Source organism: Lissotriton vulgaris, chromosome 7 (genome assembly GCF_964263255.1).
Source record: "Lissotriton vulgaris chromosome 7, aLisVul1.2, whole genome shotgun sequence".
Classification (NCBI taxonomy): Eukaryota; Metazoa; Chordata; class Amphibia; order Caudata; family Salamandridae; genus Lissotriton; species Lissotriton vulgaris.
This window is the reverse complement of record NC_141695.1, coordinates 855,381,994-855,454,082: the sequence shown is the minus strand read 5'-3', so window position 1 is coordinate 855,454,082 and position 72,089 is coordinate 855,381,994. Positions and strand designations below refer to the sequence as shown.

The following is a 72,089-nucleotide window of genomic DNA, read 5'->3' as shown; positions in this document are numbered from 1 at the left end:
AAAAGTCACAGGCATGGTGACCTGCTGGGGTCAGCAGACCACAATATCTGTGATTACTTTTAAACAAAGTCGGTTTTCCTAAAATGAAAATGGGACACACTTAAAAACAGAAATGTTGAATAAACCTTTTTTAGGAGCAGGCAGTAGTGGACCACTGCCTTCCCCCAAAAAAGGTATTAGTGAACATTCTAGAAGGGGAAGCGAGTTCCATGAGGACCCCTTCCCGTTTGCAAATGGCTTGCCATCAATTCTGAATTGGTGGTAAAATATGAATGTTTTTCAGCTGGATTTTGGTCACAAACCTAATACATTCCTTCAAAAATCCGTATTTGGAAGGGACAAGCTTAACACGCCCTTTCCTAATTGAGATTACTTAATGTTTATTAACCCGTTTAACAATTCAGAAAAACATTTGTGAATCATTACTTGGGTTTAGTACATTACAAAAACCGTTTGAGAATGGTCACAAAACCCTCAGATTTACTGAATCTGAGGGTTCGCAAACTTTAAAGTACTTTAGACATCAGGCCTGTAGAGAACACTTTTGAAATAGGATGCAATCTGAAAAGGAAAAACTGTAGAGAGAAACATCTTTATTTCCCTGTGAGATAACTCCATGTTAGGTACTTTTGGTAGGCCCTAGAATAAGGCAGACAGTTTATCTGCTGCTAGGTTACTGCTAGACCACCACTTAAGCAAGGTCAGCTGATAAACTCAGGGATCGTAAGTGTAAAGTAATGGCTGGACATACATGTTAGGGAAATATTGAGAGCTCTAGGCTAATTTGAATGAGCCACTCACATTGTGATCCGAGCAAACTTAGAGAATATCCCAGATAAATAATGCAAACATCAGAAATTATATTCTGCAAATGCTGGAGTGAATATCTGCTGATATTTATCCTAAGCGTTTGCCTCACAGAGAGGATTAATTACCAAAGTGGAGTGAGATCTATTTGAATGCCCCTGATTTAGCTTGGCACAGGATGGGATGAAGATAGTGTTCCTGATAGTGGAAGTATTGCCTGAATTCTTGTAGCTGAAGGGAATAGACACAGATACTGAAGTAAGAAGGGAGTGACTGGGCTACCATCTGAAATTCTGTGAGTCTTTTTGTTTGACAAGGAAATGCAGATTGCTATGAATAAGAATCACCTCTGTACCTACCTAATTTATAAAAAAAATTCCTGTAGGAAATCCAGCCTTTCTGCATGGTCACTCCGAATTTTTCACCTTTTGCTGGACTATATACGTTTGTTGTCTTTGAACTCTGTGCACTTTATCCCTGCTAACAATTACCTGTGCTTCCCCTTTAAACATGGTTTAATTGACATATTCCTAATTGGTATATTTAACTTTCCTATAAGTCCCTAGTGTATAGTACAAGATGTATGATGGGCTAGGAAGTTAAATCTCACTAGTGGACTGCAGCACCTGTTGTGACATCCATTAAAGTGACATTGTAAACATGGCTCCAGGCCTACCACTGAAGCCTGACCATAGCAGTGGAAAAACTGCAGTTCGACCTGTCAAAACCTTTTGACAGGACAAAGCCCCCTTTGAAATATTAGTTAGTCACACCTTAGTAAGCCTGGTAGCTCACAAAGAAGTTGGCATGGAACATAAAAATAGGATGTAGAAATGTAATGTCAAAATGTCCTTACAGTGACTAGCTCCCAAAAGCTAATTTTTACTATGGCTGTCATATGTAGAAAAGCAAAGTCCAGTTAAACCCTAATATGGAACTAGCTAGAAAAAAATAACTATTTTTAATATTGACAAAAAATCCATTTAAATTGTGAAGTTGAATTTTTAATAGCTGTCAAGGAAGAGTAACTTTTATGACGTGATAATTACATTTTTCCCCGGCCGAGGTTCCTGAAGGCTAATTTCCATTTGCTCTCCAACTTCGCTAAGCCAGTGATTAGAAGTTGGATAGGTGTGAAAAAAGGAGCAAAATACCTCTCAGCAGCAAATAATAGACTGACCTGAATGAGCACAGATGGCTCCTGAACATCACAGAATATGCAGGGTGGCTGTTATGATCATCCTCTTTATCACTACAAAGCCAAGTTGTGAAGGAGTGTCAAATTCGGCTTGACAGACCTTCTGTCTTTAGATATAACACTTTGGGTGCACTTAAAAAGAAGGGAACAGGATGAAAAGGCACTTATTGTGTATTAACAGAATGTCTGGCTGCTGGAAAACCCTGCTTTAGTCCTTCAAGACTTCTGTCTCTGTGTTTATTGAGGGTGCAGTGGCTGCTTCCAACTGGTGGGTTTTGGTGTTAGATGTGGGAGATCACTAGGATTACCATAGTAAACTACCCATTCACACCTTAGCCCCAGAGCCAAAGTTTAGCGTGGTCAAAGATTTTCTCAATCTTGAAAATCCCCGAAGAGCCCCCGGGACGTTTACACTATTGGTTACGGTGTGCCCAAGAGTCATTTCACCCACTATCTCATGACAGGCAAAAATATGGCATCTCCAAAGACCCACTTTAGAACACTGCTGGACCAGAGAAAGAACATAAGAGGACTGAACCTTCCGTCTGTGACCCAAGACACAGCGCGGGGACACGCCGGGAGGCGTCACCAGGCGCTTTACAAGCTCCTTTAAACTAAACTAAACTAAATGAGCCTTGAAGGACTAGACCTGCTCCCTCTTGTACCCAAGATAAAGTAGTGGACTCCAAGAGTCATAAGGCTGATCTCCTGTTCAAGCTACAGGGATGCAGCAAGCTGCAAGAGTCATTTTCCCAACTGCCCAGCTGGCCAGTGGCAACTGGACATGGACTTGACCCAGTTGTTGGCCTCTGCCCGACACCCTGTGAGTCTCTAAGTGCCTCTCCTAAGATCACGGAGTTTAAACAAGTGTACTCCTACAGTGGATTGAATTTTAAGGACTTTGTCAGAAGATAAAATCTGTGACCAGGAAGAAACTTGTTCCATTGCGGCCAGTCTCAAATTGCACCTCGGTCCCAGTTTACTGCAACCATTGTCTGTCATTGGCACTTTGTGCTATTTGGCGCTTTTTCTACTTAAAACTTTAACAATTCATATCTCCGGTTTCCATTATAAGATGCTTTTTTTATTTTGGTGTCATTTTGTTTATTACATTTTACTCTGTTTGTATAATTTGGTTTGAGATTTTTATTTTTATACATTTTACTATTACAGTTTTAGTACTGCATAAGTACTTTGCACATTGCACCCAAATTAAACATGTCTGCTCTGTGACATAGCTACCAAGGAGTTGAGCTCAGGTTAATTTAATGATGCTCAGGGTTCACCCCGAGAAGGATTATGATTATACCTTAAATGGGAAGTCACCCACCCTAATTAGTAAGTTTTTGTAGTTCCACTCGTAAACCACGTTTACGTGCTTAGATGTTCATTGGATCCTTTAGTCCCTGCTGTATAATTACTGCTCTGTACCGATTATCGAACACCGCTAGACACACGACATGCCACAATTGTGGTGGTTCAAAGCTCAGACTTGGAAAATGCAGCGGGGAGATGAGGCGCGCATGCCATCAGCAGCTTTGGTAATCTCTGCTAGAGGGGACCTGATCCAAAACTAACCAGTGTTTTATTGCATATATGACCTGACAAAGTATGAGGTTACTTATTGCTGAGTGCAAAGTAGCAATAATACAAAAGATTGCTATTGGCTGCCAACTCTCTGTAAGGCCACGGCAGGCGTCCATAGATTGTTCGAACACTTGAACTAGCACTCCTAGGTGCCCTAAGTTGGCATTCAGTACTTAACAATGGCCCATATTAAACAAGTAAGGGTCTATTCACATGTAGTGCTCCTGTTCTCCTCCGGACCAGTACCCTGCACTTTACTCCCTTACCCCAGACTATCTCAGTCAGTATCATGTCCTTTGTAACCCCCTCCCCCTTCTGTCTGCCCCCCGCCCTTCAACAGTTCACCTCTGCCAGGCCCAGGTTTGACTGCTCACCCCGCAACCTTGGTCACTCAATGTCACGGTTCATGTGTCCTTTGAATCTTTAGACTACCAGCACCCCCTTGTCCCAGAATCCCAAGCCCATCTTCTTGTGGCTCAGGATGCTGCAAGGGCAAATTGGACAGTCCCACTTAACAATGCCCCCTCTGGGACAATAATGTTTCTTTCTGAATATATATATACTCTATTCCCTTTCTAGACCCCTCTATTTGTCTGTCTGTCTCTGTCTCTGACTTTGTCTTTCTACTCCATGCCATCTTAAGGATGTTTGGGGGTGCAGGCAAAAAATACTTCAACTTGTTTGTGTGACTCTGTTAAACTTTAACACATCATTTAGTATTGTTTGACTTCATATGGGTGTGAGCTACCAAGAAATGAGTATTAAAATAAAAAAATGTACTTTACAGGGGCCCCCCAAATATGTATTGTCCATGCCCCCAAAATCCTTGAGATGACACTGGAAGGAAGTACTAGCTCCCCACAGGTGCAGCCCGTGCAGGTAAGAGTGGTGAGGCCGGGTTAGAGGGGGATTCGACAGACGACCCAGAGGGAAAATTAAATCAATAATTGATTTTCTCTCGTCGTTGTCTGTCGAAATCCCACCTCACCCGGCCCCACCGCTCTTACCTGCATGGCCGCTGCTGGCTCCCTTTCTTCCAGACAGGATTTCTCCTTGAAACATGAACATTCAAGAAATAGCCTTCAAAAGAGCCTGTAAGATATCTATAAAGGACATTTGATGTATTAGTTACATGCCAAATCTTTTGATGGCTCGTCTTGCACTTTGGCTCTTAGAATAAGGCCAGACCAACAGCTTGGCTATGACCCAGTTCGCCCTATGAATTTCCTGCTTTGCTTCCTCTACGCTTAAACCTCAATGTGATTCTACCAATTTCACCCCAATGCATTCCCTGCCCTTTTACCATTGTGTAACTACGTACAGTCTATAAGTATTCTACGTGTGTATCGCAATGTCTTCATCTAAGAGTCCCTAGTCAGCATCAAATAAATTCTCACTTTATATGTAACCATTCTGGTGCTGTTGATGCCCTAGGCCTCCAAAGCCAGGCCCTGCATCCCACGGTAAAACATATGTATGCACTGGCAGGTCTGCACACAGAGGAGCATATCTGTCATTAGGTCACGCAGCGCAGCCAGCCATCATGCTGCTCTGCGTGACGAGAAAGGGCAGGAATGTGCTGTATTTAACACTATGCAGCACATTCCTGTCTTTTCCCAGCACTGGCGTATAATGTGCTGCCTAGCACCAATGCAGGCACCCTTGTACCATGATGCGTTGTTTTTGTACAGCAGGGGACACCTTCCTGCACAAAGTAATCCCCTGAGGCACATTCCTCTTTCTATGTGTGCTGCAGAATGCACCATACATAGAAAGAGGAAAGATTAGGAGAAACAGACATATTTCTCCACGTTACACCACCCCTAGGAATGCGTAGCAGCTTTTATGCATTCCCAGGTCTACCACTTATTGTAAATCTGGGAGTACACCAAAATCCTTAGGTGTTGCATGGAAACACCTTTGCCCCACCCATGGAATGCTCCTTGGGGCAGAGTAACGCAGCGCAGGGATTTGTTCAGAGTTGCGTTACTCTGGATTTCTCAAGCCACTCAGGATCACGCAAGGTGGTCTGCGTGGCTCGATGAATCGCATTTAAGGGTTGCGTTGCTTTTGCACCCGAATCATGGTGGACAAGTGACGCACCCTTTGATAAATATTCCTCAGGGTTTCTAGATCTACCACCACTGTGCTGGCGTGGGCAGTTATGTTATAAGTGCTTTCCAACTCAATCAAATGGATCCTGCGCTCTTCATGCCACTGGAGTGAAGCTATCCTGGCTGATGAGGGGTGAAACACCGAAACCGGTCCTAGGATGCTTGTTTCCAGTCCGGGGAGGACCTGGCCTGGTGGTTCGGTCTGGATATGGCTGGGTTCAAACTGGAATGGCATGGTGAGCAAAACAACTATGGATTTAGGCCCAGATCTCTGTACTGGGGTGAATGCATGAGATTGCTCTGCATTCTGTCAATCAATTGTTCTTTTTGCATTTGTCCCCCGAACAGGACGGGTATGCCTAGACGTGGGTTCTGTGTCTCCATGCCACTGGAGTCAAGCTATCCTGGCTGATAAGGGGTGAAACCCCCGAACACCAGTCTTAGGATACTTGTTTCCAGTCCAGGGAGAACCAGGCCTGGTGGTTCGGTCTGGAGTCTTCCCATTGGCCAAAGGGTCAAGACTGATTTGTATATGGCTGGGTTGAAAGTGGAATGGCAAGGGGACAAAATAAAATGTATTTAGGCCCAAATCTTTGTACTGGACTGAATTTATGACATTGTTTTGCATTCTGTCCATCAATTGTTGTTTTTGCACCCTAGCTTGCTAGCCACAATGATATAGCTCATTTGCCATGCTTGTTCGAAAAAAATCAAATGTTGTGAAAGTTCATGATAAAAGACGTCAAAGCGGTGACACAGAGGCCACCGAATGAAAAGCGGCATAGTGATGAGTGTTCAAGCACATTCCCTCTCCAACTCATGTCACTGGCTTTAAGCTCAGCACCGCAGTTTTAAAAAGTATGTGCTGAGACGTGTCCCTGTCGGGCTCTCCATTTTTCCCCTCACCCTCAGGGTGAAAACAAATCTTAACTCTGTAGCAGTACATCACGTGTTTCAATCAATCAATCAATCACTTGTTTGTTAAGCACTACTACTCACCAGTGAGGGTCTCAAGGCACTGGGGGAGGGGGTTTTGCAGGTTTCTGTCCATCAAGGCGGCGGTCTGTCAAAAAGCCAGGTTTTGAGGTTTCTTGTGAAGATGGGGATAGATGTTGTCTGTCTGAGGTGGAGAGGGAGGGCATTCCAGGCTCTGGCCGCGAGGAAGGAGAAGGAGCAGCCGCCTGATCTGGTCTTTCTGGTGCGGGGGACCACAGCGTAGGAGAGCTGGGCTAATTGGAGGGTCCTTTGGAGTGTGTGGAATTGGAGTCAGCTGTGCAGGTATGCTGGTCCAGTGTGGTGGAGGGCATTGTGAGCGTGGGTGAGCATCCTGAATGTGACTCTAGCTTCGATGGGGAGCTAGTGGAATGAGCGACGATGCTCGGAGATGTGGCAGTGTCTTGGCAGGTTGAGGACCAGTCTTGCAGCAGCCTTCTGGATGTTCTGTAGCTTGCATGTGAGGTTTTTGTTTATTCCGGCGTAGAGTGCGTTGCCGTAGTCGAGTCTGCTGGTGACCAGGGCGTGAGTGACGGTCCTTCTGTGTTCAAGGGGGATCCATTTGAAGGTCTAGCGTAGGAGGCGGAGGGTGTGGAAGTAGGAGGACGAGACGGCGTTGATCTGGTGGTCCATTTTGAGATCGGAGTCCAGGATGATTCCCAGGTTGCGTACGTCGGCCGTGGGGGTGGCGGACTTCTGAGGGCAGGGGGCCACCAGGTGTCGTTCCAGGCGTCGGGGTGAAGGCCCAAGATGAGTACTTCTGTTTTGTTGGTGTGTAGTTGAAAGCAGATGTTTTTCATCCATTTGGTGATGGCTTCCATGCCTTCTTGAAAATTGTGTCTGGCGGTGTCGGGTTCGTTGGATAGGGAGAGGATGAGTTGGGTGTCATCTGCGTTTGACACAATGTTGAGTCCGTGGGTTCTGAAGATGGGGCGAGCGGAGCCTTGTAGATGTTGAAGAGCGTAGTACTGAGGGATGACCCCTGGGGGACTCTGCAGGTGGTTGGTGTAGGGTACAAGAGGAAAGGGGGGAGTCTGACTAGCTGTGTTCTGCTGGAGAGGAAGGAACGGATCCAGTTGAGGGCCTTGTCTTGAATCCCAGCGCCGTGAAGTCTGTGTATTACGGTGCGGTGAGAGACTGTGTGGCATGCCGCTGAGAGGTCAAGGAGGATGAGGGCTGCTGTTTCTCATTTGTCCAGTAGGGTGCGGAAGTTGTCTGTTGCAGTGAGGAGGGCGGTTTCCGTGCTTTGGTTTTTTGTGAAGCCAGATTGGGAGGAGTCGAGGATGTTGTGCTCTTTGATGAATGTGGCGAGTTGGCTGTTGATGGCTTTCTCGAGGACTTTCACTGGGAAAGGGAGCAGGGAGATGGGTTTTTAGTTTTTGAGATCGGTTGGGTTTGCCGAGGGTTTCTTGAGGAGGGGGTTGATCTTGGCGTGTTCCCAGTCGTCGGGGAACGATGCGGTTGCCAGGGCGCGGTTGATGGTGTGGCGGAGCATGAGTGCGATGGTGTTGGTGGCTCTGTTGAAAATGTGGTGGGAGCAAGGGTCTATGGGGCCCCGGAGTGGATTGAGTTCATTGTCTTCAGTGTGTCTTCGGTGGTGAGGGTTGTCCAGTTGTCAATAGTTGGCATCATGGTATCGGGGGTGGGTGGCGAGGGTTCAGTGTGTTGGTTTTCTTCATCGAAGTTGTCGTATATGCTCTTGATTTTGTGGTGAAAAAGGTGCTCAGTTTGTCGCAGAGGTCTTGTGAGGGTGGGATGTTGGAGGACTCGCTGGAAGGTTAGGCGAACTCCTTGATGATGTTGAAGAGTTCTATGCTGTTGTGTGCGTGGGTGGAGATTCTGTCTTTGATAGCTTTTTTCCTCATTTTCTGATGAGTTGGTGGGGGACTTTGGTGTCGGCTCTGAAGTTGTTGTGGGCTTCTGTGAATTTGGTGTTCCTCTAGTCCTTTTCGAGGCGGCCGCAGGTGAGTCTGGACTCGCGAACTTCGGTGGTAAACCATTGAGCTTTCTTGGCGTGGGTGTTGTTGTTTTTCTTGAGAGGGGCTAAGGTGTTGGCGCTGTTGGTTATCCATCTATGCAGGGTTCGGGCTGCGGCATTGGGGTCATCATTTTGCATGAACCCCAGTTGCTGAGTGATGGGGTTAGCTGGTCGTCGGTGATTCTGGTCCAATTTCTTCGTGGGAGCAGGTGCTGGTGTCTGTGGATGGTGGGTGTTGTGAAGGTGAAGTGGACGCATCGATGGTCGATCCATGGGAGTTCGGTGGTGTGGCTGATGGTACCCCTACGCTGCCACTCATTATAGTACTTTCACAGTCTCATCATTTCAGAACTGACGCCTTTTCAATATTATATACAACAAAGCTATAGTTGTTCTTTATATATTTTATGCAACTAACAACCATTGATGAAGCCAATAGGCCTGGCTTGTTGTAGGTGTAATGTTACGTGTTTTATTAAATATCTGGATGCAGCACAGAAGCAGCTAAATACCAGTCCGGCAGCACACTATGCTAATCACAGAGTTTTAGCGTATGTGTTCGTAAGCCACGCTCTTATTTTCTTTGGTCACTCCCCTTTGAGAGACTCCCCAGTTTTTTCAAACCACTTAATGCCTGGCTCATAATTATCTTTGCCTTCCACTCTATCCCGGCCAGTGTCTAACAACACTCTTTGGCGATAGCCTTTCCCTTGTTTCTGTGCTAGGACCTTACACTGGCTGTGTTCATACACCCGGGAATCACGTGCTGAGGCAGCCCAGGCAGCTGACACCATTCCGAGGCCAGACATATGGTAGACTTTATGCTATACTCATGCCAGCAACAATCATCCCACCATCCATGGCCAGGATCTGAGTCCCATGACTGCTCTTACATCCCTGTGACTGTGTTACAGCCTCGGTCACCCCATCACTTCCCTCCCCAGCCCAGGAATGAGGTTGAAAGAAACAGCTCCTCGCGACTGCTGACCACAAACATCAACTAAGACATGTTGGGTTTTATGTACACGATCCCACTGGCTTTGCTTTATTGTCATAGCAGTATCTAGTACCCAGAGTGGTATATCTACTGGTGGCAGCTGTATAGAACTTAGAGTGCATGCATCCCTCAAGACATTGTTTCGTTTATTGTTTACAAAAATATCGTCCCTTTCGGGATTTTCTGCTGTTACTTCCAATTGGGTGATATTTCTGTAAACAATATATAGAGCACTATATATGATATTCAGCCCCGGGTGTTCTGCCACTGAATACAAAGATAAAGTTACAAAGTAAAAAAATAGAATAAAGTTCCACACAAATTCAACATTTGACTTGAATTGGTTAGAAAAAGAAGTTAAGATAATTATCTGTGATAATCAAATGGCCACGCCCTGGATCGTCTCTATACTCTCTGCATTGGTAGGGTTTAAGGTGGTATGTATCACATATAAAACCCTATCTGGACTGCTGGTCTCATGTCTGGAAGAAAGATCAATCCTTATGGTCCAGCAAGGTCTCCACAATGGGTGGTTAAAGCAGTCTTTGGGATCTCTGTACGTTTCTGTGGAGTTTGTGAAAGGCGTGGTATTGTGTTAGCTGCGTAGATTTGGCTGGACATCAAATATGGTTGGTCAACAGTGTTTATCTGGCCAGGTGTGTCCAAGTGATTGTTCAGTCGATGTTTTTGAGTGCGGGGTTAGGTGGCTGGCTTCCTTCTTGAGTTGAGTGGCTGTGTTTGTCTTTACTGTAAAGTACGGTGTGTGTGTGTGTGTGTGTGTGTGTAGGTATTGATAAAGCTTAGACATAGCTGTGAGGCAATGGAGAAATGTAGAGATAATGCTAATTTTCTTTATTATTAACCTCTATATCACATACCTGCTGTTAGTATGCCCCAGCAGTGCTGCTGGAGTGTTTAGAATGTATGTTGACACACTCCTGTGGTTTCTTTCCAGACCTCAGTCTTACCAGATGTCTCGGTATTGTGTTCTGGTCTGTTCCCAAACATTGTTGTGTCCTGTGTATGATGTGATGGTTGAACATTGATTTCTATAGCAGGAGGAGCATGTCAGGCGAAATTAGATGCTCAGATGCCAGTTGTTAGTCACCGTACTGTGATTGCAGGGTTTAGATGTGGGAGCAGCGTGGTCGGGCGGTTTTACGGTTTGCTTATGACTCTCTGAGGTCGATGGATGCCAGCTGTCTGGGTTTAGATACAGCATGTGTTGATTCGAGGGGATGAATCTGGGTCTTGTGCAAGGGAGGGAGTCGAGGCAAAGACCAGGGGACAAATAAATCACGTCCAGGATGACTCAGCAGCTGAAGTCATTATTAATGATGGCAAGTTGCCCCTGAAAGGTGTGAGTTTCCAATTATTTTCAGAGTTTCAGGACTGATGAGTCAATCATAATATTCTGTGGAATGGAATTCCGGGTCTTTTACGGTAGCAGGGAAAGTCTCTTTTTTTTCTTTTTCAGATTTTGAGCCTCGCAGTGTCTTTTCTTCTGGTGCTTTGGATGCCTCCACAGATGGTTAGTTATCTGCCAAGTACTGGGGAGCTTAGGTTCTAGCAGCAGTATTTGCAATGCCGCATGTTTTAGAGATGCGAGTGATCAGTTTTAACAACTTTCTGTGTTTTTAGGGCGGAGTATTGCTAGCAGCCGGAGTATATGATGAATGTTTGTTAAGCTTCTGGTTTGTTGGGAGAGTGTCTGTCACGAGGCAGCTCCAATGAATATTAACATGTTTTGATGTTGTGTATAGAGGTGTTTTCAGTTTTTTGGTGATTATGTGAATGAGAGTGTGTGCATTAGAAGTGGCTGTGTGTGGATGGGGGTTGTGGGTGTTCTGTATTTTTATGTGTCTAATTGTGCAGGTGAGTGTGTTAGTGAAAGCGAGAGGAAGTGTACCTGTAAGTAGTTTTCTAACAATAACTATAAATGCTGTTGTTCCAGTTGACAACAGGGATGTATGGTGCAAGTGCCTGTCTGTGCATGCGTGCCTTCATTCGTTCAGGGTTATTTCTAGCTTATCTAGTAGTCATTTAATGAAAGTGATTGTGCAGGATGTGTGTGTGTTTTCGATTGGTGGGTATTTTTGCAAAAAGTTGGCCGGTGATTGGTTATAGTTCTGCTTGTATAGGTGCAGGGGTTTGTGTGGCTGGCATTTCCAGAGTAGTGTAGAATTAATCAATATTCTGTTGCTGTCAGCTTCTGATTGGCTTTGTGTGTATGAGTGCGTTTTTTTAAGCATGATTAAAGGTCGATTGATGTGTCTTTGAGAGGTTTTCCATGCATTCACTAACCTTGTGAATGAGTGATGGTAGTTAAAATCTGATGTGGCTGTGAGTGTGTGTATGTGTGAGTGTTTGTGTGGATGGTTTTCTGTGCTAGTGGATGTCTGTGAAATATCCTTCTGGATTTGATTGAAGGTCTCAGTTGCCTATTGTTGTCAATTATTGATGGTGATTGACTGGAAGTGGGTTTATACAGCACTTGAGGGTTGTGCACGTTTAACATTTCTGTCTGTGAGGGATTCATATGAGATATCTATCAGGCTGTGACTGGAGCATGGTGTAGCCTGGGTGTCTACGGGTGTTGTTTGCTCGTAGTCATCCTCCTGGGTATGGGTCACCTGTTTACGACAGAAGGTAGGTCTTCACCTATCTTCGCCTGGCTGTTATACTCAATGTATCAGATTCTTCCTTAGCAAATGGACATGTGGCATGGTAAACAGGGAAATAAATAAAGAGGAAGATAACACATTCTTTAAAAAACTCTTTATATATTACAGAAACAAAATATACATCCCGCTGCATTCAAGGTCGGAATGAGTGAGGTTTTGTTGAACAGTTTGAGAATTAATAAAAATCATTAGCAATATGAAATGCTTTGGATTTAATGATCCTTGAATGATCCTTGAAATGATAGCTTTCCTCTCATCACTGCACTCTTAGAGCTCCATAGGATGATATCCTCTGTGTGTGATTTGTGGCTGGTCACTGTAGACTATTTGCCTCATGCTGGAGTCCTTGGTCGTTGAATCCTAGAGGTCCATCCCCAATGTGGATATTGGGAAATGATCAGCAGGCTTCTGTCAGTCTGTCAAATTCATTGCCTGCTTTACTCCCCAGAGCAAGACCGGGCCGCTGGCTTTACCTTTCTTGTATGAGTTAGTTCGTGGTGGCACACGCATGACTGTTCTGATGTGTGGCACCACGTGCATATGTGTGACATTACTGACCACACTCAAGACTCGATGATGTTATCAGAGGTTGAAGATATTGTCTGGTTCTTCTCCGTCTTTAAATGTCCGGTTGAAGAGCTCCACTGGCCTTCCATCAGCCCACAATCTGTAGAACAGAGAGAAACGCATGGCATTAAATACTGAAGCACGACAAGATGTTAGGATTTGGAGATGAATGCTGAGTTGATAAGATCCTTTGCACTCTCGAGCTGTGCAATGTGTGTGTGGGTATGTGTGCAGCAGTACTGTGTAAGTGGCACCCCAGGTGCAAGACTATTGTGTGCCATGTGCTCACAGCGCACTGAGGGCCCTCATTTATGAGTCTTTGCTGTAGGGCAGTGCCAAAGACCTTTCTGCTGCGCTGCCCTACAGCAAAAGAAAAGGCGAGGAATGCACCGTATCTATCAGATACAACACATTCCTGTCCTTTTTTTCCCTGGCTGGCGCACATTGGGCTTCCAACCCAGGCACCTTTGCACCATGGTGCAAGAGTACCTGCATTACCTAAATTATTAATATTGTGCAGGAAGGGCAACTTTCCTGCACAAAAACAATTACAAGAGGCGGTTTCCTCTTTATATGTGGGCTGCAGAATACAGCACACATAGAAAAGGGAGAAACAAGGAGAAATAAAGATATTTCTCCTCACGTGCCTACCTTATGCCTCCCCTGGGGAGGCAAATGTTGTTGGTGCTGCCTCAAAGTTGCAATTTCTTTTAAATCTGGGGCAGTGTCAAAAGCCATAAAATGTTGCTGTGAGCGCCCCCAGCAACACCCTTTGCAAGCCCCTTTAAGGCAGAAAACTGTGTTAACAGGAATGATATTTACAAGGCAGCATTAAGCCAAAAAAGTTTCATAGTGTTGCCTGGTGAATATGGAGCAGGCTCCTGCGCCCTCAGAGCAAGGGGTCTCACAAATGGCTGTCATAAGACCAGTCCAACACTGCATGGGAAGTCCTTTTCACACAAAGTATTGTACAACAGCACAAAGAGCCACTTTCCAATGTTAACCAAGAGCTGCGCTAGAAAGTAAATCACAACACAAGACTTTGCTCCGATTTGTGTCACTTTTTGTGAGAATATACCAGCTCAAACCCTTTATAAAACTGGATCTTTGCGTATTGACCCACACCCCATCATTGTGAGATAGGAGGTTAAAGAAATACAGGCTTCCAATCCATTATGTATGCCTTTGCTAGGCAGACCCTAGTGCTGTCCTAGCTTGCCCAACAACATAAAAATATTTAGCAGCGGCCTCACAATATACTCTTCAGATTCGCCTATCATGCCCAGTTCCAGCACAAGATCAATCTGACCAGTTAAAATTCATATAGGATTTTAATTAGCAGGCTCTAACAGCTGCTGCAACCTATCCCCATCATTGAAGCACTCACAGTAGACATCTTAATGCAAACAGCATTGGGGTAGAGGGTAGAGATTGGTGTCACTAAGTCAGAAAAAATTGCAGTGGACAAAAAAGGCAGAGTGGATAAAGGCAAAAAGGGAGTCGCGGGAGAGACTACTGACCCTCGTGCCCATTAATTCTATACTTTTGTTTAAATGTTTTGCAAAAAAAAAACATATTATATATTCTACTTGTGTGTTTACCCGGGAGTGGAGTTACTATTGAGTGTAATAAACCCTCGTCATGAAAACCTTTTTTCAGCCCCACCAACATGTGGTACCTCATTTTCCATCCTGGACGTTTATTTCTTCTGATAATTTGATCCATTTCTCCTTGTCCTCGAGCATGATCGCCACTGCCGATGAGAAAGCAAAATCATTTGTTTCCATGCCTTAATGCTAGGGCTTGCTTATGATTGGTGGATATTGCCTTTCAGGGATACCCAGCAGTATGCCTAGCTGTAGAGCCAACATGTGATTGGTCGATATTCGGACTCAGAATTTCGATTACCCTATGGTCAGGCAGCATTAGGTTAGCATCGATTCTTTTATGGCACTCAATTTGGGAAAGGGACACGGTAAATCTAACACAAATCATTATAAAAAAATTGCTTGTAACACAAATCATTGTTAAAAAAATTGATTAAGGCTGGATAATATACATTGATTGCAGCATGTAATGTCAACCCTGACGGCACTTAGTGAATCAATCAACGACCACGAAGCAGAAGTTAAAGGCTTACTTTTTATCTAAGTCTGCCTAAAACCGACAGTAAAATAACCGTATAAAACAAACAATTCTTTTATAGCAGTTGAGACCGCCCATCGTAGAAGGGGGGTACTCTTATCTAGAGAGTCTTGGAATATTACAGCATAGATGTATTTTCCTGAGGTTCCGATTGAACCAAATCCCCCTGATGCCGGATTTTCCTGTGAATAAGTTTAGGCGCACTGAACCGACTCCGTGCCCATGTGGCAATAGTTCTCAGCAGTCCGACCGACATATATTCCTCTTTTGTGGGCTTTACAAGGAAGAACGCGATAATGTTATCCTCCCGATCTTAAGATCTCATCATTTTAGGCAATGCCAAATAGCATTATATTTTTTTAAAGAATCGTTCTGGGTATGTGTAAGGAAGAGGAAGCTTCTGGGTCCCTAGCTTTTCGTAAGATTAATAGGAAGTATCCAAGCTGAATCCTATGTATTTCCATAGACTGTCACTATTTACTTCCCGAGAAACGTTTTTAGAAGGGAGTTTGACTATTTCAAAGGTTTTTAGGGATGTACTGCCTGTTTGTATGTCTATTTGACTTTTAGTCATGAAAAATTATGAATTATCCGAGTACTGTATTGCACATCTGGGCAAAGTCTAAGAGTTACATAAGGGGTCTTTCACCAAATGAATGTGGGCCTAGTATGTTTATTGTTGTCTCCTTTTGCATTTGTACTTTTTATGATCTCTATTTTAAAGGGATCGAATCTAAGAATCGATTTATTGATTGGCGGATATTGCCTCTCAATAGTACACCAGCAGTACACCTCGCAGAGTGCCCACTGGTCATGATGGAGACTGCCTCTAAGTGGTACGTTGCAGCATGCCCAAAGGGTGCCCAGATGTCATTAGTGGAGCTGCCTCTAAGGACCATCCTGGGAGAGTACCTTGCTGGGATGTCCACATGTGATTGGTGGAGCCTTACTCTTAGCGGTGCCCAAGGAGCCTGTCTATCAGGGGTACCCATGTGCGATCAAACTGTCCGTTTACAGCTGAAATATTTTTATTACAAATAAACAGGGACAAATGTTTGCAACATTTTCGAATCTAAAATGCTTTGCTTCATGATTTATGTTTCTGAGCATCTGTTACAACCCGGAAGATGTGGTCAGAATGTTGTCAGGATGGGGTGTGTTTTGCAGTCTATCCAATGTTATATCTCAAAGCAAATATATATCACGGACCTTAAAGCACATGATGCCAGTGTTTTTCTCCAGTTCCCTGGTCGCAGAGCCCCTGGCTGCTTGAAAGATGATACTGCCGGTTCTCTCAAGCGGCTCAGGTCAGACTGGGATATGAGAAGCCCCAAACAGTGTTTTACAGCCGGTCCAACACTGCTCCAAGAGACAGAGCGAGTCCGCCTCCTCCCGGGTGGTTGGAGGGGTCTCCTTCTCAAGATTTTATTCTTTGAATGAGGCCAATTGATGTAGTTTACAGCACAATGTTCCAAATGCATTACGTTAAAAAGCCATACCTTTAAAAGCACTTCTCAAAGATATGTTGATGCTTTCTATGTTTCACTGGTAGACACTGCTAAAACCGCACTGGAAAGTAGTTTTGAGATTTCTGTTGCACTTTCACTGCTTTTGCTCCAAAATAGCCCAAACAATGCAACGGCCGCATCTGCTTCGGCCATTATTCCACTTTCCTTGAGTCGAAAGGCGTGCAAGCAGCGGGTTCAGACAGTCCCTTTTAGAGCGCTCTGAACGATAGGGCAGTGGAGACCACTTCACCAGCCCAACCGACAGCTCGACGAGAGCTTCCCAATGAAAGGGGGACCTTGGGGGATCCTTTCACACCTGTACCACTCTTGATAACTTCACCAGCAGCTGGGGCTCTGAACCCCAACATAAAACTGTGCGCCATGTGCCATGGGGCCACAGGTACAGCAAACGTCAGAGGCCCTTTGCCCATAGACGGACAACAAATGTGTCAAGCCAAGCCAGCTGCGGACACAGATGTCCTTCATTCCTTCCAGTCCTCTCAATGGTGGGTCATAACCCCTAAACTACAACAAAATGCCTCCTATGAATTTTGTAGACTATCCTGCCGTTACCTTCACAGGTGTGCAAATTCCGAGGTACACCACACTGTGGCTACCTTAAACTCTGAATTATGTTTTCTCTAATTTTGAAGGCCGCTCTATTGACATTTATGGTGATACTTCCATAGTGGGCCTCCAGCAGGGCCTCTTGATTGGCTGAATTCTAAGCTAATAGTGGGACTCCAGTGCTTGGAAATCCAGCTGCATTTACTTTATAAGTCTGCCTGGTTGAGGCATGGTCATGATCGGTCACAATGCCAGGCCGGAGGTGTAATTTCATTGCGAGAATTGAATGAGGATGTGTGAACTGTCTGTCCTGGCACATCCTGCATTGTACCGCTAGGTTGTTTCCTACCATGTTATAAGCGAGGACAAGACGGCATCTGTAGGTGGCTGGGACAATTAGAACTTGTAGTGATTGGCTGAAACAAAAATGTCCATGTTCTGTTAGGCACATAATACTCCTGTCCTCAGCTATAGTCATCATTGTGCTACGGCCATATAATAGTAGGATTCTCTGGGTGTTGGTGGCCAGAAGTCAGGCCAATTTAATGGTTTCTTTTTAGGAAGGACTTATCGTGTACTGGGATGATTAAACCAGTCCCACATGTGTTTTGTATTTGTTGAAATTCGGCTGTTCCCGAGGCATGACTCTTTTAATAAGAATTTGCCTACACAGTATTCCTTTAATCTTTGCAGTGCAATTGTTGAATTTGAATTGGTCCCTTAATGTTTGCAGAAGGCAAATAAGACAAAAGTAATGCAATTAAATGAGGTCTAAGGCAACTCACTCCTCTCTGACGGAGGTGATAGAATTGGTTTGACATCATGCAACCACTAATATTCTGTGGAGCATCTGGATGTACATTGTTACAACGCATGCTTTTACCTCGCATGCCTTTACAACCCAGGTTTTTCAATGTAAGTCGTTACAACGACTTGCGTTGGGGGGTGCTGGATAGTGAATAGTTTAATTTACTATTCCAACTCCAGTCCTCGTGGATAGTAGGGAAGGTGTTGGATAGTAAATTCAACTATTCCCTATCCTAGAGCCCCCCCCCAGCGCAAGTCGTTGTAATGACTTGCGTTGAAAAACCTGCGTTGTAAAGGTACTTCGTGATAAGAGTTGCGTCGTAAAGGATGTTTCCCGGAGCATCTTATCTTCTTTCTCTGTGTTCATTGTGAGTGTAATCATAGCCATGTTTTGGCACAGAAATTTATTATAGTTCTGAGTCTGGAAGTAAATCTGGTCTGCTTAATTGGTTGCAAAGTCTCCATTTAAAAAAATCTTATGTGGTTAAGGCACCTGCAGCAGAGATCGTTGTGTACCCAGTACATCTCAGAAAGTAATAATAATGGTAGGCTAACTCTGGAGGTTAACACATTTGCTGGAGAGATCTGTGTTTTGTCTAGTCTCAGATTTGAATCAAAGTAGCATAGAGAGTTAATAATAGGGGTGGTGGAACTCGCAGAATTTGACTCGATGTAATTCCGCAGTTACTAAAAAATGGAGAGATTTCACAGAGTTCCACCAATGGACGGATATAGGCATGTATGTTGGAAAGTAGGATCCGCTTCTTATGGTTAACCTACTTTTTTGCTTGATGTGATGCTGTTTTTGACTAGTTTGACTGGGATCCTGCTAATCAGGACCCCAGTCTATCTGCTTTCTCCCCAAAGTGGTTTTTTCAGTACTTAGGTACACTCCAGTCGTGGGATAAGATTCATATCAGACACCACTGCACTTCTACTGCCTGGGCACACTGGACTTTGCTTGACTTTCTTTGTGCCTGACTTTGCTTCTTTTCTAGTCTGCTGCATAGTCTATGCCTGTGCATCATACAGGAACCTCCGAGGCCTGTGAAGCATCAAAGGCAACTGAAGTACTCTACCTTGGAGTGAAGAAGTCACTCTCCTACATTCGCAGGCACCTCAACACTGCTGACCGATCTGCTAATCCCAAGCTTCTGCAGACTTCGAAGAGTTCAACAACACAGGTGGTGGTTACCTATGTCTCCCAAAGCCCAAGCTGTCCCCTCACTGAGTTTGAGGCCAGAGTCCCTCATGGGGGCTGCATAACCGAACCACTGTGCATGCATACTTTTGCAAGTGCATATGCTTGTTGGCAACATTTTGACAAGTGCATTGGGCTCCAAGTAGCACCAAATTACAGCAATCTCTTCCATCTAGATCTTCAGCCACACCACCTTGTGGGCACAGTGGCCTGCTCCTTTTGGTGAGCTGCTCAAGGTTCTCCCACAAATCCTGTGCCTCCAGCCTGTAGTCCATTTGAGGGTCACCTTTATTTTTCCTTGGGCTCACCTGATAGCTTGGGGCCTGCCCTGACTCCCCTGCTTGTGGTGAGTCTCCTGGATCTTGGTAGTCCCAACCGTGCACATGCTTGACTTCTTGCATTGGTTGCCTTTACCAAGGCTTGTTGGTGCTCCCACCGAACACCGACCCCTCAGCACTTGACATCCTTTGTAGAACATCTCGTTTCTGGGTCCTGGTCTTCCTCAGAATCACCTGATGCTCACAGCTACAGAGTCAAGGCCACTGTCATCTTTCCTGAAGCATCCAGTGTCAGAGGACATTCGTCTTCCAAGTCTCCTGTTCACTCTCGAGTGACATAGACTCTGTCAACTCTGCTTTTAGGTACTCCTCTTCAAGAATCCACATTTGGATTCCCACGGACACTTTCTCCTCTTCCAGCAGCGGCACTTTCCTGAAGTTCTCCATTGGGTTCGACTGCGGTTTCCGACACCACTTCACACGTATGCACCCTGCTTCCCTGGTGTAGGTAACGTGGGTACTAGGATATCCACAGGTGGGGTAGCTCTCCAGCCTTCTAACTCCCAAGGGGTTTCTTCAGGGTCTGCTGGGAGGCTCCCTAATCTTTAAAAATCCAACCGCAACCTGCACATTGGATTGTACGGAGCACACGTTTGTGTACTCACACAGCACACGCTCTCCTTGGGGACCCTATCTACTTATCTTGGGTAGTTCTGTGTGTCCCAACAATTCTACATCCTCTCGTTGTAGTCTTGACTCGAGTCGTGGTTCTTATACCACTTTCTTAGTATATGGTTTGGCCCCCCACTGTAGCCACTATGTATTTTGTACTATTTACTGTGTTTCTTTGGTAAAGTATTGTAAGCATTGTGTTTATCTCCGTGTTGGAGATACTTGAAAATTCGAGAGAGGATTATATAATAAATACATATTTTATAAATACTTGCTGTGGTTATTTTCATTTAATCTATACTATAAGATTGCATTCAGGTAAAACAAGCTGCTTTACACTCCTTCTGGACTTAGCCGGAAGGCTACTTTCCACAGCTACCATTTAGAGAGGTTTCTGAGGTTGTTTAAGACCTCTTAAATCACCAAAGGGGTTATCTGGGCTGGTACAAGGTGCCCACTTACATTAGTGGACATCATATACCAGGCTAGCCTCTCACAACGTTGCACTGCTCGTGCTGTGATTTTGCTTTGAGAGTGTGTTTCACGCTGAAAAATCAGCGAGAACGGCATTATACGATGCGCCAGAGGGCACAGCTACTTGAGTTGATTTTGCTGCCGCTCAAGTAGATTTTCTACTAAAGTGCAGCCTTCTGACTGCGAACGGTCACGACCGCCAACTTGGAAAACTCTTGCTGGATGTCCTCCTAGCGACGAAAAATTGCCTAGTGGACATCACATCTCACTCATGGTCATCAACTTATGTAACACATCCTGTACATTAAGTTGCACACATATGTATTATTGTCAATGTCTAATGTTTAAGTGTTTTGCGAAGCACTTTGATACCCTGCATTGGGAGTAAAAGAAATAAAACAAAACAGTGATATTCAAATAGTTATTTGTGTAAATACTGGGACCGACCAACACATTTAATTTTGTTACAGTGCGTGCACACTTCGTCTTTACGGGTACTGAACAAAGGCATGCCTCTCTTAAGTACCTGTAAAGTGATAAGATGTGTGCCTTTGTTTCCCCTCCCTTGCATTTAGTTGTGAGGCTCCACATAGTTCCCAGTCAGAACACCTGAACTTGACTTTTGTTTTGGGCCAGCAAGCCCCCTCCTCGCCTGCACGTTGCTGCTTGGAACGAAAGCAGACAACATGCAGGCACTGCTGAAAGTGTCCCAGTATCTGAAACCTTCACCGGGATGAATTCAGCATATTTTAGTGCAGCCCAACTTCTTGGCCAACCTGTGAAAGTAGTGGGTGAACGCCATCTACCCACATGTACCCCTAAGTTGTGCCCTGCCCAGCCGCAGCCGGTAGTGGGAGTACCTGCCGGGCGGAGACGTGGGGAGGGGGAGAGGCATGGTGGGGTGTAGTAATGTATGGATTACGGACCTTAACAGGTAAGCAAACATATAAATAAATGAAACTAATTTCGTTGCGTGCACTGCATCACCAAATGCGATGCAGTGCGCGCAACGACATTCATTTTATTTATTTATATTTTTACTTACCTATTAAGGTCCGTAATCCATACATTACTATCCCCCACCCTGCCCCTCCCCACGTCACCTTCCGGCAGGTACTCCCACTACCGGCCGCAGCTGGCCCTGCGCCTTTATCTCGCTGGTGCTGGGTCCTGCTTTCTCCCTTGGTGATGGGTTTCCTGTCTTTCTCTTCCTTCTTCCTTCCCTTTGGTGTGTTTCTCCCTCTCTTGGGAAATGTCCGATGAGAAAAAATAAGTGCCGGTCCCCAAAAATGAGTGCTGGTGGACCCCACAAGGAACCACGGACTCAAATTAAGCACCACATTAAAACATTAAATGCAATATTGTTTATAAAAAAAACGTTTGAAAATGTTGAAAAGGTGTGCTAATGTACGGGTCAAAATGATAGATTGTGACCAACAAACGAGTGCTAAACCTGCGAGCACTTGACTTGCAGAGAATCACTCCAGCAACACAGCATGCTTACCTCTCAGTTTTATTCAGATGATACTTGTTCCATAATTTACCTAGGAGACAAAGAGGTGGGAGGTCAATCATTTGAAATTAATAAACTGGGGAAAGTGAGAGCAAACAAACACGAGCTAAAAAGAATCAACTTTCCCAAAAGGTATCTTATCGAATGAGCAAGGGAGTGTTTTCAAACTATTTAAGTGTAACATTAAATATCGCTGTTGGCTGCTGTAGTTCCATCGGCTTTTTGATTTCATTTTCACTGTCACTATCACAGTTTCTACTGTTTGTGGTGACACAGACAGGAAGCTCAAAAAGATTTCAAAGTCTGACATCAGAAATAGCAGTTTCCAATCTCTGACCTCAAGAGTAGCACTATCTCCATTCTAACCCTTTAGAAATGAGATGTGGGACACCACAGGCCCCGGGATTCCTTATTCGACGTCAACAATGCTTTTGTGGTTTGGGTTCTGAATGTGACAGTGACATGGTGACACCAGGTAACACAACATCGCCCCAGAGGGGACGACAAAACCTTCCATATTCGACTTGACAATGGCAAGAATACTCACTAACGGCAATGCCTTTTTCTACTCTGGGGAGTGCAGAATTCAGGGACTCCCTCATTACAGACAGAGGCAACTTTATACCTCTGGGAGTCCCAGCAATATTACCCAGATGTGCCCAGCTGGGCAATAGTACTGCAATTTGCAGTAGTGTACTGTTCGATTTTGCTCCTGCCCATATTTCAAGCAGAGCAAAATGGAGTAAACAGATTGCGAAATAGTTCAAAAAAAATACATGACTCATTATTTGACTGAGGAGAAACAGCAATCTGGAACAGATGTGTAGCTTGAATTCTTATAGAACTGTATGTAAGGCACGTCCTGCCATCTAGTGGTTAGACTTTAACAGTTCTCTTTGTTCAGAAGAACAATGTTGATGGTGTGTGTCACTTGGGTGTGTGGTCCTTAAGGCCCAAGAGCTGTAACCAGACTTTGTGTTCGTGTGCCAGGGAGAAAACGAGAGAGGGAGAGAGATAAAGAGAATGAGGGGCGATGGAGAAAGAGAGAGAGAAAGAGCGAACGAGAGAGAGAGAGAGACAGAGAGAGAGAGAAGGAAAGAGAGAGAGAGAAGGAAAGAGAGGGAGAGAGAGAGATAAAGAGAATGAGGAGAGATCGAAAAAGAGATAGAGAAAGAGCGAACGAGAGAGACAGAGAGAGACAGAGAGAGAGAGAAGGAAAGAGAGAGAGAGAAGGAAAGAGAGGGAGAGAGAGAGATAAAGAGAATGAAGAGAGATCGAAAAAGAGATAGAGAAAGAGCGAACGAGAGAGACAGAGAGAGACAGAGAGACAGAGAGAGAGAGAGAGGGACAGAGAGAGAGAAAGAGAATGAGGAGAGATAGAAAAAGAGATAGAGAAAAAGAGCGAACGGAAGAGTGAGAGAGAGAGAGAACGAGAGAGAGACAGAGAGCGATTGAAACATACTGTAACGATTACGTGTCACGCTAGAACTCTTTCAGCGACTAAGCAACTGATAGCATTAAGTAAATGTTTTCTTTTGCAGCATAAATCTTTTATAAATGTGTTCTCTGTCCTTGTGTTGCGGCAAGAGCTGTCAGCAGTGTCCTTAACTTGGTGGGGATAAGGCTGAAGCAGATGAAATACATTATTAAGTACAGTTTGTCTCCCTCCAGTGAATCCTTCCTTGTGCTGTGTCAATTGTTGGCAGTGTAAGTGCACCGATGTTATTAGATCTGGCAGCTGCGTTTCACCCCCGATGCATCATTTAGGGACTGCAGGAATCCCCAAACTCTCTTCTGGTTTGCATCTTGTCCTACAGGCCGTGCCCAATCGGTCCCGCGTCATCCTTTTCCAATCACATCTATGAATGTGAGGTCTCCCAGGGATACGCGTTCTCACTACATCTCTTTTATCTATGTGGTGGGTGGTTTACTACTCTCGTCCACTACTGGCTTATGTACTTCCACATGTAATCTGACAACACCCACAAACATATAAGAAACATGCCTAGCCGGGCTGGGGACACAGATGTCCTCGATTCCTCCCATTCCTCTCAAAACGTCCTGTGCCCCCAAATCTCCGACTAAAAGAATGAGGCGGGATCGAGATTTGTCGTCAACTTCGACAGTGATGGAGGCACATCTGGGTCTGCGCAGGTGGTCAGCAGATCAGGCTAAAGGCGCACATTACAGAAGTGATGGTGAGGAATGGGAGGTCAGACTTCTGACATTTCTCTAATGGGATAAGGACCCAGACAATTCCAGGGCGGTCCCTTTGAAACCTGGAATCCAGATCTGAGTCCAACCTCCTTTCCACCCAGGGTGAAAGGATGAAGGCTCTTCCATCTCTTATTGACGATGAGTAAAGTTGGCGCATTATGGCCTTGAGCGTCTCAAGGTTGGACCCTTAGACTCTGACACTCTTTCTACTTGGGCCTTGATGATTATTTTCTTCAATCCATTCAGGTCCTTCAGAAGCAGGCGTCTGGCCTGGGGATCTGTACCAGAAAATACTGCAGCCTTTTGACGGCCAACCCATAAGGGAATGTATTTAAAGACTCCCTGCACAGTGGACTGCGTGCACCTGCCTTCAGACGCAAACATGTCCAGACTTATTTTCCTACTAGAGCACTCTGATCATCTCTGACCATCTCTGACCATATATGACCATCTCTGAATATCTCTGACCATCTCTGATCACCTCTAACCATCTCTGATCATCTCTCATCACCTCTGACCCAGTAGCGGCTCCTGGTGGGAGTGCTGTGGGGCTGTGAGGCAGGGTGGGGGAGGACTAGAGTGGGGGATAGTAAACTCCGGCAAACGGCTGATCGGAGGTAAGTACATAAATAAATAAATACTACAAATTACATTGCGCATGCTGCATCGCCAGCATTGCAGTGTGTGCAATTTAATTTGCTGTATTTGTGTACTTACCTCCATTCGGCCGTATGCTTGAGTTTACTACCCACCACCCTGCCCCTCCCCCACCCCACCCCTCCTCACAGCCCCACAGCACTCCCTCCAGGAGCCGCTACTGCTCTGACCATCTCTGATCACCTTTGACCACCTCCGATCATCTCTGATCATCTCTGACTATCTCTGACCATCACTGACCATCTCTGATCATCTCTAACTATCTATGATGATCTCTGACCATCCTCCACTAATCTCCTAGCTATCCGTACATATAAAAATCACTGACACGTGAGCACGGTTTCTATGTTTGAGGTCTTATAACCTGGAACCAATCGCTGGTAAATCTAGAATCTAATTGTTCTTAAAGCATCTTCGGGAAAACCTTTAAAATCTTGATTTTCTCTAAGGCATATTAATTTACTGCAGGAAGCACACCCAAGCACCATAAAACCTTTGCTGATCGAGTGCTTTATTTTAGTTATAATCATAACATAAAGTCAACACAATAATCATCACTGAACGTATGTGCCAACCTCCAAGTTGCTGCTCTGAAAATACCCTGAGTGAGAAAATTACCTACGAGGTGTAGATACCTCTCCTGCCCATCTAGAGTGTGGCTTAGGCCTTACTTGAAAAATGTCCTCTGTTTAGCTACAACAAGGTTGTAGGCAGAGGACACACAATTTGGACATCCTGGTTTGGAGCTGTGTTTCCCTAATTGGATTTTCATGGAAGATTGATAGTTGCTCCTGAAATGAATTTGCCTCGACTAAACACTAGTACTTTAATGCTTCCTCACATTCGATATTTGCAAACACCTATCTGTATTCATCTGCAGATTCTTAAAGACAATTGGTGCGTCCATATTTTTGGCATGGACCTACCTTGAATGGGAGTATAGTTCTACTTTGCCTCACTGCAACTTAATTCATTTTGGTTCTGAAGTCAGGAAGTTCCAACTTAGGCCTTTTTAAGCTATCCTATGACGAGCACTAAAGAAACAACTATTGAAGTTAAGGGTGTTAGATCCACCGTGTGTGTTGGCTTGAAAGGAAGGCCACGTGCTCTTAAAAATGCAAGGCAGCTCCAAGGGGGGTGGGGTATGTTAACTGTAACAGAATGTGTTTTCATTTGTCAAGAAAGGGTTGCACCACTGTTATCTTGAACAAAGACACACACTGCTCTGTCTGCTGTTAACACTGCCAAGTGTGCCTCAGTGACACATATGAGAACTGCCAATCAGTCAGTACAGAGAGTAAGAAGATATATTTCACACCGCAGATTTTGGCAGCTCTCTTTGTGTATTCAGCCTGACAATTGTGTTGCTTTTGGCTGGGTTGGGGTGAGCAGGGGAGGGCCGAATTCAGAATGGCCTGTAGTCTCCAGTTAACAGAAGAAGGTAATAATCCAGGTTTGATCATTTCAGGGGATCCCATCTGTAATGTGATGGAGTGGGTTGTGTGATCACCTTCGTCTCAGAGTTATCATTCTGTGATGTTGTTAGACCGGCTAGTGTGGGGCACTAGGCCACCATCTGCATTGCTACAAAAGTGTACGCATATGTCTTATGTCACTTGATCAAAAGTGCATACTCTGGTGTCCCCCCTAAGTAGTGGGTGAAAAGAAACTGTAACCCACTAAGTAAGATGCAGTCAGAAACTATGACTAGGCAATGGCAGACAACATATTCTGACTTTGAGGAGGTGAAGTTTCCCTTTCCACAGCCCACAGAACGAGGGGGGGGGGCATATATTCAAGCCCCTATCGCCATCACGTCACTTCCGGTGATGTTGTGATGGCGGTAGTGACCTCGCCTTATTTACAAGGCATCGTTAAGCCACTTAACGTGGCTTAATGCTGCCTTGTAAATAAGGCACACTTTCACGCTTTGTTTAGTATGAAAGGGAAGGGCAATGGGTGCTGAGGAGGGCTTTCCAGCGCAACACCTATTGATTTTGACGCTGCCTCCTATTTACATGGGCAGCATAAATAGGAGGCAGAGCCAGAATTAAGACCAGGGAAAACCTGGTCTTAAACAGTCAAAAGAAGCAGAAATGTTTTATTTCTCCCCGTTTCTTCTTTTTCAATCTGTGCTGCCTTATGACGCACACATAGAAACAGCAAATTGCCTATCATTGCTTATGTGCAGGAAGGTCCACCTTCCTGCACATAAACAATCATTTTGATAAAAAAAATATCCTGTTTTGTTACTTCTATGTGTGCTGCACTAAGTAGCTCACAGATATTAGAAACAGCATTTAAGATTGTTTATGTGCAGGAAGGGTTACCTTCCTGTCCATAAACAATCTTCCCCCCAACACAGACACCCCTGTACTCTGGTGTAAGGGTGCTTGCTTTGGCGCCAGGCTGCTGAACTCAGCACCAGTGCAGGGGGAAACGCAGGGGTGCACCACATTCTTGTGAATACAGCACATCCTTGCGTTTTCAGAATGAAGAAGAGTGGCATTAGCAATTTTTGCTTAACGCCACACTTCTCCATTCTGCTGTAAATATGGCCCAGAGTGTTTTCTGAAAGCAGGATTTCATACCCATGGAAGATGGGGTATCCTGCAACTTGGAAATGGCATTAAAAATATGATGGGGCTCGTGCATCAGGCATGTGGTCGGGGAAGTATGAGGGTCTGCACTGAAGACTGGGAGACCAATGTTAGGGGGCATACCAGGGGAGCTAGAGGGCAGTAAATCATCAGAGGTCAGTGTGAGTACAGGGGTTTGGTAAGGACGTGCTGACGAAAGGACACTTCTCGGTGATAGCTGCCAAATGTCCCAAGTTCACCCCCTCCAGCAGTAGGAGGAGGCCTGCCACTGCCACGAAGGGCCCCCGAGTCTGCCTTTTTTAATGTTGCAAGCTTTGCACTTTGCCACACTTGTGAAGCTTTGAAAATGCTGCACAAAGTTGCCAGTTGCGCAATATTTCAACTTCGCTGACTGATATTCCTTTTAAAAGGGCCGACATTTGCCATGACATCTGTTTTCTGGTGAGGTGAACAAATCTGTTCCGGGATGTTGCCGGTCATGGGCTATTTTGTGTACCATCCTTTGGTCTAACTGCAATTTATGTGAGTGTAACATAGGTCTGCTATGTGGTTATCTCTTTCTGGGGCACATTTGCTGCGAGTGCGATACATATTTGAAGGGGTCAATGCCATATGTTTTGTGTTTTCTTTTACAGTTGGGTAGACCTCTTTTGCCATGTTTTACAATGAAGGATTTCAGTGCTTAATTCATGAAATAATGAGTGCCAGGGCCGTAGGTTTAGCTGCGAAGCCTGCAGCCAGGCAAATCGATCATCAGCCTCCCAAATACGAAGGCTGTCTAGTCTTGATTCCATCTTATGCCTCTTTAATTCACCACTAGACACCCCTTGCCCCTGTATCTCCCCTCTTCCTCCTTCTCTACCCGTTGTGTGTTTCTCCCTCTCTTGGTCTGAGTCAAAATCTCATGAGGAAAAATCATTGCTGGACACAGCGGCGCAGCAAAGCTTGAGGGGGGGCCTCACTGCAAACTACGTGGGGGGCGGGGGGGGGGGGCACTTTCTGGACCCAGTCAGGAGCTCTCAGGCCAAAGGCCTGCCACCTGTGCACATGCCGGAGGGGACCCCTGAAGCTAGAGTCCCCCGCACAGCGCGGCTATTGTTTCACCACTGGCTGCACATCAAAAATGAGTGTTGGCGGGCTAGCTTCCAACCACAACCACCAGCTCAAAACAAGCACTACAGACATTGCTGTGTTGCTGTCCTTCCAGACCAGTGTCACTTGCGTGTTGGTCTGAAAAGGCCTGAGGGCTGCACCCACTGTTTTCAGATCCAGCACTTTCATATCCCTGCTTCGTGATGTAGTGTTCTTAAAAGAGATGCGTCTCATTTGTAAATTGCTGCTGCAATGTAAGAAAGTGCTGAAGACACACCTCTTTATAGAACACTACATCTCGGTCCATTAATAGTCTAAAAATCAGCTACCTCCCCTATCAGTTGTTAAGTAGTGCTTAACTTGTAAAGCACTCTGCCACCTTGCAGCTAGTTTCGTGAAAATCACCTACATACACACATACATACATACATACATACATACATACATACATACATACATACATGGATCTATGCAGTTTCAACCCGACGTTCTCTTTTCACAGTGTCAGTGGAATGGAAAGCGTCTGAATCTCTAAATAACATATACACGAGCTGAAAGCCTGCTTGGCCCTTCATATATATCACGGGGAGGCCATTTTATAGAATATGCAGTTCTGCGGTTGGGGTGGAAGCCCGCAGTATGATCATTCATCTGGCCTCATCTCCGTCGTTCACTATTGGATGAAATAATCATTAATTTATGAAGGATTGTGTGAGGATCAGGCCCGGACTGGCCGTTGCGGGCATCGGGCAATCCCCGTGCGCGCAAGGGTGGGGGCCGGTTGTACCTGGCCGTTTTTGCAGCGTAGGATGTTTTACATTTTACTGAACTACATGTGAACTCTGTCAGACACTCCAGTCCCCGCCTCCCCCCAATTGAAACATCTCCATCAAAAGGTTCACTTACTTCTTACTCTTAGCCCGAGCAGCAGGATGAGCGCACAGAAGCCCACACATCCACAAACCACAGCAATGAGCGAGGCGCTAGAGAGGGCAGACGAACTCTAGGAACAGATGGAGAGACATCAAGAGGTTAGAGAGGAGATATGTGCTCTGGAAACAGGAAGAGACATCAGGTGTTTAGCAAACACAAAAAGAGTCCAGAGAGATCTACCTCCAAGGACCTGCATAGACTTCAGGGGCCTCGCCTCAAAGTCAGCGAAACCCATGCCAAGGCCTCAGCTTAGGAGTAGAGGCATTAAAGGTCTCTGTCTTCAGGTACATTGGGAGAGACAATGAGGGGATTTTCATTTCTCAGGGAATTAGGGTACAACAAATCCTGTGTCAGACGCTATATTATACAAAAACAGGGAGGTCAAAGGAGGGAGGAGTGTGCCAACATTAAGGACATCTTTTTCAAGCGATGAAAGGGTGAAACACAGGAGGGTGCATTAGTAACAGAGCAGGAGCATGGCTGCTCAAAGGCTGTGGGGAAACACTATACATATATTTTCACAGACATTACAGGTGAAATAGCTATGATCAAATTTCAGTTATTATTAATGAAAAGATTACGCCATTTTGGGTCCCTGTCACGTCAACGGATCTGCTCATGCCCGCCTATTTAATAAACATCTCATCGGCGGTTACTATGGTTTTAAATTAATAAACTTTGATAATGTACCCAAGATGTATTCAGTTACAGTAACTACGCAGGAGCCTGGTTGACTGTGCAGCTCAGAATAACAACGAGGAAACAAGCTTGTCACACCCTCATATCCACCAGTATTGAAGGCTCAAGGCATTGGCTCCTCCCACCGTGGGCACATGGGGTTGGTAGTGGGTCTCAACATAGCGACATTAGTTGTCGCTTACACACCATATTCTGGGTGACATATGTATTTTCAATCTGCGCGGACCAGATACAAAAAAATACACACAAACAGCAAACGGTCCCCTCTTCGTTAAAGAGAATAACTGTTAAAAAAAGACAAATTCCTGAATACGCATCTTCACCTTTGAGTTCGCCCCATTATAAGTATGCACATTGTCAGGAATGTGAAATATGATGGCATGTAAAATATTACTTTTTCACTTTAACAGTGCATATATTAAATTAACATGTTTCCCGTTTGAGTCATTATAAATAGACTTTTCTACTGTTAAAACTTTTGAAACATTTAACCGAGTCCAACGTTTAGCTGTCAACATACTTTGTTGAAATACTTATAAATGTCATTGTATTACTATAGTATTTAAGACAAATTTTAACAAATTGGTAGGAAGTTTTGCAGTCATTTGAGGACAAAAAGAAAACCAATACATGCAGCTGTGCGAAGAAAGTCTGCTTCCTTTACAGTTTGTAATTGCCCAGGTAGGTTCCAACAAACAGGCAAAGCTATTATTAGCAGGACTGAACCCCGAATGGCATTGGGGTGCTTTTAAGTGTCAAGGCATCACAGTGCTGGTTTACTGTTCACTGCAACATGCTGTTGCCAGCTGGACCATTTCTAAGGCACGGAATTCATGATGTTTTAATTTCCGAAATTTTACCTCAAGGGAGTATTTCCCAACTCCAGGAATTTTGCATGGTTTTTCTTTATGACCCACTTGACAACATCAAGTTTTAAACTTTGTGAGCTCGGACCCCAGCAACTTTACAAACGTTCCGAGTGTTTCCCAGGATTGTGAGATGCACAGACTGTAGTTGCTTAATCAAAGACAACTGGTATCCGTTCAGTGTCTCATGAAGTCACAGAATAAAATGCTTTGACATGTTGCAGCCTTCAGAGGATACATTAGCGTGGTGGAGTTTGGAGATGGTCCAAACCAATGTGTGATATGTCCGCGCCGGGCCTTCACAGGCCTTGACATTGCTCTTAAACTGAAACTGGTCCCAGATCACATCCAGGAAACAATGAGCAGCCTCATCTCACTGAATAAAAATGCCTGGGAGCTAGAATGAGGTCATGCTCAGAGGATTGTAACAATCCAGTGCATACAGTAAACGAATATTGTTGTTTAAGAACTATGTGGTGGCCCCAATGAGTACCCAGTAAGGCATATACAGGCATATATATAAGCAATCAACACAACTTAGGTGGGAGCCAGGGGAGAGACCTGCTGCGTGGAGTTATGTCATCCTTATACACAAGACATGTTCATCACCCTAGCCATGGCATCTGGCGCTACCTGCAGATTACAGATAAATTATTATTCCCACCTCAAATGGAATATCATAATCTATGCCAGCCACTACCAAGTGTACAGTTAGTGCAGTGAGATCTTCTTAGAAAAGTAGGTGCAATGAGCAAAAGCTTCAACGGGCCTGATCTGGGCATTCAGAGAAAAATCCTCGCTAAACAGAAAAACAAGACCTCAAACTCATGATCAACCCTAATGAGGGTCAAACAGAAGGACCTTGTCTAGGGCCTAGTCTCGCCATTGCTTAGGGTCCTAAGCTTAATTGGAAAATAAATGTAAACCTTGGATATTTAACCAGTTTATCAATTGATGCTGACTGAGCACCAGCTGATTGAGCCCACTTATAAACACAGGGTCTGGGCACGTGAATAGACTTTGCGTATTCATATCATCCTATGACTATAACATTGGCATCGATATTGTGTTTGCTTTTTTTCGGCATCAGTAGGATATTGATGCTGTGCCGTGCTCTATTAAGGCAAAATACCAACTAGCCACATAGTGAAGAGCTATCTATCCTAGACATTTCATCCGGGATGGGAGGGCTCAAAGGCATGACAGAGTGGAGCCAGAGCTTGGTAGAGTTGGAAGTTGATAAATGAAGGGCATCATTGCTACTGAGCTCACGCCAGGGATCTGTATGATGCTCGTCACAGTGAGGGCCCTTCAGGCTGGGATTACACAGTCACGTGTTTGATACTCACCTCTCTTTTCATCTCGTTTCCAGACAATGCGACATCTGATTTAGACACTGGCGTTTCTGTAAAAAATGGCAAACCCACATAGAATGAGAGACACTTAGTGATACATTTCAAAGGGTTGGGAGACAAAAGGGAACTAAGATGACTACAATATTGTATAAGGAATTTCAGAAACATAGTACCAAAATTTAAGAAAAATTCACAAAAATGCATATAAACCCTTTATTATTTTATAAATACAGCAGACCCTTGAGTGTGGGCTTAGGCACCATGCTTTAAGGCACACATATCGCATGCAATGGTTATCACATCCAAATGAGGCAATGATACAAGTGGCAAAGATACAAATGGGCAAGGTAGCACCTCAGGTAACAGGTAGAGATCTGGCACCAGAACCCTCGTCTGGGGAAGAACTTGAAAGAGACAGCACTAGTGTTCCAAGAGAGGGTCCATGTCTATTTTCTTGTAGTACAAAATATCCGAGGCATTGGTGCACTGAAGGGCATTATAAGATAGTGGCAAATAGGGGGGCTGCATTGAGCACAGAGGGGTGGGGGGGGGGGGCATCAGCAAATTGTGCTAGCTTTGCAGCTTGTAACAAGGGAAGATCTGAAAGGGGTTGTGCCAGCCCGGATTCACAGCAGCAGAAACATGAGCCCTCCACCTACAACAGCAATACCTCCTCTTGGCCCTGCTGCCACTGGCGTCTCCATTCAGAGTGCCACAGAATGGATGGAGAAAAGCGAGAGACATATCAGAAGGAGAAGAGAAAGGAGAAACAAAGCAATACATGATGGAGACTAAAGAGAAAGGGTAAGAGAGGATGCCTTGGAGTAAGATAGAAAATGGAGTAGATGGAGAGATGAGACGGAAGTGAGACAGAGATCAGTGATACACGAAAGAGCAAGTCAGAGGGACAGCGTGGTGCGATGTGTGACATGAGACGCAGTTCACAAATATCTGTCTGAAATGGATGCTCCTAAGTCTGGAGTAAATGTCTGACTTTTCGACATTCCCAAAGGTCTGCTGGAGTAATCCTGGGACGATGCAACTGGTACAGTTTTCCTGGAATTCTTTAGTGAAGTTAATCACGGGGAAATCCTCGGGCTAAAGTGCAAATACTCTTCTTACTTTTGCATCAGTCACAGGGAAAATATTGTTCCTGTGAAGGAAACCCTTATCACGTTGCCCAACCAGTTTTGGTAGTGTTCCCTCTCCATTCCCTTTATGTGTCTAGATTTGCCCCTGCCCTTGAAAAAAAATAATTTCCAGTATAGCTAAAGTTTGTGATTACCTAGAAAACTACATGTCTGTGGCTGTCACCTGCTTAACAAGCCTTCGAAGGACTATTCCCTATGAAGCAGATTTACTAACACATACTTAGCAATATTACAAGTGTGTAAATATATTTACACGTGTATATTCGGATTTTGTGAATTGCAAAAGGAATGTGTGTCATTACCAATATGAACTTTTTGTGCTAAAGTTATTCAGAACTATTCCAATGTATCAATGTATCAACATATTAACTATAATCATAAAACACAGAACTGTCCATAATTACTGAACCTAAAAAGGAATTAATCACAGCACTTTGGCTAGGATGCAACGCCTCCCACAGCAAAAGGATATTTTCATATCACTAGCAATAAACATAAAGAAAATACATAAAGATTTAAAAATACTTACTAGGGCCCTATTTTAGTGCATACTGAAAAAATCGTATTTCAGTAACTGGCTCGATATAATCTAACACTAGTAATTGATTTAAGTTCTTTCATTTAGTTAGTGTTGTTTGAAAAAGCACCTGAGAATTTCCACAATCTACAACAAATCTCTTTGGTTGTTCCATAGTCGGAGCAGTGGCTTGAGCAGAATTTTCGAGGTACTAGGTAAAATAGGATAGGTAAAATGATGCAGCATAGAGTTGTTGGCGTTGATTACAATATTTACAGGGGCATTAAGCTATAGCTAACTTTGTTGAAGAGCTGCTAATTTCCAGTTGGGGTTAATACAAGGACAGAAAATGTAAATAGTGGGATATGGGCACAGGGTTGAATTTGGCATTACATATGTGTACACATTATAGGGAAACATTGTTGCACGTATAGCAGGCTCCTTAACGTTTCTCCAAATTTCCTATAGTTTTATGCAATTAATTTAGATTAACTGTGTTCATGATATAATGGTTAGAGTTTCCTATGGGGCCATTTGATGGTTTCATCGTGTGGCGCACAATAATGCGGTATCTTGTAGTGCAAATGATGAGGTTATTCTCTGGTAAATATGTCGAGTGTGTATTAAGCAGATGTATCACAGAGAAATGTGAGTTATCGGGATATTGCAAGTCACCCAAAAATTCCATGAGGATATACAGGTCTCTGTACTCAAAGGTGCCTTGCAATATTTACATATACATATTTTATGTACGGCATGGAGCATGTTATTACTAATACTACATAATCATGTAAATAATAACCCTCCCTGCTGCCCTCTTTAAAATCAAAGGTGCCGCGTTCCTTATTGTAGGACTTCCTGGGGTTGCAGTGTTGTACAATACGCTTGAAATATGTACTATAAAAATTATTTTGTGCTGTTCTTGTAATTTGGCATGCAATTTAATATGTCTCTTCCAACACTGGCTATGGAATTAAATGAGAGGTAACCTCAAACAGTATTCTGGTTTGCTGTTATGAACTCCAGCAGTGTAATAAATAAACATGTTAATCTGAATTAATCCGTGTGGTGCAGAAGGAGGGAATTTCCAGAGGAAAATGTTCAGAGAAGAGCTGTAAAATTAGCAACCCCGGCAGTTTTAGTTGTTCTCGGTAACCTGTGTTTACATTGTGCGCTGCCAGAAGGCACATGACGTCACAACTCCGATGTAAAAAACTGTATAGCACAAATAAGCATTAAGAAGACTCGCATGGCGAGGTCGTTATGTCTCATGCCATTCAGAAAGTATGTGGCACACAAGATGACATGATGCGTTGTATATGATGCACGCATTTTGTGGCACATTTGAGGAGGGGTTTCAGTAGTAACTATGTCAGGGATTTTCTATGGTTCATAATTAGGCTTTCTGGTCCACTTCATGGTTAGGTATCAGCAGTTCAGGGCATTTCTCAGGGGTGCCACGTGCCTTTACATTTTAAAAGCGCCCTTGAAAACACCGTAGTACTGTACTGAAAGTTTATTGTAACATATTTAGATTCGGGACATATCTGTATTTTCCTGCAATTCCCGGGCAGTGACTTAACCAAAGTGCTAAAATAGAACGGTTGCTGCCTAGCAAGGGTAACTTGAGACCTTAGCGGAGTGAGTCAAACCACAGATTACAGAGGGAGATGCCAAACAGGAAGAAAAGGTGGGAGAGAAAGGGAAAAAGAGGGAGAGAGAAAAAAAGAGAGAGAGGAAGGCTAAGAAACAAAGAGGGGGTATAGAGACTGTGAGGGGAGAGAGAGCAGGAAAGAGGGAGAGGCAATAGAGAGAAAAACAGAGACAGGAAGGTGGCAGATAGAAAGTGAGAGAAGAGGAGTGCCCGAGAGACAAGAAGAGAGTCAGAAAAAGAACGAGTCAAATAGAGAGAAGCAAAAACAATTAGAGGGTGCACAGGCATTTGAAAGTGTAGTAAAGGACTGAGAGATGGACGCATCCGGGGGAGATAAGAATTCAGGGGGAGAGAGGCAGGCTGCAGACTGATGTTTACAAAGACAGTCTGACAGAGAGAGAGAGAGTAAACTAAAGACGAAGAACAGGACGAAGGAAGGAAATAAAGCGTCTGACGTCAAGGCAGTTAATGGATCAAACGCAAGGATTGCAGGTTGGCACCCTTGGCTGTCATGTCAACCAGGGTACTGTAGCATCAGAGTGAGGGAACATGGTGAACAAATGAGTTTAACATGCCACCTCTTTCTGATACAATAAATAAATAAACAAGTGCAGGTTTCCGAGGTTCCACTGGGGCCGTCGCTCACTTACAGCACGGGTGGCCTCCCATTCTCACCACTGGTGCAGGCCCTGTCTGTATGACCAATCAAAGCCTTTGAAACTCTCACTCCCCCCCCCCCTGCACCTGCAACTTGTTCAGTTAAGAAAGTGTGTGTGTTTGTGCGTATGTGTGTGTGCTTGTGCATGTGTGGGTGAGTGTGTGTGTGAGTGGATAAGTGTGTGTATGGGTGGGGGTGGGGGTGTGTGTGAGTGTGAGTGTTTATGGGTATGTGTGTGTGCTTGTGCATGTGTGGGTGAGTGTGTGTGTGAGTGGATGTGTGTGTGTGTATGGGTGGGTGTGTGTGTGTGTTAGTGGGTATGTGTGTGTGCTCGTGCATGTGTGGGTGAGTGTGTGTGAGTGGATATGTGTGTGTATGGGTGGGGGTGGGAGTGTGTGCGAGTGGGCGAGTGGATGTGTGGGTTTGTATTGGTGGGAGTATGTATGAGAGTGTGTGTGTGTGCGCGTGCACATGTGTGTATGGCGTTATGGAGGTACCCATTCCCCCTCACCCCCGCCTTAAGGTGTGGAAAGGTTTTCCTCTGTCCCTCACTCCCCATCAATAATCCCACCCCTTGGCTGTGACCGAGAGCCTGAAAGTGTGTTTTTTGGGTCAAGCACTCCACTAAATTAAGTACTCCCCTCTCTTTTGCACAAGCTACAGGGAAGGAGTCTCACAAGAAGGGAAGCTAATAACTGCCACTGGGTCAGCACCACAATAACTATCCCCACACCAGGGGTAGCAAGCGGGGACCTGCCTTGGTTCCCTCCTCCTCCGAAGGCATTCAGGAAATGCAGGACAGGGGCATCTGACAGCTGCATCAGTGGCCGAATCTTGCCACCAGCACTTCTGTCAGTCCTCCAACTCCGGCATATGCTTTGGGAAGAGGGGAAACACCCCCCCCCCCACCACCACCAATCACACACACACACACACACACACACACACACACACACACACACACACACACACACACAAAAGCAGGGTTCTGTCGGACTCACTTCTGTGCTGAGCTGAGATGTTCACGAAAAAAACCTTCAGCAACTGTTTCTTTTTACTTTAAAAAATGCTTATTATGAGCATCGGGAGACTTCTAATAAATAACAAGATAAACAAGAAGACTAAAATAACTGCCAAACTATGGGAGAAATGCAATTTTGATTACTGAACCACAGCACTTTTATAGAGCCACCTCCACATTAATGTGATCCTCAGTGCCTTACAATGGCAGTGAGTCTGAAATGAAAATGTAATATCCAGTGTTTCTCCCCTGTTGCTTTGGCCCTGGCTGCTCACCCAGTGTCATTGTGCGGCATGGAATGTTGGAGTGGGGATGATGAATGGAACGTTTGGGTGCCTGGGAGGGGGGGTGTAACAGGCTGCTCCTTGTGGGAATGCGCTATATGGATTTACCAACCTGCATCTAACACCTAGGAGGTCATTATGAAGGCGGAAGGACCGCCACCGTCGGCCTGGCAGTGGTGGTCCTTCCTCCATCACTGAGCATTTTATCCACAGCCAAATTAGGATTGCGATGTGAACTGCGGCGGACGCAAAGACTGTTCGCCGTTTCACCGCCAAAGGCAATTGTCCCGATTGCCTGGCGGAGGGTGCAGGGCTCCTAAAATGGTGGCGTTGCGTAGCAGGCACGGTCCACCAAATTAGGATTTGGGTTTTGGAAGGCCTTTCCATGGCGGTGATGCCGCTATGGATAGGCTGGCAGGGATTGGGTTTGGGGGCCCGTTGCGGGCCCCCCTTGTTGGGGCACTGGAGCGTACCCCCCTACATTTCCATGCACCAAGTGGCAGGCACCAAGTGGTGCCTGCCACATAGTGCAGGGAAATGCTCAGCATGGCATTTTAGCGTTGCGGATGGTGCGTCAGCCAGCAGCACCATCCTCAATGTTAAAACCCCAGGATGCGCCCGCCAGAATGCCGGGCACATCCTAATTGCAGTGGTGGGGCAGCTGCACGTCTGGCGGGTGGTTCCAGCACTGCTAGGATGGCGAGCGCTCCGCCTGCCATCGTAATGAGCCCCTAAATTACAACTCGGCAGCTTGATCCTCACTATTACAGAGAATCACCATGATTTTGTGATGATCACAAACGTCTTAAAATGGTTACAACTCTCAAACAAATTTCACCACGAGAACTGTTATTCTTAAGAAAGCTGTGCCAGATAAAAAGAAAGACATTCAAAATTGGCTGCCTGTTAAAGTAGACTTGGAAGCAGGAACTCTTTGGTTGGAAGGACCAAGATTCAGAACCGCTCAAGCACAAAACCACCAGTCATTCACTATCTGGAGTTCTCTTTTTGTTCATTTGAGGACCAAACTTTCTCTTATTTCCTTCACACCACATTTTAAAAATCCCCTCTTTCGGCTGTTTTTTGAAATAACAATGCCCCCCCCCCCCATAATGTTCCTTACCCAATTTCCCCAAACTCATTGGAGACTCCTCATACTAGTAGTTCTGCAAAAACTGGTAAATAAATACAAATTACACCCAAGCTCCCAGGTGAAGCTGTGCTTGAACTTTATCCCTGCTGCAGTGTTTTGGGGGCAACAGTAATGGGTTCAAACTTTGATCATAAGCCATGCCCTGTGCATAAGGAGTGCCTCACATAATCAAAGTGAAAGTGGTTAGGCCCCACTCTGGTGACCTGAACTCAACCGTGCACTGCAATTTGGTTAAATACTGACTTTATTTTCTAGTTATCCATTGCTTAGTAACTCATTAAACAGTTTGCTTTTTCATTTACATTATAGCAATGTATTCGTCATTGCATAGTTTATGTAAAAACAATAGTGTATGTTTCTATTTATACATTTCTCAATTAATCATTATATTTGCAATTTATACATTTTCCGCGGCGATTGAGGGTTTATGAGTTGAGCCCAATGCATTTCGGGACTTAAAGTCCCTTCGTCAGGGGAAAACCACTATGCTGCAGAATGTATATCCTTTGTCCAATTTCTTTTCTTGTAACCGGTGGGAGTTCTATGTTTTTCTCCGATTAAAAATGCGTAACTTCTCACGCGGATCTATGACTATGCTACCATTTTCCGTTCTCCCGTCCTAATTTATTCCTGAGTCTCGGGTAGCGTTTAATAATGTATTATGATCCCTCCGAAGGTCGGGGTATGTGGCTTCTATCAGCACTATGTTCCTCCTAGTGAATAGACTCTTTAACATAACCTAGAAGTGGAATTCCCGCGCTTCTGTTAGCATGAATCAGCGTATCAGTAAAATCGTGGATACCACTTTGGTCCCGATTCTGTATGTTCTGAAAAATTAGGAATGTCAGATAAATCAGTAATTCTCTTCATGAAATCCCTTGTCATTCCTTATTTTTACCCATTATTTTAACAGGTGGCTCCATCTCAGGTTGCAACAATACTGACCTAAGGTGTTACTTCAGAGCATGTAGTTGGGTTCAGCCAGTAGCTGTTGTTACAGGCCAGATCAGAAATACCAGGGCCTTTGCATGACGCCCAATGCCTTCATGATCTTCCTGGCTGAAATCGACTAGTTTCTCACCAGAGCAGAAGCATGGACAGTGTACTCTCCATATGTCATGCAGGCCCCATCCCTCACAATGTATTCTAAGAACAGTGCAAGGCCTGCTCTATCAACCAGCCTATCTGAGTAGTGACAATGTGTTCAAACCTTACAGGCTGGATTTAACTCTGAACATGCACAGATCATAAAGTCAGCTTCCCACTATGAAGAACTGAGAGTATTTGTTGGAGCCCTACTCTACCAGCTCTCCATTAACTCAAACTTGAGTACACCCTGCTGCAGCTGTGTGTTGTCTGTTTCCTCAAGATCTGTGTTGCCCTTTTTCTCAAGCCTGATTCCTGGCTAAAGCTCTGGTGCCTTTCCCTGCTGCTGCAGATCTTGTTTGTGTTCCATTCCCTTATCAGCCCAAGGAGTCAAGAGACACAGCATGCCAAGAAGCCTTCTTGAGTCATAACTAGAGACAGCAGGAAGTGTGACCAAGATTAGCCTTTAAGTGCAAGGGTACTGAGTGGTGACTCCCCCTGATGTGCACATAATCTCCCTGTTCCAACGTTTGCTTGTTGGAATTTTCCCCTACCCAATAACTACAGACCTGTAAACATAATCTGGCAGTTCCCGGCCGGACTGTTCCCATGAGGAACAGGGTCAAGCCTGATTAGCATATGGCTGGTTCCAAACTAGGGTGGCAAAGTGAGCAAAAGAGTGATGGATTAAACCCAGATCTTGTGACTGAGGGTGAGAGGTTAAAAAGTTGTAGCACTCCGTCCATCCTCTTGTGTTCGCTATGTTGCCCTAAGTGACCAAGGGTACGCCTAGATGTGGGTCCCTTGTTCGCTGTGCCACTGGAATCAAGCTAGCCTGGCTGATGAGGACTGAAACCCCGTAACCATGCCCACGATGCTTATTTCCAGTCCAGGGAGGACCAGCCTTGCCAGTTTGGGCTGGACTGTTCCAATGAGGAACAGGGTAAAGACTGTTTTGCATGATGAATTAAATCCAGATCTCGTGACTGGGGGTGTGTGGTTGATAAGTTTCTGCACTCCGTCCATCATCTTGTTGTGTTTGCTATGTAAACGTAGTCACCCAAAGTGGCCTGAATGGCACAAATTTGCCTAAGGATCGTGGTGAAGCTTGGGGAACACACATCCAGTGTAAGCTGGATAAAAAAGCAATACCAGGTCCTGATTGGTCCCTGTGTGTGCCATCTTCCCAAGAGGGATTCAGAAAAGGGGGTGGTGATGAACAGAGTGTCTGAATTAAGCAGACCACTCCTACCCAGTCAAGAGATCAGGGCTTGATCCATCACCGTTATTTATCTCACTGCACCATCCCAGCTCAGAACCTGGCTATATGCAAATCAGTCTGTCCCTGGCCCAGTGCAACATGGGAACAGGGCAGACTAAACTACCAAGCCAATTCTTCACCGTCCCCGGAAGCTTGTTTTCTTCCCAGTATAAGAATTGGCTTGGTAGTTTGGTCTGCCCTGTTCCCATGATGCACTGGGCCATGGTCAGACTAATTTGCATGTAGCCAGGTTCTGAGCTGGGATGGTGCAGTGAGCTAGAAAACGGTGATGGATCAAGCCCTGATATTTGGACTGGGTAAAAGTGGTCTGCTTAATTCAGACACTCTGTTCATCACCACCCCCTTTTCTGAATCGTTTTTGTCCACCATAAGCGTGGAAGGGTATACTCAGATGTGAGTCCCTTGCTCTTTGCACCATCAGGATTCAAGCAAGCCGGGCCGAAGACGATTGAAATGCCAGAAACCGGTCCCCGGAAGCTTGTTTCCTTCCCAGTATAAGAATTGGCTTGGTAGTTTGGTCTGCCCTGTTCCCATGATGCACTGGGCCAGGGTCAGACTAATTTGCATGTAGCCAGGTTCTGAGCTGGGATGGTGCAGTGAGCTAAAAAACGGTGATGGATCAAGCCCTGATCTTTGGACTGGGTAAGAGTGGTCTGCTTAATTCAGACACTCTGTTCATCACCACCCCCTTTTCTGAATCTTCCCAAGAGGGCCAGACCCTTGACTGCTCCTCAGCACCAAGGAATGTCCACCTGACGTGGAACCATTGACCTATTGTTGGTTGTGATTTTAGTCATAGCAGAGGGAGGTCTGTGAGATGTTCAAGTTTCACAAGTACGAGTACTTCCAAACCCTTACGGGGGGTGGGGGGAGGAGGGGGAGTGACGTTTTCTGTTCTTATAGCTTTTAACCGTAAATACTGAGATACAAGATTTTGCCACCTAACCCCTTGTTTTCTTTACCTACAAGGTGTACAATGTATATTCTGGGGCCAGATTCACAAAAACCTGTATACATCTAGACTTGTACATGTACTCTTACACTTGGGTGTAAATGTATAGATTTTGGTAATTCACAATCACAGGAGTGCCAACAAGTACCATCAACTGCGTCTTTCATGGCTTACTGTTGTACACAAAGTACACTCGTGCCTGGGAGAAGTTATAGATTGCATAATCTGAAAAATCATAAGGCATTTTGGTGGAGCTATGTTAACAGAAACTAAAAGAAAAGCGTAACTACTCACTGTATTGAAATCTTTTTTACGTAAACCAGTTTCCATTATTTACATAGTGAATAATATTTTATTTGAAAAACAATATTGGTACACAAATATTGTGTGCTGCAAATCTATAAAATACAGTTCGTTGACCCTAACAGGTAGTGTTAATCCTTTTTTTTTTAGATGGTAACTACAGTGACCAGTATGTCTGAGCCAATATCGGTAAATGCATGACTGACCCAGAGTGAACTTTGTGGATATGGACTAAGCAAGAGTCTTTGATTGTGCAAGGAGGGGCATCAGGTTTGAAAGGCAGCTGTGCTGGAAAACCCCATCCAACTTTCATTTTTGTTCAGTTTTGAGAATTCCTAACCTGGATGTGACACTCGATGCAGAAGAGTCTATTAGATTCACTATCTCAGTGTTTCCGGATATTTGGCTCCCATGCACAAAAGCAAAACAGGAAATGCCCTTAGGGTGACACAGCAAAATCACAGAAAGGGACCAGACTTATGGGCCCCTGCTATAGAAAACTGCTGAGAGGCCGAGACACTGACACTCGCAGACAGAAAGCACTGAGAGGTTGAGTGACACTTCGGTGCACGGAGTGCTAAGAGGTCCGAATTTCTCAGATCAATCAAGTGATTGGCTTTGTGCTTTGTGCAGTGGTCTAAACTCGGGTACACCTCTGGACAGAAGGCGCCAAACAGTGCCTTTCTGTTTGTTCTTTCCATGAAAGAAACAATATTGAGAGAAGTGAGTACGGGACAAATGAGCTGGCAAGGGGGTAGACATCTATTTATGAGTGCATGCTCAGATAAATATAATAGCAGAGAGAGCTGCAGGGTCAAGACCATAGGAGAGCGGATTATTGCTGCACAGTGAGTCTGGATATGTAGGGGATGTAGGGGATAAAGTACCCCCTGATGTACATTTAAAGGATATTACAACTCATAGATCATTTTCAGAACCTTATAGAGTAACGAGGCCTGAGGCCAAGTTCCTTTATAAGGCTATGGAGCTCTGAGGGGACTTGCAATACCATTATTGTGTACACCAGGGGTACTTTATCCCATATAGTACGTGGTCACACCACCACTCTTCCCACAAACCACTTAAAACGTTGATACACAGGTCTTTCATATGAAAGAGCAAGCATGCTTGCAAACATGAAGAATACCAATAAAACCTCTAGTGCAAAATTAAACGCACCAAAAACCTGTTTGATACTTGTTGCAAACAGATATTGGAAACAGTTCAATACAAATCATTTTGAAAAAAGCTGCATAGTTTGTAATGTGTAAAAACATGCAGAAAAATTCTAGCTTTTCTCTATCTAAGGAAAGCAAAAAATAAACATATTATCTCTGCTTGCCATTATAAGATATTAAAATAGAGCATGAGAAAGAAAAGCAACATTCTGTTTTTGTTGCTTTAAACAGCTAGTTCAATTCTGCTCCATGACCTGACCTAGCTTTCAGCTCAACTGCTGGCTGTGGCAGCAAGACATTGTGAAGTCAGAACTTGTCTGTAATATCTTTTAATAATAGAGTTCTGACATTATGATTGGTGACTGGGTGTGTCACAAGTTGCTGAATATATAGATATTAGAGATTGCCGTTTGTACAGGGATTACAGAATCCCATGTAATGTACAGGCATGCATCTTATAAAGGCAACCTTGGTCAGTAAGGAACCTCAGTCTCCAAAGGATCTTGAGGTATGGATTTCTCAGGGGTAAGGTAGCTTGTGGAGGGTGGGACATTGTAGGAGAGGGTGGAGCTAGACTGTCCTGTGTAAGAAGAAGCAATGAAGAAGCAAAGATGCACAGCAGCTTTCTACTGAAAGGGTGAAGTGCCGTGCTGTTGGTGGACTAAGGTCCTCCGTCAGCCATGTGAGACTGGCTGGCTTCTCAAGCATTGGAGTGGCCACATTTAGTTTTGACCCCCAGTCAAAGCTATTAGAAGGTCTCAAGCTGACCCATAAGAGGAAAGTAACTAGCATAGTCATGCTTTTCATTGAATTCTGGTAGTCGTAGTTTGTTTTCTGTTATATATAATGGACTACAAAAACAAGATGGCAATGCAATAACAGGACTAGGCAAGCTATTCAACTGAGATGTAGATCAGGGATTAATCCATGTCTGCATAAGTGTGGAACATTACTTATGTGAAACAAATTAAAAGGAATGTATGTTTTGCTACTTCCACATCTAATTGAGAACAAATAGACTGCTGGACAGAGCAATAGGGCTGACATAGGAACTATGTGGTATTGAAGTACAGAATGATGTGGCTACATCAGTATGTGCAAAGGACACAGCCTGCTGCAGCAGTCTAAGTAAAAACTTGCGCCCTGGCCCTGGCCCTTTTTTCCTTTTTTTTTTAAAAATTAAGCACTCCTACTACGTCATTAGCTGCACAGATGCACTATGTATATATAGAAACTACACAGCATTCTTGTTCTTAGGTCATTCTGAAGACAAGTTCCCCAGATCCTATACCTTCCAATCAGCCGTACCAGGGGCATAACACGGGCCCCTGAAGCCCCTGCAGAGCAGAGGGCCGCTAACCATTCAGGGGTCCCCAGACTTTCAGGTGAGCCCCACCCAGCGCAAGACCAATGAATATATGTGAGATATGGGAGACTTAGGGGCCCCTCATCAAATTCTGCAGGGGACCCCATGATTTTATATTATACCACTGAGGAATGCTAGGTAGCAGAGAAATATGACAGCTCTGCAATCAATATTTTGTAATTGAAGAGGAAAACCTCACTTCTCTAATTAGCGGTGAAGTGAAAAAAAGATGCCATCTTAAATACTCTAGCACACAAGCGAATTGTAAAGGAAGGAACCTCCTACCTGCATCTACGATGGCTGGTTTCATGGGCTGCATGGTATGTTGTTCTGTCGGTGCTGGCTGCTTCTCACTGTTGACAGACATCAGTGTGCTTACATTTGCAGTTGTTGGAAAACGTCCTGTTGAGTCCATGTAGGGAGAACTAATCGTTCTTGAGTGAGTCAGCGTACTTGCGTCTGTAAGTTTGGTTGTGGTTCTGTATTTATGAGTCATTAAATCTATGATCGCCGGAATGCTTGCACGTGTTTTTGGTGTGTTTGTAAAAGTAAATGCAGGTAGAGTTCTAGCAGACTGTGCGGTTGTGGGTATGTTATTATTAATGATAGAAGCATTTGTAGAGGCATCTGTTGGTGTGGTGCTGGTAACAGCAATGGTTGCAGAAACAGGAGCTAATATTGTGGCTGTGGCTGTTGTGTGAACGAGTAACCTTGTGGTGGTAGGTGTCTTAAAAGGTGTAGTTGTAGATGAGGTGGTGTCTTCAGCTGTATATGGAACTGCTGGTGGAGAAGATATCCCTGAACTTGGCTGGGAAGTTATTGTTGCTGTTTCATCGATTGTAAGAGGACTGACTATGGTTGTTGGTGTGGTTTCAGCTGTAGGAATAGTGGTGATTTTTGATTCATGTGTTTGTGCAGGTGTATGTGAAAGTGATGGGGTTGTGGTTGATGCAGCTCTATGTGAAATTGGTGGTGTGGATGCAGGTTTGGTTTTTGTTGTGTATGTGGTTATAAATGTAGTTGCTGGTGTGGCTATCACTGTGTTTGTTAGAGTAGTGATCATTGTTGTAGCTGTGGTACTTGTTGGTATGCTGGTAGGTACAGTTTGGGCATCTGCGGTTGTTAATACAACAGGAGTTGTGAATGTGGTTGTTGGTGCAGTAGTTGGTATACTGGTAGATAAAGTTTGGGCATCTGTGGTTGTTGATACAACAAGAGTTGTGAATGGGGTTGTGATAGTTGGTATGGCTGTTTTCGTTGTTGCAGTTGTTGGTATGGTTGATGGTGCAGTTGTGATTGCTGTTGCAGCTGTGGTTGTTTGTGCTGCTGTGGGTATTCGTGAAGCTGTAGTCGTTGATGGAGCCGTGGTTGTTGGTTCCAGTGTGGTTGTGGCTTCCGTTGTAGTTACAGATGTTGTTGTGGGTTCTGGAGTGGTTGTTGTGGTTGTTCTTTCTGTAGTTGTAGTAGCTGAAAAACAAGAATGAATCGCTCATTGTACATTTTTAAGGATATAGTGATGCCTGTAGAGACTACTGTAAGATGTAGAAAAGAGGACAGGTGAGAGGTACTGTAACAAAAGTGTGTTGAAAACAAGAGAAAGACATTGAGCGAGGCAGTGAGCTGAGAAATAGAAATTAAGAGAGCAAGCTTTGCATTTTTGAGTCCAGCCGCATGGAATAGAGTGCCCAAGACCACCGCAACACTTACAGGTCTATGGATAAGCATTTCTAATCCAGTGCAATCTTAACAGTGACATAACTGTTATTTGAGCTGTATAATAGCTAAATTCACACCTGGATGGTTAGGGATCTAAACAAGGAAATGTTGCCCTGTGGAGGTTCCTGCTCAAGAAAGGCTGACAGGTGAAAATCTCATTGAATCCCAATTGCGACTGCAAACTTTCTTTTCCTGCTATTTCTTTTTTGCTAATTTTCAAATCCCCAGGATAATTGTTCTTTGGATTTGTCAGTGTCTATTGGGGGTTGTTCTCTGACCTGGAGTAATTTGCTGGCCATCCACATAAGAGGCCAGCATAGTTGGGCATTCATCCTATGACACAGGCTAACAAGACTTGGAACAAAACAAGTGCTTCAATGTAATAGCCAGAAAGATAGGGGCATACACAGATAGGCAGGCAGGCAGACAGGCAAGCATATAGGAAGGTGTACACTCATGTAGCATGCTCAGTATGTATATCTGGAAATCAAGAGGTTTACTGGATAACCAAAGTCTTGTAAAGACCTGTAACGTTGGGCAGTGCCACCTACGTGTGAATATAATACCCACTCGCAGACATGGGGTTTACAATATGCACTATTGCCCTATTTTAATCCTTGCGTCTTTATTGGTTCTTTAGAGTTGGACTGAAGTGGACTGAACAGCGAAATTTAATTACACTACATTACTAGTCCATATAACCTTCTTTGCTGAGGATTTCTTCTCATAATTCACTCTGCTAGGGACTAATGTGACTCCCCAGCACAAGAAATCATTGGCTGAGACAATATTAAACAAGCCTCCACTGTTGCTTGTGGCCTCTGCAAATACTCCACTCTCACAGACCTTTACTTTGAGGATTAGATCATCTCTCTATCCAGACTCAAGGATGTTTCCCTAGGATTACTCGCACCCACACTGGTTTCCAGACTCTATTCTTGTCAAAGGTGGACTGGACTGCGGGGAGGGCAGGGAATTTCATAACAGTCTGGGTCAGCTTTAGGCACATTGCATAGAATTGTTGAATGGTTTAATTTTTTACAAAGCGCCAAGCAGATATTCAATCCAAGTTGTCTCAGCGGCAAAGTACCCTACAAGCCCATTGGGGAGGAACTAGACAAAATTGAAAAGCCACATTTCCAGTTTCTTTCTAAAGATGGACAATGACAGCGTAAACACGCTTTAAATAGCAGACGATTCCAATGTCTGGCAGACAAGAAAGTAAAGGTGTGGCCTTTTGTACTCTTGGGGTGAAGAGAGGCCTAGCTCTAGCACATGTTAGGTTTTAAATATGGATATGCTGCTGTACTAGATTTTGTAAATATTTTGGACTGCCCTGTAAGTGAGTAGCATGGTCTCAAAAATCACTCTCTTGTACATCGAAAGCCAGAGCAGGTCCCAAAGATGGGCATCCTCAGCAGCAAGCAAAGACAGACTCGGCTGTTCCTATGGGATAGAAGGTAGTAAAAGGTAAAGGTACGGTCACAAGAAGGGTAAAGGTAGTGCTCAGTGGAGGGCTACCCTGGGTATCCAATTTGTTGGTACTAATGGCCTCACACACCCTTGCAAGTGTCATGCTTCATCATTGGCGTTTGCTCCTCGTTGGGCAGGCGGTACAATGCCCAATGGGCTCACCAGAATAAATTGATCTCCGGTACCTTGTGCCACATTTTAACCCACGTATTTACACTATCCGTTCCTTTCTGGCCCCTCACCCGCACTTCACCCTTAGGCAGTTTGGTAAAAAGATCCCCGCCAAAGAGCCCCTCTTTGAGGTGAGCCCGTTGGGCATTGCACCGCCTGCCCAACGAGGAGAAAACGCCAATGATGAAGCATGACACTCGCAAGGGTGTGTGAGGCCATTAGTACCAACAAATTGGATACCCAGGGTAGCCCTCCACTGAGCACTACCTTTACCCTTCTTGTGACCGTACCTTTACCTTTTCCTACCTTCTAACCCATAGGAACAGCCGAGTCTGTCTTTGCTTGACATTGTCCCTTTGGGCTCTGACTGTGGCTGGACCTTCCATTCTGAGTTGTTCTGGAATGGTAATTTGAGCCCGCGGATCTTGATGTGATCCACCTCCCCTCCTTTTGACATACATCCTCAGCAGCAATCAAGCCACCGCACCCTTCACCACCTCCGGTGCTGAATGTAATATTTAGGTAATCCCTAAAAAGGGAAATTGCCATCGTCCAGTCTTGGAGTAATTGCGCAGTTCATAACGGCTTTCATGCAGGACACTGTAAAAAGTCAAAACTTTTCTTGAGAGCTTTCATACGTTTAAATTAGGTTGAGGAGTTAGCCATGACCTGTGAGTTAACAGAGAGGGCATGCTCAAAGCGACCTAGATTTTGATGAGGGAGTTTGGGACTGATCTAGATTAAATTGCCACCAGGAAGGGGTCCAGATCAAGTTTGAGACATCAAGTTTCAAAATGTCTGTTTTGTTAGAATTAAAGTGAAGACAGCTTTGCTACACCCATTTGCTCATGGCAGAGAGACAATCTTTAAAGAGATTTGTTACAGTGCTGATTGATTCATTATTAAGAGTGTGTCTTCTGCATATGAAACTATTGCGAAGCCAAAGGCTTGCACAATCAGAGCCAACAGCGTTAAATGCTCATTAAAAAATGTAGAGATTAAAGATGAGCCTTTGACTAAACTGGTGAAAGGTGGATTTAAGCAGGGACAGCCTAACTAGATGAAATAGTTTGGAGAGAAAAGAAACTATCCATCTGTTCCGTGTATGCCTTGTTAGTGATGCGTTCCAGCAAAACTGGATGGGACGCTACATCGAAAGCTGCTGAGAGGTCAAGAAGTACCAGAGAGGTGTGGCCTCCTTAATCCAAAATAGCATGAAGATATTCTGATACCACCAGCAGGGCTGTTTTGGTGCTGTAGTGCTTCTGAAAGCCAGACGGAGAGTTGATGTTCTTCTAAGAAACTAGACAGCTGTTGGTTAGCCTTTTTTGCCAAGATTTTGATAGGAAGTGGTTACAGAGAAATAGACCTAAAGTTGGCTGGAAGTGCCAAGGGTTTCTTCAATAATGGCACACGGGCTGATTTCCAAGAAGAAGCGATAGTCCTGAGCTCTAAGGAATTATTCATGATCTCTCAAAGCGGAGTATTGACAGCTTCAGACTAGATTGTAGAATAGCATGCTTCGAGCAGGGAGCCTGAAGAGCAGACCATTAACCCCTTCCATGCTGGTGACGAACCCCAGCCGTCACGCTCTGCGGCGCTCGTGTGCTGATGACGGCTGGGGTTCGTCACGGCCCCGCCCTGTTCTTTTGTTTACCGCACAGCGGCGGAAACGGCCCAGCATGGAAGGGGTTAAGGAGGCCTTAACCATACTTATAGAAATGGGATTAAATGTAGTTAAGACCTGCCTGTCTGGTAAAAACAGTCCTTGTTTCCAATGTCTTGAAAAACTCATTCACATCTGGCTATACAACAACGTTTTTATAAATATCCCTGATTTTATCTTATGAAAGCCCATCTGTTTATCTCCCATGTACCCTCTCAGTCTCTGAATCTTGCTCATAGACAGGTGTTGGTTCTTATATTAAACTTTCATGTGGCACTCCCTGCTGAGTCCTCTCTTGAGTAGACTTTATCTGTATTTTTAACACTCTTAAGTCCCCATCGTACACACTCCAATGCGGCTCTACTATTGTGCCTTCTTTGCAGTGATTCCTTACCCACAACCATAATTGCAGCCATCTCCTACTGGGCAATTGATTGCTGACTCTTGACGCCTAAACTGTCCTCATGCTAGAGTGATTCTTTGTAGACTGAAGGGGCCAGGAGTTGCCCCCCACTCTTTAATGGTGTACACCCTCCCACCACTAAGAGAGCTGTAAGACACTCAAGATTATTGAGGTGCTGCGTTTTGACAGTTGCGACCAATGCAGTTACACCATCAAGCCTCCAGGGAGCCTACGATCATCGTCTGACTCAAATCAGCCATGCTTGTCCGAAGCCACGTGCGGAGCCCACACTGTCACATGGATCATCGTGAATGTCCCAGACAGCTTCTAACACCCTCTTTGAGTTACTCCGTCCTAAGTAGCTGGATGAACTTCAGCCTCCCACTCATTGGCGTGGGTCAGAGCCAACTGGATCCACTTGGGGCCAGACCGTGCATGGAATCCAACTATATTCAACAATGTCTCCCATTGGATGAGACCCATACTCTGCTCTTCCAATAAATACCCATTTTTCTCACCTCAAGTCATCCTGAGTTCCACATGAAGTACTCTCACAGTGCTATTCACTCGCCATGTTCTCTGCCCCCGGGCCTTATTGGGCTCAATGCTTGTGTATAACTCTCTGGTGCCTTACCATCTGTCTAGGTGGCAGGGAGGGTTGTGACAGTGAGCCACAAGCCCTCTCCTGGCAAACCAATGCACCCCATTCCCATAATTATTCATCCCACCATCACCCATTCACCTCAGATTTCTTGAAACATGCAGGATTAGGCTCACCTCTCATCATCTGCAGCTCAATGTTGTATTTCAGGTCATTGAACCAGCCGGGCACATCGATGCGACAGCAGTATGTTCCGCTATCCCCCTCGTTAGCATTCAGAATGGTCAGGGACACATCCCCTCTGGTGAGCTGGCCCAGGAGCTGATAACGGGAGGATTTTGTCCACGTGACCCTCCTCTGGTCTGTCTGAATGAGTGGATCACTGCACTGGGAATAGGGGCAGGCCCCCCGTCCCCAGCAGACTGGGTTGACATCGCGTGCAGTTCTAACGGTATAGCTGCAAGGGAGTGTGACTGGTTGTCCAACCCACCCAATCACAGTGACTGCAGATCCCATGGAGACTGGAAGAGAGAAAGGAAACATAGCATCAGACACTTTCCTTCAGAGACACTCACATCTTGTAATCACGGTGAGAGAGGTTAGTTTAATTGGTTATTGATAAAGGTTGTACAATGCAAATGGAGATGAGCTTCAAGAATCATAGAAATAACCCAAAAAACTTTCTACATAAAATGAAATTGAGAATCAAGATAATGTTTGTAAGAATTTTCAGGTATTCAAGCATCATGGACTCCTAACATAGGTTACGGTTCAACATCATTCCGTAACACGCAATGCAAACATAAGCCATGAGTCAATGCTCTAAAAGTGGGACTTAGAATTGGCATGAGATTCACTGTCTTTAACCAAAAAACCTTAAAAAGAGCCAAATGCACTTGCGCATTCAAAGAGCAGACTAGGCACATACGAACAATGAATCATGTCTTACACTATACTTACCGCCTGAATATCTCCAAGAACGACATAACAGAGTCTACTCTTGAAGATACAATACACATTTCCATATCTTTATAAAGAATAGATAGGAATCGTTCACTAAACTACACCTACATTGAGTCACTGGAATTTTGCAGTAGCAGAGAACCAAATTGTGTGTCTGGATTGCGTAAATTATGCAACTGAAAAGGAACATTAAGCAGCATTGTATGGCTGACCAAGTGGCTCTTTTATTTGTTGTCGTTTTAGCACACATGAACTCAAAAGGAATCCCAGCGCAACGCAAAAAACAAATGTTCCTTAAGAAAGAAAAGAGTATATGATTTCAATAGATTCATTTGTAAATGCTAATCAAACGGATTTATCTTTGCATGAAACTGTCAGAGAAAGTGTTTGTGAGTAAAGCACACACTCTTGAACTCAATAGAAAACAACCTTATATTGTGTGCACACTTCTTGTAACTACACACGCGAGAATTTTATTCAGAATGATGTAATTATGTTAAAGAACCGATCTTCAGTTTGGATTTACATTGTGTCCACCTAAGGGCATACATATGGAAGCACCTTTGTCTGGTAGGAAACAGCATCGCCAAATAATATTATGATTACATATGTGAAAAATATATGACCTGTCCTTGAAAACATTGTAAGATTAAATAGATAAGACATTAAAAAGAAAAATATATTTTTGTAATTATTCTGCACTCTGAGTACCTTCTTGAGAAAAACTGCTGCTTGTCTGTGGAGTAACAAGAATATGCACAAATAACGAAACAAAAAATGTTCGTGTCATAAAAGTAATCAAAATGTCTATTCTGTTACAAATACGGATGTCATGCTGTAGACAAAAACCCTTCACAGTCCTTAACACTGTCTAGCAAGGTTTCACCTCCTAGGGAACAGTTAATGTCAAATCAACAAGTGAAAGATGACCAGTTTAACTTTCCGGCCACTGCCTCGAAATTTGTTTAGTAACTTTTGAACTATGTGAGCAAGAAACTATTTTTTGCTTTAATTGCCACATTGTGCAGCAGATGATAGATTATATGGAAAGTGTGGTAAATCAATGCTTGTGTGGAAAAAAGTTGCAGCCACAGACTTTGGCTTTGACAGTTTTTTCACCATTCGCTGAGGGACGCTGATATATTGGCTGACACCGCTGTTGTACTTCGCAGGTGGTTATACATCGTAGCTATGACTCTAAGTAATTAAACCATTACTTACAGGTAAACGCCATTATCCCTAATTAAGTCACCATTGTCCCAGTCCTTAACGAGATGAGGTGGCCCGCAACCCAAAGGCTTGTACCCCGCAAATCTTATTTCTGTTTTAATAATGATATGGACATTAGGCTTCTCCCCTTTTAAACATCCTGTGTGTAACAAGAAGACCAACAAGCATTTGCCAATAGGTCTCACCTATGAGAGCCATTGGTTATGGTGATGTTTTGTCGCCATACTGTACAGCGGTGCGGATACTCTGCAGTGTGGCTTTTTTTAAGAAAGCTTTATCAATGGAGGCACCGTGGCCTTTTTTAATTGTTATTTTTAGCTATGCTGCACAGCAGTAATGCTGCTATACGACCAGGCTACAAAACCATTCAGTAATGCCAATGCTATGCTATACAACAGGAACAAAAGACAATGGCATTGCCAATAGCCTTAAAGGCAAGACCTATTGGCTTTGCCAATGCTTGCTATGTTTCGGCACAACATCTCTCTGATTATGAGCAAATTAGTTAATCTCCCCATGTGTGAAATAGAAAAAAAATGGCAGTTGCCAAAAAATTCTATCAAATAAAGAAAGTAATTGCCCCTATGTCTTCATGAAAATACATTTTGAAGCAGATAACATCTATTGTCACAAAAAACAGATAACATTTGTTGTCACAACAAAAGTCCATTTCAAATGAGAAAAGGGCCTCTTTGAAGTAAGTGTGTCATAATAAAACATAGTTACAAATGGCAAGAGGTTAAACAAGGACGACAGGGGAAAAAATAAAATAAAAGTAGTACCACAGTCACAGCAAGAACAGCAATCAAGCTGAATTAATCAGTACTTGGTCCATGCTCCAACTCAATGAAGATGAAGTGAAGCCAGGACACATTGCCCAATTAGAAGACAGTCGAGAAGCGTGACAATGATGACAAAGAATGGTAACCAATGGGTGGGCTGCTTCGGGCAGTATCTCAGTGGCCCAAAACTGTTCTCCAAATCAAATATATTCTCTAACTTAAACACGTCTGGTACTGAGAGAAATAAGAGGCATCTCTTTGCTTTCTTAGCTAAGACCTAATCCCACCGTCATTCAGAGAGCAAGGATACCAGACCAGCTAGATATCTGCCACACATCAGATATCATGTCACATTGTGTCAAAACGTTGTGACGTGCCATTTGACATGTCCATATTACAAACGTTGTTTCGTGCCATGAAGACTGTCAGTGAATGACATTGTAACGAACAAGAGCCGGTGTCTGAAGACCTACTTAGATGGCATTGTTGCTCAGCAATTCCCAAGCCCCGAGTTTGCAACCCTAAACCTGTCTTCACTCAGCCAGTAACGTCCATGTGCCCGTCAAAATACGCCACTATAAAAGGAATCGTAAAAATTGCATTTATTTTCCCTGTGTGGTTACCATTAAAATGGCAGGTTCGCACCTCTTAGTGGTTATTTGGTTCTGAGGTTTAAAAAAGAGGCGTTACTCGCATTACTGCCAAAATTTCAGAGCGCTGCGTTAGGATTGCCCTGTGATGGAGAGTGTTGACTCTGTACTCCTAAACCCATTGTAGCAGCCAATTATAGTCCTACGTCTGTCATTGGCCTGTTCCATTTTAATTTTATGTTTTTACTTTTGAAATTCTGGTCACCCTACTTGTGCAACACAGAGACCAAGTGTGGAAGTTCGCGGCCTGCAGGCGGGGGCACCCTGGCCCTAGGGTGGCAGGGATGAGGGGTTAGCACACTACAGGAGCATTCTGAAAGCAAGAGGGGTGATGGAAGCAGCCAGGGTGGAGGCGACAGGGCCACGGCTACCAGGTATCTTCACTCGGGACTGATACTGGGACAAAAACACAGCAGGGAATCGAAAAAATGCCCCTTTTACAAATCAGAGGGAAGGCCACAAGACTGGAGCTCAACTAAGAAGACAGGCTCTGTGAGGGCACTGACTACAGCCCGCCCTGGGACTGACTGCTGTGCGCCCACAGGCAGAGCTCACTCACAGCTAGAGACAGGGTAGGCCGAGTGCTACACACCACCAGCATGGCCTGCCCGGAGTGTGCAGGCCTCAGTCATCATCCCTGAGATTCAACTATTGACAGCTCTGGAGAATGAAAAGCAACCAGCCCAGGCCCTGCTTTCATAAGCAACGCTCCTCCCACGCACATTGTAATCTTCCTCCATCCACCTGAGGAATCTGGAGGGACTCAAGTTAAACGCGAACAAGGTCAGGGTGTCAGACCTGCCAGATCTGCACAGCTTCTTCCCTGAAATGCTGCTTCAATGCACTGTCCCGGACAAGACAACGCCGAGGCCGAGCTGCTGTGCGTACCCCTCCCACACACCCCAGTCCCCGACCTGCTGAAACATCGTTTATTCACAGCCCTGGCAGAAGAACCCCTGGATGCTCAAGTAACCTGCAAACTCTGCCTCCGTTCCAAACCCGCTTTAAATCAAACACGTTCGACTCAGGAAAGTCACAGAACAGTTACAGGAATGCATGGTATTCAACAACTGACCAAAATCTGCTCCGGATTCAGGCCTACAAGGGGCATCAAGACCACCCTGGCATAGAATCAGAGAGGATCTCTTCACCATATGACACCGGGACCAACTGGGACCTGGGATCCAGAGCTGAAGGGACCAGATTATATTTCGTATCTTTAGACTTTGCCAAAAGACAAATTCAAACTCTACCAAGCGCACAAAAACAACAACAGCCAACGTGCGCCTCTGTTTTAAAAACACTAACAGAGCCGCCCAGTCTGACCTCACTCGAATGACTCCTGGTGAAGGACAAGTCCATCCATTTTCCACTATGCACATTGCCTGGGGACATGAGCCTATTTATTTATTTATTTATTTATTTATTTAAACTTTTACTGCGCACAGCTACCCACAGTGGGTTTCCCGGCGCTAGGGACAGACTGGAGAAGAAGATATCAGATAGTCAGCATGCAGGTACCAACTACTTATGTGAACAACAGCGTTTTCAGTGCTCTGCGAAAACGAAGAAGACTGGTCTCTAATTTAAGGGCAGTGGGCAGGGCATTCCAATATTTGGGACCAAGATAGAAGAAGGAACGTCCCCCCATCCTTGCCAGCTTAAATCTTGGTATAGAGAAATTGCCGATTTCCGAGGATCGTAAGGTACGTTTGGGCCTAGAATGACCAAAGCCCTGCAATCCCACACTACCCAAAGCAGATGTCACATATCCCGCGATTCCCGCCATGCTCCAGCCACTGACCAGGCTGAGTTCAAATACACCACACCAGGAGGCAGATCCTTGAGCAGCAGGTCCCTGCTTTCAAAATACCCTGACCACCAATCACTGAGGGTACGACCAACCTACTGGCTTTCAGGACAATCTCTATGTGCTGTATTCAGACTAACCTGTGAATACTTACACTGCTCCATAAGGCCTCTAGGATAGAGATGGGCATAGCTCGCACCATTTGCTGTAGCATAATTCTGCTGAATTACTGCAAAATTATCAAAGATTCCGTGCAATTATGCGAGACAAGTAATTCAGCATTTAGCGCTATTTTCTTGAAGCAAAAATGTCCCTTATGTCCAAAATGGAGCCGAGGATGCCTTTTCTGCTAAAGAACGGTGCTAAATGCAGCAGAACACGGAGAGCAGCATGGTTGTATCCCCCTACCTACTCCAGCATTTAGCACTATTTTCATAGTGCAAAATGCACCCTCATGTCCAAAATGGGTGCGAGGATGCATTGTGCACTAAGGAAACAGAACTAATACAAAACAACATGGACAGCGCTGCACACTAAATTCATTGTTTCTATGCTTATTTTCTCCCTCAAATTACTCTTAATTACGCAAGCGGCAGTGTTTGCGTAACTATTGGTATTAGTAATTCCCTGTCAAAGAGTAGCACGGAATTACTGATTATTGCTCTGATTGCTCCGTCGTAATTCACATTATTCCCATGTGTGCTCCAGATTTCTTTTGAAGAGGGACCGTCCCCAGAAAGCAAAAGCTATTGCCTGCCGCTGACAAACTAAAGAGAACAGAGTTGTGGAAACACCTAACAATGGGGGCAAAGAGCAGGTACTTGCCCAGGGCCCCACCGGGGCAATGGGTGCAAAGAAGAGCAGGTACTTGCCCCGGTCCCCACCGGGGCAATGGGGGCAAAGAGCAGGTACTTGCCCCGGGCCCCACCGGATGCTGCAGACACCTCGTCTGCCCCAGAGACACCACGTGGGATGGTTTTAAAGTCCCTCTGAAGCCCGGGGTCGGTTCCAGGACAGGACAGTGTGGTGAGTGACCGCGATCTTGACCCCAGCACAGATCTGTGACACAGAAGTGAAAGCGGGGCCGCGGAAGGATGGTGCGGCTGCTGAGTGTTGTTCCCCGCACCGGGCTATTCTCGGGTCCGGGGCACGCGGCCGATGCTCCGAGCGGCGGTGCCGAGCTGGTGCTTTCGATTCCTCTTCAGATGAAAGCTTGGATGAGAGCTTTCTGACACTGCCGAGCTCAGCAGAAGGACCAACAACACAGGCCGGGCCCAGGCCTGTCTTTGGAGCTTGACGTCGCATGTGCTGCAGATAAGGTGATATGAGGGATGCTCGCACACAGTTCAGACTAGTGGCAAAGGCGCTCGGGGTAACATTCCCAGCCCAGCAGTGTTCACCAACTGTGCCACCCTAGACAGATACACGCTTTATGCAAACTAGATCTGACACTACCACTGCCTGCAAAGCCCCCTTCAGAAGGGACGCGCCGGGATGCTCCTAGGAGTAGCCGAGCTATAGAAGAAATACATTAACATAACATAACATAACATAACATAACATAACATAACATAACATAACATAACATAACATAACGACTAGCAAGTGCACGCCGATTATTCGGTATAGCGTGAATACTGTGCACAGCCAGCGAGGGGCCCACCTCTGCGCCTACCCATGGCTACTTATCATTGATTGGGTGCCAGCAGGCGCCATCTTTGCCCAGGCCCTCGAGTACATGGGCAGCACGGCCTACCGTAAGTGCAGCAACGTGTATGCAGTTTGACTTCTGGAATGTGTGCCTTGCCTAGTCTGAAAGTAGCCGCGTGCCTTAGACTTCACTAACATCACCCCCGCAGACCTCTCTTCCTGGGCATTGATGTCTTCACTCACGGGGGCACTCTTGCTCAGAGGGTGCGGCTGCACAACACCCTGCGGTGCCCAGATGTGTCACTGCTGGAACGGGAGGCCGTTAAACGTAATTCCACTGTTTTAGAAACTTAGAATCACCGTCTCCCTCCAAGACCTCAAGCGAATCCTAGAACAACAAGGCGTGTCTGTGTTTTGGTCAGCTCTCATCAAACCCCGCTGTAAAAATATGTTTAGTGGTACAGCTACTGTGCAGAGGCACTGCAGCCGGCACTGCAATCCCGCGGACGAAAAGACGCAGCCCTTCTTCCCCTAAAGTCGGAATAAATACAACACAATTAAATGGAAATAGATTGTCAACCAGGACGTGTCTGGTGGTACATGCATTATTTTATGCTGAAGGGAGGGGCGGGTCACTTTTCATGGCCCTCTACCCATCATCATCCCAGCCCTTATCACCTGCCGCAGTGAAGGCGTGTTTAGGACTTTGTGCCCGAGTCGCCCGGCAGGTGAGCAGGAGACTGCTTAGCTGCTCCCGCGAGCGGCCCCTAGCGGAAGCCATGGGGGCGGCAATCCATAGCTTACAAGTTCTCCCTCTGCATTCTACCTTCAGCACTAGAGTGCTCATCTGTAACTAGAACACAATGATTCTCCTCCTGACGAATAAAAGAGACCCACAAGTTACTTTTTCATTGTTAATAGAGACCTCCAGACGCACGCCGGGCTAGTGAGGTTGATCGCTCGCCCCTGCTGTCATCAATGAAAAAGTCACACCTCAGGCGCGCCTACAGACTGAGAGCAGGGGATGAAGTCTACAGGGCTCACTCCTGCAGTCCTCAGTGTGAAGGTACACCTCTGCCAGAGCAGGAGGTGGGGTCTAGATGGATCATCCCTGTGAAGCTACACCTCAGGCGCGCCTACAGATGGAGACTGGGAGATGGAGCCCACAGGGCTTACTTATGCAGGCGCTAGTATGAAGTTACACCTCAGCCAGAGCTTCACGCTAAGAGGAAGCGAATGAGTCTACAGGGTTTACTCCTGCAAGCATCAGTCTAAAGTTACACCTCTGCCTGAGCTACAGGCTGAGAGCAGGCGCCGGAGTCCACAGAGCTCCCACGTGTGAAGTTGCACCTCGAACAGGAGATGGAGTCTGGGGGCTGACCCCTGAGTCAAACGTGTGAAGTTACAGCTGGAGCTACAGGCTGAGAGCAGGAGACAAGAGTCCACAGGGCGGCAGTGCTCACGTGCAGAGTCAGCTCCTGCCTAGGAGGACCTACTCTTCGAAAGCCTTCTCCAGCCCTTGTAACCCCGTACATCCCCATAACACACCTTGCACCAGTGAAGGTGAATCAAGACACTCCTGCGACTTATGCAAGTGCAGACGTGAGGGCGGATGCTGGGGCAGGGGTCAGTGATTGCTGCCCCTGTGACACCACTATATCAGCCAGGAACAATTATTTTAGTCATGTGCACTCCCTGTGAGTCTCGAGGTCAAATGCTATGAGTTACCTCTTCCTGCAACGTAGTCCTAGTCAAATAACGTAATATCCCACCTAGCGAACTGGTTAAATATTAATTATATTATTCCTAGAATTTCCATGAGATTCCTACATTGCTTCCAGGTCAAACAGCAATCTAAGGACGATGGGGAAAATCCACTTATTGAAAGTAGTCCACAAGAAGAAGCAGTCACGACTCTTCAGTAGTTGGACCACCTGTTCAACTGCCAAGCCTGTTTAGCAGCAGGTTATGTAAATATTCCATATGCCAACTTTTAGAATTTGAGGTACCCTTCTTACTCTCTCAAAATAGCTCCAAATTCAAGGACTTAGAGGCTATCGACGGAGGAGTCATGTGATAAAGAATCCTCAGGGGTGACTCAAAACTGAGGTCAGGATGCAAGAACAGCCGAGTCATGGGTAACAGTGAAAAGAATATTGTGGGTAATAATTATAATAACAATAATCTTAATATACGCTGCAATGATGATAATAATCGTCATAAAAATGACTTCTTTAGCATAAACAGATCACAAGGGAAACTTCAAAATTCAGGTAAGAAGTTCTTCAGAGTCAGAATAGTAAATGCCTGGAAATGATTTCCTACAAAATCAACATCAAGAACCTGGTTGAGGTCAAACCCCAACTTTCAACCGCCATCAAGACACTCAGATTCACCCTCAGTGCGGACCTCACCCTCAAGGGACCCATCACCATGAAAACCAAGCATAGCCCGGTACCTGCTCTCTCTGTATGAAGGACATAAAGGGAACGGTTCCTCCCAGAACGTGACTTCATAACTGCTGTTCGAGTCTCTTGCTTCCATAGCTGGGTGATAGCAATGTCCTCCTGCACAGCCTCTCAGACTCCATATTGGCCTCCTTAGGGCCGTCATACAAGCAGAAGCACACCTCTTCAAGGACCTGAGGAATTATGGCCATATCAGTCCCAATCTGAGGGAACTCCTCTGGCTCCCCCTGCTGGCCCGCACCAACTCGCATCTTCAAAAATAGCTTCATCATCAACAAAGCTATCACAACTGGCACATCTGCCAAGTTGGCTGACAAACTCGGCACCTCCGGTGGCTTTAGGCCCAACGACAACCATGTCGCCATCAGAGTGGAGTTGAAGAAGTGCACAACTGAAAGAATAAGGCAGCCATCTCTATTTACACACCCAGAATCTGGAACAACAGCCTTTTAGCAGAACTGCCCCAGCCTGACTCCACTGTAGGAAAGAGTTGAGATGTACTTTGTTAAAAAACGCTACATCAACCCGAAGTAATAATTACTTCTTGACTGCACCTGTGATTCTGTCCAGATCTCTGATTCCTTATCATTAAGTTTGTACAATATAAATATCACATAAAAACATATGCATAGTGGCAAAATCTGAAGCCAAATCAAAAAACCCATGCAGAATGAGACCGTATCTGGGCTGATATTGGCTTCTAACTGTGTGCAGAGGGCTTCCCTGTACCTAGTGAGGGAACTGATCTCATTCGTCCTCTATTTCTCATCTTGCCAGCCGGCTTTAGGTGGGTCCCGTAGCAAAACTTGAATGCCTTCTACTCGCGTCTTAGCATCAAACATTTATTTGAATTTAAATGAGCACTTTTATCCAACGGGCTGATGTAAAAATAGTAAACAAATGTGTGAACAAATGAGAAAACTAGGAACCTGGCAAAAGAAGAAAACTCAAAATCAGGCAAGGATCAGAACTGGGCAAAATATGTGTCCTGCAGACAATGCCCCTCTGGCAGGTTGGTAGATGTGGAAGAAGCCATTGGGATATGAAGGAGCAAGATCCCATGTATTATTAAAAACAATACATTACTAATAAAAATGAAAGGGAAAGAGCCAACCAACGCTGACTTGGCAGATCATGAAAATGCATCAGGCCAAGTAATGTGCAAACAAAAGAGAGTAATACAGACTGAACTGGAAGGAGAGAATACGATGGAAGGAGAGTGAGTCAGCACTCTGACCCCCACCTTAATCAGAGCACTTGATAAGGAAGAACAGCAGCTGGTGCCATTCTAAAAGAACACTAGAAAATGAGTAGGGGCCCTGTCTTTGTAGTTCCAAATTCAAAGTATCCTCATCAGTTGATAAGGAAGATTTAATACTTAAGGGTTTGTACAATAGAGTTACTCTAATAGTAACTATAGCAGGGCAATAACAAGTAGACAAGTGGACTTAAGATAATAAGGCTAATAACAGTAATAGAACAAAAATTTTTGAATTCAAAACATAAAATTTATTACCTCCCGAACGGGTTACAATCTAAAACATGGTTAAAATCAATGCAAACACGCCACCCAAGAGTGGTCAAGTATGGCACAATTCTGTTTTAAAAGGACAATTACACAAGTGAACACAGTCGACGCAGCGTTTCGGTGTTTTTCTGTCTTCACACCTTCCTCAGGACGTTCACACACAAAAATTGATATCTTATAACTGGATGAGATGAATCTATGTAATCACATCATTCGGTAGATGCTCTGTTCGTGGCGGTTTTCTACTCGCGTCAAACTTTTTTAAAAAAAGGTAGTGCAGAAATTCAACATGCCCGGAGGAGCCACCGAAGTAGATTGGGGTAAACACCTGTTTCGTGATTCAGGTTGTCTTTGATAATTTCACGGCTTCTATTAATTGTCTGATGTGACTGTTCCTCTTAGGGTTAAAGAAGCCCGTATCTGCCTCTTCTTTGCTACAGCCGGCCTCCCTGCTCCTCCGTGCTTCACCGTTTTCTCCGTGTTGATGTAGAATCTACATCAACACGGAGAAAACGGTGAAGCACGGAGGAGCAGGGAGGCCGGCTGTAGCAAAGAAGAGGCAGATACGGGCTTCTTTAACCCTAAGAGGAACAGTCACATCAGACAATTAATAGAAGCCGTGAAATTATCAAAGACAACCTGAATCACGAAACAGGTGTTTACCCCAATCTACTTCGGTGGCTCCTCCGGGCATGTTGAATTTCTGCACTACCTTTTTTTAAAAAAGTTTGACGCGAGTAGAAAACCGCCACGAACAGAGCATCTACCGAATGATGTGATTACATAGATTCATCTCATCCAGTTATAAGATATCAATTTTTGTGTGTGAACGTCCTGAGGAAGGTGTGAAGACAGAAAAACACCGAAACGCTGCGTCGACTGTGTTCACTTGTGTAATTGTCCTTTTAAAACAGAATTGTGCCATACTTGACCACTCTTGGGTGGCGTGTTTGCATTGATTTTAACCATGTTTTAGATTGTAACCCGTTCGGGAGGTAATAAATTTTATGTTTTGAATTCAAAAATTTTTGTTCTATTACTGTTATTAGCCTTATTATCTTAAGTCCACTTGTCTACTTGTTATTGCCCTGCTATAGTTACTATTAGAGTAACTCTATTGTACAAACCCTTAAGTATTAAATCTTCCTTATCAACTGATGAGGATACTTTGAATTTGGAACTACAAAGACAGGGCCCCTACTCATTTTCTAGTGTTCAGTTCCCCCACCTGTCGCAAGTAACAGGGGTACCTCCAATTTTTGAGGCCATTCTAAAAGAACCAATCAGAAGGGTGCATCCATCATAATAAGTCATATGCTTAGCAAGAAGTTGCAGGTTCTGGGAGCTTGTGCAGGCAGAAGCCAGCTGGCAGGATGCTCCAAATACGGTCCATGTCGGTCTGTTGGTGGCAGAGTGATAAGCTTCTGGGCGCTAGCGACTCTGGAGGACAGGACTGACATTAATTTCCATGTCAAGCCCTAAAGGCTGAGTGCGCACTAGAAGAGGCCAGTCTTCAACTCTGGGGAAGTGAGATGCCAACCTAGGCTTAGACTCTCCCTTGTCATCCAGCACCCACACACGCATGCTGACGTCCTCACACACTGTGCAATACTAACCCTGACACTGGAACCCAGGCAGTAAAACAAGACTGAAGTTACCGACAGACTGCGCAGGTGTGAGCCATCCCCAAAATGTTTACTGCATAGAAAAATATTAAATCATCAGATACCTTTCATAATTAAGTTCAGGGCACCCAACCATCAAACGAGAACAGTACCAAGAAACCCTGTGACAGAGGTCCCTTTAAAAGAAGGAAGACACATCACATCCCAAAAGTTCATTTCTATGTCAGGCCGCAGATGCCCTGTGACTGCATCTTAGGCTGTGTATGCCTTAATGTTAAGCCATAGATGTCATATGCATGCATGAGAGGTCATAGATGTCATGTGCCTGCATATCAAGCCATCAATGTCATGTGCCTGTATATCATGCCATGGATGCCATGTGCCTGCATATCAAGTCATAGATGTCATGTGCATGCATGTTAGACCATAGATGTCATGTGCATCCCTGGTAGACCATAGAATGTGCATGCATGCATGTCAAGAAATAGGTGCCATGTGCGTGCATATCACGCCATAGATGGCATGTGCATGCATGTCAGACCACAAATGCCATATGCAAACATGTAAGGCCATAGAAGGTGGATGCGTACAAGTCACGGATATCATAAGTCTGCCTGTAAGGCCAAAGATGCTGGTGTCTATATGTCAGCCGCAGATGCCCTGTGACTGCATCTTAGGCTACAGACAGTGTATGCCTTAATGTCAGGCCATAGATGTCATATGCATGCATGAGAGGTCATAGATCTCATGTGCCTGCATATCAAGCCATCAATGTCACGTGCCTGTATATCATGCCATGGATGCCATGTGTCTGCATATCAAGTCATAGATGTCATGTGCATGCATGTTAGACCATAGATGTCATGTGCATCCCTGGTAGACCATAGAATGTGCATGCATGCATGTCAAGAAATTGAAGCCATGTGCGTGCATATCATGCCATAGATGGCATGTGCATGCATGTCAGACCACAAATGCCATATGCATACATGTAAGGCCATAGAAGGTGGATGCGTACAAGCCACGGATATCATAAGTCTGCCTGTCAGGCCAAAGATGCTGGTGTCTGTATGTCCAGAAAAGGGGGTGGTGATGAACAGAGTGTCTGAATTAAGCAGACCACTCTTACCCAGTCCAAAGATCAGGGCTTGATCCATCACCGGTATTTATCTCACTGCACCATCCCAGCTCAGAACCTGGCTATATGCAAATCAGTCTGTCCCTGGCCCAGTGCATCATGGGAACAGGGCAGACTAAACTACCAAGCCAATTCTTCACCAGAAAGGAGACAAGCTACCAGGGACCGGTTTCTGGCATTTCAGCCGTCGTCGGCCCGGCTTGCTTGAATCCTGATGGTGCAGTGAGAAAGGGACTCATGTCTGAGTATACCCTGCCACACCTATAGTGGCCAAAAACGATTCAGAAAAGGGGGTGGTGATGAACTGTCTGTACGTCAGCCGTAGATGCCATGTGAATGCATGCCATGCCCTGGGTGCAGCGCCCCTCTGAGTCTGTCCATAGACTGTGTGTACCTAGACAATAGATCATGGCTCTTGGCTGAAATCTACACAGACCTTTATCCCAATGGACAGCGGTGCCCAGCTCTTAAATATATGAAATGTTAACAGGAAGTGCACTCTGAACTACGACCCCCTGCCACCCACCCCCGGACTGCAGGGGTCTCGCAGTCAACTCTGCTTTGCATTGATATTTAAATAGCTCTTGGATATCGTGCCAACCCAGCCCCAGACGGCATCAAAGCTCTGAACACGAGAAGCTTGGCAAGTCGACGTATAATTTACATATGCACGGAAATGATATACGAAAAGTCTACGAGTTCTGCAAGGCCAGGAGTAAAATCAGCTCAGATACCTGAGAGGATGAAAGAGTAGAGATTTCTGCACGCAGTTAGCACCAAACAGCAGCTTGTGTTTCCTTTTCCTAACAGAAAGATCCATGCGTATAATGTGCTCGCCTGGCATCTCTGAACCCGAGACTAACACCCCGGAGTCAGACATGGGGAGTCCCGGCTGACCACGGAAGCTGCAGCACCAGGGCCACGGCCTGTGAGGAGACAACAGTACCAAACACCGGTACTGCCTAGACGTCACATCCGGCCAAGGACCAGAGAAAGGGACCGACAGCATAGTGAATGTGATGTGAACGTGCACAATAAACCTTTTCCTAAATATCTGTGTCTTGTGAACTGACGCATCTTTACCTTGTGGTCCCGAGAGAACACGGAGTGTGTGATGAGGGTGCAAGCAGGGGGCAAACTAGGTTATGTTGCAGGAGGGGGCGGGGGTCTAGGATAGAAATCTTGAAGCTAATGTAAGGTGCGGAGGATGGACTCCTGGCCAGTTAAGGGAGCCATCGATGGCGCAGTGAAATAAAAATACAATACAAAAAAGATGTTGTTTTACGACAAGTCGAGCAACTACTTACAAAGTAAGTGCGGGACGTAATTCAGAAGCAAGGGAGGGAGAAGGCATGAACTCCTCTCACAGTGAAGGTGGGTGGAGGAATGGATGATCGGTGAGGCTGGTTCTCGCCGGGACAGCATTTACTTCACACTGATTTACAAGTAAAGTGAACGGGGACAGGGCAGAGAGGAGTCTGAGGGAAGGGTCATTAGAAGGGGTAGGCAAAGGCCAGTCAGGACAGGGGGGCACACGGAGAGGGGGGTACTTATCCCAAGGAAGTATCGGGGCCTTGATGACGCTGCATCAGTCCGGTCAGGATGCAAGTAGGGGCAGAGGATAGAGGCATAGAAGAGGGATTAAACGCCTAAACCCTCCGTCACCCCATTGGTCACCTCTGACCTAGAGCGACTAAAGGGGTCGCTGCACACTGGACCACGGCAGATCCGCGAGCCCATTGAAATGACCCCTCCATCTGCGTAAACCAAAAAAAAAACGTGTTTTTTCAAAGAACTGCACCACACAGACCTAAATCTGCCACACGTGTTACTCTGCTGAAACAATCAGCACTTGTAATCCCTTTCCCTTGATGAGAATGCAGACTTCGTTTACAGATGGAAGTGGCGTAATGGCCAGAGCTGTCGACTTTGGCGCTGAGGAACCATGTTCAAGTCTCGCGTTGGCTAAACATCCTGTGATTCAGGACAAATAACTTAATCTCTCAGGGTCTACCGAAAATGAGTGTGTCCTTGTGTAATTGACTGGCGCTCGTGTAAAGTGCTCCAATACCCTCGGGTCCAGTTCGTGCTACATAAAACTGCAAAAGAATATTACTCATTGAAGTATTGGGTCTGAAATGTGATTGGTTACAATACCGTCTACTACTCCAAAGAGACCTGGCAGTACTCGCCGTGTCCCTGAGGACATCACTCGGGCCCTGGGAATCTTGTGTGTGCTTGAGAACCCTGCCCTGAGACTGAGAATACAACGTGTGACCCTGCTCACATCACCTGCACTCCTCAGATCTCCAGTTGTGGTCATCAAGGCATCTAGACCACCTGTTTCCCTGCAGACAGAGACCGTGTCCCTGATAAACTAGTATTTTCCCGGTCTCCCTGAGAGCATGACCTGTGTGCCGAAGAGCATCACATGTTTCCATGGGGAATGGAATGGTAGCGCGCCCAGGGATCCCATGTGTGATCTCAGCTATGTCTCCGGCACGAATAAACACCTTCTGTGCATCCTTTGCACCATTACCAGCGACCCTGCATTGGGTCATAAACGTGACCCAGCCAGGACATAAACGGGACCTTTGTTTATTTGCTGCAAATGCAGATCTCATTAAGGTGTGTGGTCCCAAAGAGGACGGGGGCCTTCCTAAGTACACAGGCTTTTGAGATATGATTATTATCATGACGCTACAAATTCCGTTTCAATGCGCTAGGACCATTTCCAGGAACCACGGGTCACCTCCGGAGTGTCAGAGTGGGGGTGTGGCAGTGAGTGGGGATCCGAGCCCGAAAGTTAGTGACTTTCCCGTGAGCTGACACTCTCCTCGCTCTCATGGAGACATTGCTTGTTCCAGTGTGCACGGGCCTTGCACAAGCAAAACCACAGTTGATGGACAGAATGCAGAACAATGTCATACATTCACCCCAGTACAGAGATCTGGGCCTAAATCCACCGTTTCTTTGCACTCCACAGCACCCCAGTTCAGACATGGCCATATGCAGATCAAGCAGGGCCCTTCACAAGAACACGTGTCTTTGGGTTTACCGCTCAGTCCCTCCCCGGTGTCCCTAACACGAGGATTGTAAAGGGTTAATACATGTGGGGAGTGGGGAAATCGCCACTCTAGCAGCAATGAAGTGAAACGGTGTTGTTCAACCGTGAAGCGAGAGCCCCCACCACCATCGAACTAGGACCATGTTCAGAGGCGGGACGGAGGCGCAGCCCCTCCGCTTTCCAGGGATGACATTACGGCTCTTACTTCACTTACTGTTATTTTGGCTGCGCTGGAGAAACATTCCTAAGCTAGAGGCCTCCCTGGGAGGCCCCGCCTCAGCCGAAGGATCTGTGAGAAGGGGCCGAGGTACTGTGATCGGGCAGACCCCTGCAGGGACGTCCGCTCTCTGGCTCTGCCCCTGGAGGGAGCCTCGAACGTCCCCGGAGGGAGCCTCGAACTGCCTACCTGGGAAAGGTGTCTATCCGTCCCACCTGGGAAGGGACCCCAGGACGCCTGTCTGTCACTCCTGACTAGATGGCTGCTCACCGTCCCTTCTGGAGGGAGCCTAACGACTTGTGTCCCTCCTAGAGAGAGGGCCCCTGCCACTGTTCCCCTCAGATGCCCCACAGACCGTCACTCTGTCACCGCTAGTGAGGTAGCTCACGTCTCTCTCTCTTAGAATGTGGCGCTGGCCTGCGCTGTCCTCCTGAGGAGTGGGTGCGTTACTGCACCCCCGAAAGAAGGGCCCCCAGTACCCATCCCCGTGGCCGTCATCCGACTGTCCCGAGAGGCATGGCCAAAGAGTTGCAGGGCAGTACAAAGTATTACGGCCCCTTCCCCTCATGCCCCAAAGAGCCCTTCTTACCCATCATTGGCACCAGCAGAAGCAGGGTCCAGGGCGGCGGCAGCCTGGCAGGAGCCCGGGCCATGCTCACAACCATCACTCAGGAACGGAGCTCGGAGATGCCCCCTCCGACTGCGGAGCGCTGCTGACTCGGTCCAGATGTGTGTAGAATGCCTGTCACTTGCCCACCTCCTGCTGTAAAAATACACTCACTGCCCCGCCCCCCGCCCTCCCGAGGGGGGGTCGGGCCGGCGGAGACAGTGATGGCAACAGCTGGACCCAGCCTGTCTCGCACCGGGCGGGGCAGAGACCCCGCGAAGAGCGGGGAGACCGAGACATGGGGGGGGGGGCACAATGGAGGGGGCGGGGCCTGCGAGTTCGGGGCTAGGAGCGGTGGCCTCCGGGAGAGGACGGTACTAGTTCGAGTTGGACTAGGTTTGATGCCGGGGGTGTCAGGGGGTGGCCGCGAGGACTCGTGGGTGGCACATTCCCAGGCAGGGACTTGAATGCACTGAAAGAACAGAGAGACCGCGGAGCCCTGCCGGGGACAGAGGAAGGGGAACTGGGAGAGGATACTATGGGAGGCTGATGGCGTAACGCAGACCACTGCAAGGGACCCCCTAAACCTACACCGGATGCCCTAATCCTTGAAAGGAGCCCCATTCAGCCCAAGGGCCATGACAATCTATGAGTTATGAGAGACTCGGGGCCCAGGCTCACACCCTGCAGCTGGCTCCATCACTTTGCGTTTGCCTCTGGTAGGAGAGGGATGCCAGAGAAACGGGCGGGGACATAGAGGGAGTAACATACTCGGAGCCTGGGGGCCGGGAGACAGGGGTGTTTGAGAGAAAGGGCTGCAAGAAAGTCTAACTAAGAAGTAACTGAGGGAGGCGATGATACTGGGAGAAAGAGACTGTGAGAGAAGCCGGTGCCTGTTTAGCCAGCAACGGGGACATAATGAAGTTCATCTTGCTATTTAACCGGCAACTTGTAAAATAGTCACTTTTTCCCTTTTTACCCGACTAAAACGTAGAACGTGTGAACCTCTGAAACAGAGAGAAAGAAAGAGAGAATTACATGAAATTAAAAGAAAGAAAGGTTCGGGAGATAGCGGGATTAAACGTGGGTGGCATGCAGAGAAGGGATTGTGCAGTGACTTGTATACATATGTATATATATAAATATATGTGTTTGTATATATATGTGCTTGTCTGTGTGTATATATGTATGTGGGTGTGTGTGTACATATATATATATATATATATATATATAGATATATATATATATATATATATATATATATATATATATCTATCTATCTATCTATATATATATATATATATACACACACACACACACACAGACACACACACACACACACATTCATACATATACGGGCTACTGTACTGGAGCTGGAGTTTGGGATGACTGTGATAAGGAGGAACTAGAGAAAGACCCAGAGAGAAGGAGAGCGGGTCGAGCGCAGAGGAGGGAAGTGGTCTGGGAGAGGGGGCAGTGATAGGCAGCGGTTTAGCAGGGGGGTAACTTAGCATGACCGGGAGAGGGGGCAGGGGAGGCATGGACTGGCTTATACGGGAGAGACAAAATACTGGTAGAACTGGTCATGCTAAAATAATTGAACTGAATTGAAGTGGGCTGGGAGGAAGAGGACCGAGGGGGCGGATGGACTAGACTGGATAGTGGCAGGGAGAGAGAAGGCTATCCTGGCACAGAAAAGAAAGAGACACAGGAATAGAGCAGGGAGAGGCCTGTAGTGAGCAAGATGCGGCTCGGGAAGGAGCGAGGGCGCTTTGGTGTCACCAGTAGAGCCTGGCAGTGCTCTCGGAATCCCTGGGCTCCTGCGGTGAAACTTACCACTGATCAGAGTCACGGTGGCCTGGAGTCCTTGTGTTTTATCAGCGAAGTGAAGAGCTGAATGTTCAACTTTTTGTTTAGGGATGGTGAGGTGAACGGTGTGTTGCGCAGGTGTGCCACAGGACTTTTCCACGCAGGTCTTGCACCAACATTGAATGACTGACCCTTGCCTGCTGGAAGTGTTAGTGTTAAGTGACATAGCTCACCAGCGAGTGAGCAGTGTTGCATGTGTGGGTGTAGTCGGGTCTAGCTAGCGAGTTCTGATGTTTATGTGAGACAAGTCTGTGCAAGGAGTGTGCTGTGCTGTTGGGCTGCCAATGCAAAGCAACAATAGGCCTTTGGTACCACGCGGTGCACATGAGCAGGTGCCGTGGCCTTATTCAGATGTCCTGTTGGCTCTTTGAGAGAAAAGTTCTGAGGTGGCAACACTTTGCCAACTTCTTGGATTTAGTGCAATGTTGTGGGCAGGGCTGGGAGATCTAGACTGGCACGTATTGGTGGGAGATAGGTGCTGCTGCATACTGGTACTGCGAAGGACTGGGCCTAACTGGGTGCTAGACTGTTTCTCCAACCCATGTTGGGTGCTGGAAGGAACTATGGATATCAAAGGTGAGCTTGCATACTCTACACATCAATCAAGATTTTTGGTACTATTGAACGCAAATGTAACCATAGACTCCCTTCATTTTGATGAGCTTCCTCTATTAGGTATGGTCAAGCATCCACGGCTTACACTGTCAAAGAACGGGCACAAAGGATTACAGAGAAAGAATATAAAATATATGTTATTACACTTAATAAAAGTCAATGGTGAGTCAGTGGTATATATCTTTAAACAGAATCGCTATCTAATATATGTCAAAGAAATCTGAGCCCACACCTTGTTCAACAAGGGGACCCCAGGCACCAAGTGAGCATTACGCTATAACACTCAAGTACAGAATGCAAATGTAAATGTTTTCTTACACAGGGCTTTAATGGACAGCATGTGAGGAAACAGAAGCAGAGTAGCTTTGCAGGTGCAGAAAATGACATTTTAGGATAGTACACACTTGATCTTCAAAGTGATACAAAAATGTAAACCTTTAGACCTCAGCAAGCTATTCAAGAATTTCACATCTATGATGTTAGACATGAGAGCGGGCCTTTACATGTCAAAGACGGGCACAGTTTGGTCTAATGCAAAGATTCAGGTTAATCATTCTTTATGTAATCTTTGGAGGGTGTAACAATAGTCGTAGATCCTAGTATCCATTGTCTGCAATAGCTGGGCATTCCCAGTAGTGTGTGTATGCGAGAGACGGTAACTGGTCTGGGTAACTTACGCATGTCGTCAGTGCTATCTGCAGACAGATGCCTCTTCCCTGCTGAGAT

At 45.4% G+C, this 72,089-nt stretch overlaps 1 protein-coding gene across 2 annotated transcripts; it reads right to left on the bottom strand.

The window, feature by feature from the left end:
• Window positions 1-12,433: 12,433 nt before the first annotated feature.
• Window positions 12,434-69,124, bottom strand: LOC147702568 (uncharacterized). 2 transcript variants are annotated; one of them, XM_086931231.1, is made up of 8 exons: window positions 68,862-69,124; window positions 51,321-51,665; window positions 45,400-46,581; window positions 32,504-32,559; window positions 29,563-29,659; window positions 22,082-22,121; window positions 14,604-14,678; window positions 12,434-13,025 (listed from the first exon to the last, which is right to left on the bottom strand). In XM_086931231.1, exons 1-8 carry the CDS (start codon window positions 68,935-68,937, stop codon window positions 12,941-12,943), a joined length of 1,956 nt encoding a protein of 651 aa, XP_086787357.1. In that variant the 5' UTR covers window positions 68,938-69,124; the 3' UTR covers window positions 12,434-12,940. The 2 variants fall into 2 exon arrangements, with proteins under 2 accessions (XP_086787357.1, XP_086787358.1); XM_086931232.1 differs by lacking the exon at window positions 14,604-14,678.
• Window positions 69,125-72,089: the final 2,965 nt, after the last annotated feature.

Excerpts from the sequence above, each read along its gene's own strand:
- LOC147702568 (XM_086931231.1), bottom strand. The coding sequence starts at position 68,937 with ATGGTTGTGAGCATGGCCCGGGCTCCTGCCAGGCTGCCGCCGCCCTGG. Across the intron at positions 32,560-45,399 it reads ACCAGCCATCGTAGATGCAG|AAACGCCAGTGTCTAAATCA; the intron begins GTAGGAGGTTCC and ends CATTTTTTACAG. Across the intron at positions 22,122-29,562 it reads GCTCGGGCTAAGAGTAAGAA|GTAAATTATGGAACAAGTAT; the intron begins GTAAGTGAACCT and ends TTTGTCTCCTAG.